The sequence below is a fragment of the Humulus lupulus genome, chromosome 8 (assembly GCF_963169125.1).
Source record: "Humulus lupulus chromosome 8, drHumLupu1.1, whole genome shotgun sequence".
Lineage (NCBI taxonomy): Eukaryota > Viridiplantae > Streptophyta > Magnoliopsida > Rosales > Cannabaceae > Humulus > Humulus lupulus.
Window position 1 is genome coordinate 32,765,782 of NC_084800.1, and position 72,089 is coordinate 32,837,870.

The 72,089-nt window shown below is 37.8% G+C and overlaps 4 protein-coding genes and 1 non-coding gene across 5 annotated transcripts; 2 read left to right on the plus strand and 3 right to left on the minus strand.

The window, feature by feature from the left end:
- Positions 1-2,597: 2,597 nt before the first annotated feature.
- On the plus strand, positions 2,598-7,526 carry LOC133796695 (FT-interacting protein 3-like). Its single transcript, XM_062234323.1, has 2 exons — positions 2,598-2,872; positions 4,115-7,526. Exon 2 carries the CDS (start codon positions 4,161-4,163, stop codon positions 7,179-7,181), a length of 3,021 nt encoding a protein of 1,006 aa, XP_062090307.1. The 5' UTR covers positions 2,598-2,872; positions 4,115-4,160; the 3' UTR covers positions 7,182-7,526.
- A 653-nt stretch (positions 7,527-8,179) lies between these two features.
- LOC133795243 (uncharacterized) lies at positions 8,180-22,243 on the minus strand. Its single transcript, XM_062232697.1, has 2 exons — positions 21,683-22,243; positions 8,180-8,671 (listed from the first exon to the last, which is right to left on the minus strand). Exons 1-2 carry the CDS (start codon positions 22,241-22,243, stop codon positions 8,180-8,182), a joined length of 1,053 nt encoding a protein of 350 aa, XP_062088681.1.
- Positions 9,728-11,038, plus strand: LOC133796697 (putative ripening-related protein 1). Its single transcript, XM_062234325.1, has one exon. The coding sequence runs from the start codon at positions 10,430-10,432 to the stop codon at positions 10,997-10,999; it is 570 nt and encodes a 189-aa protein (XP_062090309.1). The 5' UTR covers positions 9,728-10,429; the 3' UTR covers positions 11,000-11,038.
- On the minus strand, positions 12,181-12,945 carry LOC133796696 (kiwellin-1-like). The gene has a single exon (XM_062234324.1). The coding sequence runs from the start codon at positions 12,893-12,895 to the stop codon at positions 12,323-12,325; it is 573 nt and encodes a 190-aa protein (XP_062090308.1). The 5' UTR covers positions 12,896-12,945; the 3' UTR covers positions 12,181-12,322.
- A 46,550-nt stretch (positions 22,244-68,793) lies between the features above and the next one.
- Positions 68,794-68,899, minus strand: LOC133798917 (small nucleolar RNA R71). The gene has a single exon (XR_009876133.1). It is a non-coding gene; the product is annotated as a small nucleolar RNA R71 (small nucleolar RNA).
- Between the last annotated feature and the right edge of the window lie 3,190 nt (positions 68,900-72,089).

Here is a 72,089-nt window from a genome sequence, read left to right on the forward strand (position 1 = left end):
GGTTTGGCTCATCGCCCCTATGGCGTCTAGGACTGCGAGGCGGCTGCTCGGCCCTATTCTGCCTCTGTTGCGAGGGATTGCTGCGACCAGCTTGGGATAGAGGCTGTGCTTCAGGGTCCCTTAGCGGGACATCGTCCTGAGGCATCGGTGGCTGCTCAGGCCTTTGTGGGCTCGAGGGCTGGATAGGCAGGCTAGGATTAGGACCCCTGTGTGGCGGTCCATTCACAGGTTGATCAAGTTGCGAGGCAGGTGCAGCCTAGTTCCTAGCCAGTTGTAGGGCTGCTTCGAGGGCTGCCATGGCTTCCCTCTGGCGGCGGTCCATCTCCGCCTGTCTTTCACTCAGCTCCAGGCGCTGCCGTTCAATTTCCTGTTGCTGCCGCGCCATAATTTCAGCAGCACTTTCCTGGCTGGCCCTCAGATTGGCCAGTTCCTCCTGCAATACCCCCAGGGTATTCTTCAGCGTCTCGGAGTCCATCTCTTCCTCATCAAATTCCAAATGTGGCTCATCTTCAGTCACATTTGGAGGAGGAGGAGGCGGGTGAGATGGTGCAGCGCTGGCCGCCTGTCCAGTTTTCTTGGTAGTTTTCGCCATTGATCTTTCAACGATAATGTATCAACTCTCAATGAAAGCACCAGAATGTTGACCTTGATTTTGGCCAACTGACACGGAGTCAAATTTGCTTGATGTGGACTAACACGTTGAAATGAATGTAATGACAAAAAACAATAAAGAACACAAAAGTTTATAGTGGTTCAGCCCCAGAATCTGGTAACAACCTACGTTCACTTGAATTATTATTGATATAGGATTCAAATGAGTGATCAAAGAACTAGGGTTCAATGAGTTTCACTAACCTCTGAAGAACAAGAAAATATATCAAATAGAATCACTCTAGTATCAAATAATTTGAAAGCCAAAAGTCTCTTCCTTAAGCTATCTTTCTCTATTTATAGGCTCAAGGGGGATTAAATTAATTTGTTACAAATATTATTTCCTAAATAATCGGATACTCAGGAAATCATGGGAGTCAATCTCGGGATTGACTAAGATCTTTATAAAAATATCATGAGACACGCGGAACCTGCGACCATACTGGTCGTAGGTAAACTTCGACTGCCTTTTGTTTGCAATATCTCTACTGGTCGATACCCTAGCAGAACTCTGTCAGGTGCCAGCCACGTGTCCAGAAATCACTTGCCACGTCATTCGTGCCTGTTTTTTGGATAACACTATGCTATCACAAACCACACCCTAAGTTTTGGTCATTTCCCAAATATTGTGATTTTGTATTTCTTTTAGAAAAATGAATATTAGACTTACAGGTTAGGCAGAATTCATAAAGTCGCACATATCTCACAACCAATCAAGCCGATTACAATAATGGAGTAAATAAATATAAGAACAACATCATTCCCTACAAAGACACAACGATAGAGAGACCAAAATAGGAAAGGATCATGAACCCCAAACAAACACACAAATCGATGGTTCGTCTTTTAAAAATATTACAATATAATAACAATGTTACAAAACGAATCAGCAACACATAAACAATATAGATCGAGCAAAATGACATATCGCAACAAAACTGGCACAAGTCAAAGTGACAAACGACAATATTACAAAAACAACATACACACAAGAGATAAAGAGGATAGATTTAAAAGTATGATAAACAATATACTGTAGCTAATTCAGTTTAGTTAGTTTTGTTTTACTGTTAGTTTTCTTGCCACGTCTTCTCTGTTTTAACAGAGTTAGTTTGTTCAAGCTATCTTTCAACAGTTACTCTTTGTATCTCCTTCATATATAAATAAAGGCTCAACTCAAGACTCTGTAATGCTTTTACAGTTCTTTGAGATTCAGTTCAAGAAATTAATCCAGATAAAATTTGTGTCTTAATTAGAAAGTAGAGCCAAAAGTTTCCTTAATTTTGTGTCTTTACTAAATACATAAAAACGTTTTTATTTTTCATTCCTTAATATTATTAAGCATGATTAATGTGTGCATTAGTAAAGAAAAAACGCTTTCTGCAATATCTAAATACAAACCTTTGGCAATAAATTTGTAAAGCACTAGTATCTAATTAATTCATTATGTTAAAATTCCCAAGTAGTTGTATAATACTCAGACAAATACAAAGACAAAAGCAAAGTCGTCTCTAATTTTGAAGATATTATTAGAGGTTGAAAAAGTTTAGGTGACAATAAAATGATTATAAATAACAAAAATATCAGAATTCAGAAATTGAAAAATAATAAATTAGTGTCTATCTCTAGAAATAAATATTCTGCAAATTAGGTAGAATTATGATTTATCAGAAAAGACATAATTAAATTTCTATAAGGCTTCAGAACTAAGCAAAAGAAGTAAATGCTATGTGCTTTCGAAAAACAAAAAACCAAAAAAACGAGGGAATTAATTAAACAAACACACAAAAAATATAATGACACGTGTCACATAGCTATTATAACGCGTAGTTTGAAGCCCGTTATTTCTTTCCACCGCCCTGTTTTGTTTTGAATAAACGCATACATGACTTCACAAAGAGGAAGCTCTGTTCTATAAAACATTCTTAAACTAAACAACAAAACTAACCCAATTAAAATTTATATATTAATGAGAGAGAGAAAATAGTGGACCAAAGACCTTTTCTCTTCTGCTTACTATTCCTCGGTTTCGAAGACTCTTTTCTTTGTATCTCTCTCTTTCTCTTTCTTGGTATTAACCATCCTGATAAGTTCATATCCTTGTTATTTGCAGAATTTTCTCCAACGTTTATATGTGCAACTCTCTCTCAGTCTCCTTCAAAGGGTTTTTTTCTATAAAGTTTCAGCTTCTCAGCCTTTAACTTATTAAGCTTAAAACCAGGTGCGTTTTATCTTTGTTTGAATATTACCTAGTTATCTGACCTTTCTTTATCGGTGGGATGGGTTTCCTCTATTTGTTTCATTGATGTTTTTTGCTGGGTTTGTTGTTCATTTTTTTTAAGGGAAAAGAATTGCTGAAAGGTCAAGCTTTTTTTTTATTCATTCTTTTACGCCTTCTTCTGTGAGCTAATGATTTTTGTTTTTTTGAAATTTAAAATTTCGAAATATGTTTTCTTTTTCTTTTTGGCCAAAGGGTAACTTGGCATCTTTTTTTTTTTTTTTTAGTTTTTCTTCAATTTTTAATTTTAGATGATAGAATTTTCGGTGTACTCGTCTCTATTTTTTGTTTTTTTTTTTTCTTTTTTGGATGATCGGTTTTGCTCGAGTCGTGAATTTTTATTTATAATTTTATTTTTAGGATTTTCTGGAATTTAACCCTAAAAGCACCTTGAACTACAATAAAAAAAGAAAACAAATATGAATTAGTTTTTTATTATATATAATATTATAAAAAAGATAGAAAAATTTATAGAGGATTCTGAATGTTCTTGCTTCTGCTTTTGGGTCACTAAGAGAAGCGGATTTGGTTGTTTGATACTACTCTTTAGAATCTCAAAAAGTCAAGGTGTTTTTCCTGATTTCCCCCTTCTTTTCTAAGATACTGTATTTTTTGGATTCTAATTACATAGCTTCAAATTCAAGCTAAATCATTCGAACTTTTTCATCAGAATCTGCCTTTTTCCCCCGGATTGAAAGGTTTATAGATTCCTGTCCTTTACTTTATCATTTTTTTTCTTAGGTGAATCTAAATTATTATGAATTGAATTTTGATTGTATTTTATTAGTGGAGTAAAATGTAGACAAAAATTTAGTTTTAATCTCTCTCTTCATTGGGTTTCTGCGTAAAGGTCTCTAATGACCGAATAGAAGGGGGAATAAAGTCGGTTTTGCAAAATCTAACAAGTACCCAGACATTAAATAATAGTAGTAGTGCTAAATTTAACTGTAGATTGTATGAAGCGACAACATAGGCTTTCCTTCTTCAGTGCTCAGTTAATAAAATCTTATGAGTGTCTGTTTTTTTTTTTTGCAAGTAAATTTTTTATTATTGATTCTTGTTAAGTAATGACTAAATGAAGTTATCTCATGAAACTAGCTCATAATCTTCATATGTGAAGCGGCGACTTGTTTTGTTCTCATAATTTTTACTCCGTTGATGACCTTTTTGTTTTCTCTATTTCAGGTTTCTACTATTTTGTAACTTCAAACATAAGTCCAACTAAGTTTCAATGAGCAACCTCAAGTTAGGGGTTGAGGTAGTGGGAGCTCACGATCTCATGCCCAAAGATGGTCAAGGTGCATCGAATGCTTTTGTTGAGCTCCATTTTGATCAACAGAGATTCCGAACGACAGTGAAAGAAAAAGACTTGAACCCAGTTTGGAACGAGAGTTTCTACTTCAACATTTCTGATCCAACCAATTTGCATAATCTCACTCTTGAGGCCTTCGTCTACAACCTTGGCAAGAACAACTCGAAATCCTTCCTTGGAAAAGTCTGCCTCACGTCGACATCATTTGTTCCCTATGCTGACTCGGTTGTTCTGCACTACCCTCTTGACAAACGACACTTCTTGTCTCGTGTGAAGGGAGAGATTGGTCTGAAAGTGTTCGTTACAGATGATCCAAGTATAAGATCATCAAATCCGCTTCCTGCCATGGACCCCCCTGTTAAGATTGAGGCAAGACAGCCAAAAGTTCCAAATTTCGTCTCGAATTTGTTCTCAAATGAAAAATCTGAGTCGAGAAACACATTTCATCATCTTCCCAAAGAAAGTCCAGCTGAACAGAAGAGTGTCGCAACTCCTCCGGTTGTAATTCAGCCTACGCAGAATTATGGGTTCTATGAGATGAAATCAGAACCTCAGGCTCCCAAAGTTGTTAAGATGTTTACAGGCGCCCCACAGCAGCCAGTTGATTACACTATAAGAGAGACAAGTCCTTTTTTGGGTGGGGGACAAGTTGTGGGAGGCCGAGTTATCCCTGGAAACAACAGGCCTACGAGCACCTATGATCTCGTGGAAAAGATGCAGTACTTGTTCGTAAGAGTTGTTAAAGCTCGTGATCTTCCTTCAATGGATTTAACAGGCAGTCTTGATCCTTATGTCGAGGTGAAAATTGGGAACTTCAGGGGAAAGACGAAACATTTCGAGAAGAAGTCGAATCCCGAATGGAATGAGGTTTTTGCATTCGCCAGGGACAATCTTCAGTCCTCTGTTCTTGAAGTAGTTGTGAAAGACAAGGATCTTGTTATGGATGACTTGGTTGGGACCGTCCGGTTTGATCTCCATGAAGTTCCATCTCGAGTTCCGCCAGATAGTCCTTTGGCTCCTGAATGGTATCGGCTTGTGGACAAGGACGGGGACAAGAAGAAGGGGGAGCTTATGCTTGCGGTTTGGTATGGAACTCAAGCTGATGAGGCCTTTCCAGATGCTTGGCATTCAGATGCAATTGGTCCGACAGATAATGCTCCGTCGGCATTGGCACACATCCGATCGAAAGTTTACCATTCTCCTAGGCTGTGGTACGTCCGTGTCAATGTGATTGAGGCGCAGGATTTGGTTGTTGCAGATAAGTCGCGAATTCCGGATACATATGTGAAGATTCAGCTTGGCAATCAGATTCAGAGGACTAAACCAGTTCAGGCTCGGGGTATGAATCCAATGTGGAACGATGATTTGTTGTTTGTTGCTGCTGAGCCATTTGAAGAACAATTGGTCATCACGGTTGAAGACCGAACTGGACCCAGCAAAGATGAGACCCTCGGGAGAGCCGTTATTCAGTTGCACACGGTTGAGAAGCGAGCTGATGATCGGAACATTCGTGACAAGTGGCTACCTCTGGAAAAATCTATGTCTGCTGCCATGGAAGGGGAAAACAAGAGTGAAAGCAAGAAGGAGAAATTCTCCAGTAGAATTCGTGTTCGGGTTTGTCTCGATGGAGGATACCATGTTCTTGATGAGTCCACTCACTACAGCAGTGATCTTCGCCCCACAGCAAAGCAGCTATGGAAATCCTCCATTGGTGTTCTTGAACTCGGAATCCTTGGCGCTGATGGGCTTCATCCGATGAAGACAAGGGACAGTAGAGGCTCGTCGGACACATACTGCGTTGCCAAGTACGGTCACAAATGGATCCGAACTCGGACCATAATCAACAGCCTGAACCCGAAATACAATGAGCAGTACACTTGGGAGGTTTACGACCCTGCAACGGTTCTTACCATTGGAGTTTTTGACAATGCTCAAATCGGTAGCTCTGATGGTAGCAAAGACGTGAAAATCGGCAAGGTTAGGATTCGAATTTCAACTCTTCAGACAGGCCGAGTTTACACTCATTCTTACCCCCTACTTGTTCTTCATCCTTCTGGGGTGAAAAAAATGGGGGAACTTCACTTGGCCATAAGATTCTCCTGCACTTCGTTGACAAACATGATGTTCAAGTACACTCGACCCCTTTTGCCCAAAATGCACTACATTAGGCCTCTAACCGTGATTCAACAAGAGTCGCTGCGTCACCAGGCCGTCAACATAGTGGCCGCAAGGCTGAGCAGGGCTGAGCCTCCTCTGCGTAGGGAGGTGGTTGAGTACATGTCCGACGCTGACTCGCATCTATGGAGCATGAGGCGCAGCAAGGCCAACTTTTTCAGGTTAATGACGGTCTTTTCGGGCTTACTCTCCGTAGGAAAATGGTTCGGAGAAGTCTGCAGATGGAAAAACCCCGTCACAACAGTACTAGTACACGCCTTGTTCGTCATGCTGGTTTGTTTTCCCGAACTCATACTTCCAACCGTTTTCCTTTACATGTTCTTGATCGGGTTATGGAACTTCCGGTATCGGCCAAGTAACCCTCCTCACATGAACACGAGGATCTCGCACGCAGATGCTGTGCACCCAGATGAGCTAGACGAAGAATTCGACACTTTCCCAACATCCCGGCCCACTGATATTGTCCGGATGAGGTACGACCGGTTAAGGAGCGTGGCCGGGAGGATACAAACTGTGGTGGGAGACATTGCCACTCAAGGGGAGCGCTTGCAGGCGCTGCTCAGCTGGAGGGATTCTCGGGCCACAACTATTTTCATAGTGTTCTGTCTTGTTGCTGCCATTGTTTTGTACGTGACTCCTTTTCAAATTCTGGCCCTTATCTCCGGGTTTTATGTCATGAGACACCCAAGGTTCAGGCGAAAGACGCCATCGATGCCCCTTAACTTCTTCCGACGGCTCCCGGCAAGGACGGATAGCATGCTGTAGAAGGTTGGTTGAAAGTGAAACTGCTCTTCTTAATTTGTATATGTCCTAGACTTGCTAGCCAGTGTTTTTGAACCTTGTGTTTTCTGGGTTATTGTTTGGGAATGGAATGCATGTAAAACCTTTGTAGTAATCAAGATTATTGGGGTTTATATAAAGTTAGAACTGTGTATCTAGAAGGTCCGGTCTCCGGTGAACTTATGTTTAGATGATCTTCTTGTTTTGTATTAGTTGTTTATGTTCTTTTTAGCTGTTAAAAAAAGGCAGGTTTTATCGGTTTACTGTGTAAATCTTTATCTTCAATAGCAACGAAGAAGATCAAATTATAAGAACCTTTTCATCTTTCAATCCTTTGGAGCCATCATATTAATTTGTCTGTTGATACTTGATGAAAAAAAAAAAAAAGGTAACAATAAAATCTTAATTTTGCCTCTGTTTTGTATGTCAGTGATTTTCAATGGTGATTAGATAATTTTTCGGTTTAACTGATTTACTAGCAGCTGTAAATTGACCAAACCTGTAAGGCCAAGATGTGTGTCCTCCATGTGGGATTATATTGACCAGCCAACTTTAATAGCAATGACAATAGCCTAAACTATTCAATAATTGGAAGAGCAACAAACTATGGTTAGTTTTGTAGCTTTCAACTCCAGCTTTCTCAGTTGGGTGTCTGTGCTTTTATTCTAGAGAAACTTATAATCATGACGCAGTAACCAAATTCAATAAATTGTGGAAGGTTTGTTCCATTGTGGGATAATTGTATCAAGATTTCGCTCATAATCTGTTTTCCTTCTTATAGATTGTGCTGCTAATGATGTAAAATTTTCTTTTCAATAGACAACAGGAAGGCAATATTACTTTACTGAAAATGAAAAGGAGTATATTACAAGAAAATAAAACAGAAACTAGAATAAAAATGGCAAACTAAAAAAATGCAACAACCTCAAGTCACAATGCAGTACAAATTACAAGATAAAACATAGCTATAGAGAAAGGGGAAATCAAGGTTGAGACCAGTAAATATCCAATCCACCCCAATCGCCTTTGGGGACTCCTAATGCCTTCCAAACAGCTTTAGAAGCATCAACAATGTTATTAGGACATGGGGGCTGATAATCATGATCGGCATCACACCCTGCTGTTGAATCACACTCATCCACAACCATTGCACTCACACTTCTCCCATTACCATATATGGTTATGTTCTGTAAACACCTCTGCATATTGTTGAACCAACCTGTGGACAAGGCCACCACCGGAGTGTTGTCTGAGTGGTAATTGTTGTCGCATTCTGAGGGTCCGCCGCCATCTCCGCCCTTCTCAAAGCTGTTGATTGTCAGAACTGCCTTGGTTTTGCCAGACACCCTTGGTGAGCACTCGTAGGTAGTATACAACTTGCCTTGCTTGCAGCAATCAGAGTCATTTTCAGGGTTGCATTGTCCTGGAGGAGGCTTCCGCCCTTTTATTTTGCCACTAGGATTGCAAGTTTTGGCCTCAATGGTCAACCACTGTGTCACCACAAGCAGGAAAATGAGGAAAAGGGTCTTAGAGCAAAATTGGTTCTTCATCCTTTTGAATTTCTTTTCTTTTCTCAATCTTTCTTTCTTTCTTTTTGGGTTCGATTGGTGAAAGTTGATTTAGAGGTTGGCTCTATATATAGAGACCAAGTAGTAAGTACTACTTGAAAGGATAATTGTCCCTTTTGTTTGTGTCTCAAACTATGACATTTTTGCAGTCTTTATTTCAAATAAGTGAGCAGTTCAAATGGCCATACTTATTGTATTTTTGTGACCATAATTCTCCTAAATGATTCAGAATCTACGTGGCGTCCTGGCAAATTTAGAGCCACTAAATGTCAAAAGAGGGTACCTGAGAATGATGCTTAATTTCAGTAATTTATTTGCCATCACGAATTTTATACAAATGGCCTCACAGAGGCACGCAAAGAGTCCATTATTGTGAAACAAACAATAAATTTATTGATGAGTTCAATTAAGCTATTATTATCACCTTTTTTTAGTTCATATTAAGGGAATCAGATTGTTGATGAGTTCAATTAAAATAAATTACTATATATTAGACTTGAGAAAACTTTGCACGTAAGTGATTTTGGAATCTTGCTTCTTAGAAAAATTAAAAAAATATTATATATATTTTGGCATCTTGCTCTACTTAGGAGCAAAAAAATATCTTGAATTTCCTGATAACGAGATATTGAATGAGCCAAAGAGGTTAACAATGAGAACTTTCCCTTTCCTATGCTACATCTGAATAATATAATTTTAAATTCATTTAACCATAAATCCTTCGGAATCATAAGCTTCCATTGAAATTCACTTAAGAAAATAAATTTGTCACCGTTTTAACTATATTATATAAAAATGTACACATAAATGTTTATCCTTTGGTTATGGGTTATAATTTCTAAGGACGCCAAATTACGCCTTTGACCATGTTATCTTGACATTATATGTCAATTATCTTTGTGACGTTTTATCAGTCACAATCACTCCAAGCCTCGTGTTAGCCGCAGCACTGATGATTTTAGAGCTAACCACAATGATTGAACTCACGAATTTCATTATACTGATACGTACTAAAATAGTCTTTTTCAATATAGATCAGCAAAAAGGGATATTATTCTCTTTAACAAATGATATTTGTTCATTATGGAACACATATATTTGAGATAAATCAATATCTATTGAGAAAATACTGCTATTTTGCCCCAGCATCCAAGTCATCACCTCTAAGTTAGAAATTTGTCTTGGTATTATTATAAGTAAGCAAATGTTTTTGCCCCAAGAACCGTCCAACGATAACACCCTCTCTCGATCTGCCTTCTTTATTATTATTTTTTATATTTGAAAAAAAAGTACATAGGAATCTGATTTTTTTTTGTGAAACACTATATGAGTGGATTTGACCGTTATTATAACATGTACAATATCTTCACTATTCTTATAATCAGAAGAATTTGGGACTAATTTTCAAACCTTTGCATGTTGATCAGTACGTACCGTATTGTTGATAGTGATCTGCTAACAAAACAGCTACGTCGTAGTGGAATATTCTAATACACTATTTATTATCACATATATGTATATATAATAATCTCTGTGATGTATATATTTTAAAAGTAGCGTGGTGCTAGATCGCTATATAATAAGTATTAAATCTCATGCAAAGCAAAACATGTTATTATAACACACAAAGCAGCTCTTAAGAATATTAAAAAGATAGTCAGAAATATGTCGAATAATAATCATATTTTTCTTGTGGGATTAATAATTCTCTTTCTAACAATATTAATATGTTGTGACGAGGCTGCCGCCTCAAAATGTCGCCCGAGTGATAGAATCAAGGGAAAGAAGCTTCCACCGGGCCAATGCGTGGAGGACGACCTGTGCTGCGTGGAGGGCAGGATGTACGAAGTCTACGAGTGCTCCCCCTTCGTTACTGCACACACCAAGGCCTATATGACATTCAACAGCTTCGAGGGTAGAGGGGACGGTGGCGCCCCAGCCAAGTGTGACAACCGCTATCACTCGAATGACACGCCGGTGGTGGCGCTGTCCACGGGGTGGTACAAAGGTGGAAGCAGATGCCTCCACAATGTCACCATCACGGGTCCCAATGGGCGGAGTGTGGAGGCGATGGTGGTGGACGAGTGTGATTCCTCTGTGGGGTGTGGCAAAGATCAGGACTACCAACCTCCATGCGCCAACAACGTCGTTGATGCCTCCAAGGCTGTTTGGAAAGCTCTTGGTGTTCGTCTAGAAGACTGGGGTGACTTGGATATTACGTGGTCCGATGCTTAATTTATAATTATATAGTTTGCTTATCTGCCTCTCTCTCTCTCTCTATAAATATATATATATATAATTTGATTTTGTATGATTCTTGCGTCATCTAATTCTAAATCTATCATACTTCTTAGTGTGTTCTGTTTAGTATGGACAATGAAAATATGATAATTTTCTTTTTCTCCGTTGTGGTAATTATATAAAGAAAAATCACGACACTTGGATCGTGAATTTCATTTGATTTTTTTTTATTCTTATAAAATTTAGGAAAAAGTTTGGTATCCAAGTTGTCCTAAGAACACTACATAGCTAAGTGAATTAATAAAATTAATTTTCTTATATACATATGTAGTAAACATAATGTATAAATTAGACAACTCGTTAACATTTCGAAGGCAAAATATAATATGGAATGACTGACTGCTTGCATGTTAGCACATATCTTTTTAAAACAATTTACCCTAAATACCCAACAATTAAAAAGTGTGAACATAATATTTTAGTATATGAGTTTATACAAAATATCAAATATATCTATCTCAGTTTTCATAAATACTAAAATATTATCCTTTGTTTTGTTGTTCTTACCAAAATAGTACCCTAACTTTTTTTTAGTTAAATTTATTTTTTCAAACCCTTTTACCTTCGCCTATATCTTTTATCTATAATTTAAATTAGTTTAATTCTTTTAATAAATTAATAATAACACTTAAACTTTGTTTTTAAGAACATATAAACTTCAAGAAATAATAAATGAAATAAAAAATAAGAATAAAATAAATACTTAAAATAAATAACATTAAGGATTATTATTTTATATTTAATTTTAACTTAAATAAATTTATAATATTATTTATTTAAAGTATATAAATTTATTTAAGTTTTATTATTATTTACGTTTCATCTAAATTTATTTAATTTATTAAATAAATATAAATAACTTGAATTAGTAATAAAATATATATAAGTGAGGGGTAAAAGTATATTTTAAAAAATATTTTAGACTAAAAATAGGTCTAGGTATCATTTTTGTATGAACAACAAAAGAGATAGTATCATTTTGATATTTATGAAAACTAGTAGGTATATCTGGTATTTTCCATAATCCTAGGGGACCAAAATGTTAAATTCCCTTAAAAAGTTCATAGAGTAAGAAATAAAGGGAAAAGAAGCTTTATTAATTATCATATTAGAAATACACCTGAAGGTACAAAATCAACATTCTACATTGACAAGAGACATGACCCCAAATAATAATAATTAGCCCAATTATTCAACCCTTCAGCATTCCCATTATACATATATGATAACAATTATTAGCATACAGAGAAAAGAAAATCATGCTCGAGACCAGAAGATATCGAGTTCACCCCGATCATGTTTGGGGACTCCTAAGGCCTTCCAAACAGCCTTAGAGGCATCCACAATGTTATTAGGGCATGGGGGCTGATAATCATGATCGGCATCACACCCTACTGTTGAATCACACTCATCCACAACTATTGCATTGACACTTCTCCCATTACCGTATATGGTTATGTTCTGTAAGCACATCTGCATATTGTTGAACCAGCCTGTGGACAAGGCCACCACCGGAGTGTTGTCTGAGTGGTACTTGTTATCACATTCTGAGGGTCCGCCACCATCTCCACCCTTCTGGAAGCTGTTGATTGTCAAAACTGCCTTGGTGTGGCTAGACACTGGAGGTGAGCACTTGTAAGTGGTATAGGCCTTCCCCTTTTTGCAGCACTCTGATTGATTTTCAGGGTTGCATTTTCCTCGAGGTGGCTTTTTGCCTCTTATTTTGCCACTAGGATTGCAGCTTTTAGCTTCATTAATGCTCAATAAATTGGTTGCAATAAGAAGGACTAGGAGAAAACAGAGAGCTAATGAAGAAGTATAGCTCATCATCTTTTCTATGAATTCTTTCTCTTGTACAAATTGATTTAGTGGTTGGCTATATATAGATAGATGAGTTTATATAGACACATTGCATGACTTTACTCTGTCTTTCCTTGCTTGATTTTTCTTAGAAGTAACGTTGGTGATAGCTTGAGGTTTGTTTAGTTATAAATAATAATAATATTATTAATGGCAGGGACACATAATAAGTACAAAGTTTATAAGGTAAATCACAAGAAAGAAATGGTAAAATCAGAATTTTGATTATATCACCATCTAATCTTATTTTTGTATTTTTATGATAATTTCTCTATCGGATGTTTAAATTGGGGCAGAATCCAAAACATATAATAAACATATTGCAGAATATGTTATTATGAGGGCCAATCATTAACAAGCATGAGCTGAATATGTTATTATGAGGGCCAATCATTAACAAGCATGAGCTGGTAAAAGCTTGATATGGTGGCAGATTCAGAATCTCAAATGTATATGTTAACATTTAAAATTAATAGAGTGCCCAGCTACGCAATTTATATGCTCTTCTCCATTTAGTAGTTTTACTAAATTAATAATTTAAAAGCATCTCTTGTGTGATATTTAATCTACAAACTAAACACTAGCTAGGCCGGGTAAGAATATTAATTTCACACGGTAACAGAAGATTCAATTTTGAATTTAACCAATGAGCCAAATTAAACCATAATAATTCCTCTATAAATAATCTGCTTTAACAAAGTACACTAGGCCATGACTATAATTTTCTAAATTATAAAAGGACAAATAACTTTTTTTTTCGTGGAACTATGACCATTGTAAAGTTTTGCTCTCTAAATTATTTTATGTGACAAAAATGCCCCGAACAATAAAAATCATTGAAAAATGTGCCTCTTCAGTTGCATTCTGTTAATTTTTTTGAATGGTTTGCTGATGTGATTGCAGGCCACATGCATAATTATAGTACAATGATCAATTTAACTTACTAAAACTAGCCGAAATTGAGTTTATTGGTGCTAAATATACAAACATTAGTTCTAAAAATGCATATACATACTCCTATAATTTATCATTAGACTACTATTTATACATGTAATTTCTGTCTAGAATCTCGAATCGTGCCACATTAGTGATACAAACCACACCAATTTGTGACAAAACCCGTAACGAAAATTAGCTCCTAGGACTGTACTAACGCAGATTTGGATGGAAACCGCAACCCAACACCTATAAAGAGATCATGAACCTTGATATAAGGAAGACGCCACAATTAAGGAATAAATGTTAGAATATTTTATATGGACTAACATAATTAAGTGTTGCTCACACAGTGTCGGTATTAGCATGTAATGATAACTATATAATCGGTAATGCATGATATTACCATCGGGCCATAATGGGATGGACATAACGTATTAACATGCTCAGGGCCCATGGACACGCTCTAAGACGTCTTTGGTCAGCCTATTGGGCCAAGACAACTAATTCTCTCACATTGGGCATGTAAGCCCAATTGGCCCATAATTCCTTATATAAAGGGTTGTGCTCTTGATTGATGATTAAGGTGGAATGAGTGTGGCTATGGTGTAGAGAGAATGATAAAGTAGTGTTCATTATTCCCAAGCTCTCCTTTTTTTCTCTATATGTGTAGATCAAAGAAGTGTAATCAACATGATTATTAGAGATCAAGGCGATAATTGGAGGTACGTATATTATTATATTAATACCCTAAATAAAATGTTTGATCATGGAAATTCATGAGCATGATTTGATATTGATTATTGTTTATTTAATGATCATTGTGTATTAATTATAACAATTGGTATCAGAGCCTGGACATTTGATTTTAGGGCTTATTAGAATAACTTTTTTTTTTTAAATCTGATTTACATAAAAAAAAAATCGAAATTATATATTATTGGTAGATAAAATCAGATTAGAGGATGAGTATTGAGTTTATCAATATTTTAGATTGTATTTTCCGTTTCGTTTACGTTGAAAACACCCAAAACTCCAAGCTTTTTCAAAGCTTGTTAATGGCCGAAAATGGCTATTAGATCTACGGGTTTCGAATGTTTATAAGTTTGAATGGGTACTGGAAATAGAAAGAGCATGAAAAATGGAGAAAAACCCCTCAAACGACATCAAAATCAGAGCTTTGGTGGCTAAAATCCAACGGGGTCAGAATTTGGGTTCGAAACGGGTCGAACAGACCCGCTGGAGGTTGAAGACAACCTCCGTCGTTTTTCTGATTTAGTGTCGTTTTTTGTTTTTTTTTGTCATTTTCCGAAGTGCTGTCGTTTTTTTATGATTTATGTCGTTTTCTGACAAATTACATGTAGTTTGCTGAAAAACTACATGTCCTTTTTGAGCATTTTTCAGCAAATTTTTTTTAAAACTTTTTTGGGCGCGTGAAGATTCCATTTTGGACCAAATTTTCACCATTTTGCTCATTTTAATTTTTCTCATTTGATTGTGTGATTATATTTTGGGTTTGGTCAATTTAAATTGTTAATTGACGCATAATCACATAATTAATTTGAATTAATTGTTTTCTCTCTCAATTTTATTTTTTTATTTATTTCATTGGATGAAGACATAATTATATTCATGCCATAAAAAATATTTGATAGATGATTAACATTTTTGATAATATAATTATGTTAGTGAATAATTAATTGAGTGCTTATGTACTCACTTATCGTGAGTCTAAGAATGTCAATTTTGTTATTCATAAAATTGTGAGAATTGTGATAAATTTATCGTTAATTAATTTAATCTCATACAAGGCCATTTTTTTATTTGTTTATCATTCCATAATTTTGTTATATATATGCCTTTCGTGATTTTGATAATTTTTTGTGAATTTCATTGTTGTTATTATTATGAATTCTTTCGGGCCATATACTATGGAAAATGTGTAATAAGATATTGGTCATGGTTTGTGCATTTATTATAAAAATTATTGTCAATATTTAATTAATATTTTTGGTAATAAAATTTGCTAGAAATACAAAAATGCGCAATCGGCCTTATTAGATAATTATGAGATTAAATTTTTTCATTGAATGTGTTGTGCTTACCTGACGTAAGTTTTCACATGTCAATTGTCGAAAATTGTGATTCATGTTAAATACTTTTCTCCCGTATCAATCACAATTAAAAACTATGATCCATACATGCAATTTAGTCATCCTGTCGATGATTTTACTGTAAAGTAGGATGCTTAGATGGTGAAGAAAACACATTAGATGTCATGAACCACACAATCTTTTCTACCCTATCGGTAGTGGATTAGCTGAATTTGGTTATGATATTTAAAGTAGTTGTCCTTACCTGCGCAAGAGTCATATGTTTTATTTGAACGACTTTAACATGATATGATCGTTTCCGTTGATAGATCAATGAGAAAGTTAAGAAAACGAGCAGATTGCATAATCCTTGTTTTCACATAGTGGCACTGCTCTAAGATATTTTTTTTTAGTATTAGGCAATCCTAAAACCTCTACCGCTTAGTTATCGGATGGGACTATAATATGTCTATCGATCTCTCATTAGAAAATTGGACTAGGCCTCGAAATTGATAAATCTTGAAATCATTTGAATTCAAAGATGCCAAGTTACTGCCTGCTCAGTGGGAGTATTGCGATGGGTGTCAGTTGGTTTTAGTAAGGTATATATGTGTCGATCGATCCCTATTGACAAATTTTATGAGGGTGGAATCACTTAGGAATTTTTCTTGGGCATCTAAAGTGATATTCCTACGTTTGCTACACAATGATGAGTTCAGGAGACTAGTACGTTGGTTTTGCGCCTTGAAATAGTTTCGGTGGAACTAATGAATCAATTATTACAATACTTTTATGCTTAAGGATCAAGATAAGGCATAGATCATAAGTTGACAAGTTTTGGATCAATATTACAATGGATGTATGATTGTCATTGTCTATTCCAAAGAGATGATTGTGTTAATTGTGAATGTCTGTAAATATAGTGAATTCAAGATAATGGGTTAATGCATATGTACTCGATATCATATTGTTGTTGCTAGTAAAATTGAGGATAGCTAAGCTATATTTAGGCAACAATTTTGGATTGATTTAAGTCTGAACAAAGTTTTCAGTATAGTGACTTTGATAACTTAGTTACAATTTTGGATGAGAAATGGAAAGAATAGAGGATATAAGTTTTTTGACTTATTCAATCTCAGTACACATATTCATCGCTAATGACTATCATAATTATTGATAATAGTTTTACAACCCAATTGTCCACAATGATTAATCTATAATGCATACAAATTTTGAGAGATATCGAGTATTTATCACTCTTTTGTTAAGATCTCTCATGCATTATTATCTTGAGCACAGTCTTCTCAAAGTTTTGACTCATCAAAGTTTGAAAGCTTTATAGTGGAAAACACCTAAGGGATTAAACCATGCATGCATAATGATATGCAGTCACTTTTTTATGTGTATTGTTTCTCGAAGTGACAAGGACACAACAAGACTGGTAAATAGTCTTAATTGTTGTACTCCATGCATCTTGGTTTGATGGTTGTTATTATATTTGAATGTCTCTCAGGCCAAATTATGTGTAGTATACATATCCTATCGATATGATATCATACATAATTTATTTGATTGCCTATTGCATGCTGGATATTAATATGGTGTTTGTTGATTATATTGGTCCAAGTGGGAGAGATATTTGAATCTTGTATGGACAAATATAATCACAAACATAATTTCATATTCACAACCATGTTAGTTGTTTTTCGAAAGAGACAATGTGAGATAAGTCTTTCGCAGCAACACTCAAGATACTAAGACTCAATGGATCATATCGTTTTATTCTGAATAGCCTCATGAATGTTGTGATTGAATAAGAATTTACATCTAAGGCTATTTCAGAAGTTCTAATATTATGAGGCAATATAGAACATTGCATTTGACAATCTTGGATTTTAATCATATGAGAGAAGATGAATATTTAAGTGTTTTATTGAGAATATCAAGTTTAATATGTATGGCTCTTCTAGCTATTATTTTTTATAAGTATATAAAGTTATCTATGTTGGAGTTTTAAGCTGGCATTAGACAAGGGTTAAAATTTTATTTAGGGAATAATTGGATTTATCCCTCATTTTGTTGCTTCCGCTGTTATTATTGATGACCTACAATTGGCCAGATTATTGTAAGAAACTCCATATGCGGACAAATAAAGATAAAGGATCGAGACAGTTTGATAAACCTGTGATTCCATACACGAGATAAGTTTAATTACATATACCTCTAAATTTGGAGAATTGATATGGTTATTTCATGATTTCCAAGCTATGATCAAGCGTGAAAGTTTAGGCTTAATCCCATAATAATTGGGAGATTTTCTTGATGGTGGTTCATTTTAAGAATAAGTTGTTTGATGGTTAAAGTAAGGTGAATTAAAGCCTATAGCTAGTCTCCACTATAACAATGAATTTGTTCATTACTATTATTGAGTTGTAAAGTGGTGACTATTTGGAAATCAATATATAAGGATGCAAGAACTAAATTCTTGTTTAAAGGACACCCGAGTTCAATGCATTAAATCCATTTTGAGGCAGGACATCAAGATAGTGATTACTGTAATTCTCAAAATAGTCAATTCGAAACATTATCGTTAGTCAACACTATATGAGAGATCAGTGGGAGCAATGATATGTTTATATTGTCACTTGATATAGTACATTGCTCATATCTTATGATTTTGATCTATTTTGGAGACAAATTAAGCCGTTATTTGATAATATCTGTCAGATGAAGAATTCTTGATAAACCTTGTATGGTCTAAAAATTTAGATTCTTCGTGATGAGATCAACGGTAGACTGAATTGTCTCATAGTTTGCATTGACTAACTATTGTAGTGATTAATGCTTCGATTTCATTGAGAATCTTTAAATAGTCTAAACTGTGATGTGTTATGAACGGCCTAAAGTCCATGATATTAGTAATGACGAGAGATCAAGTTTGAGATTATCTCACATATATGCTTATTGAAGGTAGCCTAGGGCTTACTCAAGTATACACATTCCTATCGTGATATCTGTTACATGCATGCTGAATTGGTACTTGAGTTGTCATCCTTATGGTACCAAGGATGTGTTAGCAATCGACAAACCAACATTGTGACATATAGTAGTTGGTTTTAGTGATATCGATTGGAAAGGCTGGATGGATGATAAAATCCACTTATAAGCATTCATGATTCTAGGAGGAGCTATTTTGTAATTAAATGTCATATGAATACCTACAACTTCCTCTCTCATACAAAGTGAGTATAATGGTAAGGGAAGATATATGTGATTAGGTGTTGCATGGACATTGACAGCATCCTCGTATGTGAAGGTAGAGTGTGTGGCGTGTTACGAGGACATTGATTGTACATTACAATTGCAATATTCCGTTTCAATGTTAAGAGTAGTTGACTCTATTGTGAACTTACTGAACTTATGTGATTAATATCGCAATGATATCTATCTCTCGGAACTTGGGGAGTAATATTGCTCCATTAATGATGATGACGTTCCATATGTAGTGAGAAAGTTGTGGAGTCCTCTATTAGTATCATAACACGCACTTACAAACAACATGCTAATGACTACACTGACACGAGTTACCTGAACGTATGTACTAAGAAGTCATTTCTTGTTTGGATTGTTGGGAGCCAAAGATGTATTTGATCAATGGGAGTCATTGTTTTTCATGTATGATCGACATGTTAAGGATTGCTATTGGTTGTTGAATATATGCATATTCTGGATAACTCTTTGATGTTGTGTGTACACACTTGTTGATGCAAGCCAGTGGCTTAGTCTCGGTTCTATGTTCGAGTGGATCCAGATGAGTAGTTATCATCATGTTTTATGAATCTCAGATGTCTCATTATGTATTATATTTGTGTCCTGTCGATACAATATGGTGCATAATTAGTTTATAGACATTATTGTTTCTTGAGATTTCTGTGTATTGATACTGTTGCTTAGTGAGCACATATTGGTGTAATTATGTAGTCCAAGTGGGAGAATGTTAGAATATTTTATATGGACTAACATAATGAAGTGTTGCTTACACAGTGTCGGTATTAGCATGTAATGATAACTATATAATCGGTAATGCATGATATTACCATCGGGCCATAATGGGATGGACATAACGTACTAACATGCTCGGAGCCCATGGACACGCTCTAAAACGTCTTTGGTCAGCCCATTGGGCCAAGACAACTAATTCTCTCACATTGGGCATGTAAGCCCAATTGGCCCATAATTCCTTATATAAAGGGTTGTGCTCTTGATTGATGATTAAGGTGGAATGAGTGTGGCTATGGTGTAGAGAGAATGATAGAGTAGTGTTCATTACTCCCAAGCTCTCATTTTTTCTCTATATGTGTAGATCAAAGAAGTGTAATCAACATGATTATTAGAGATCAATGCGATAATTGGAGGTACGTATATTATTATATTAATACCCTAAATAAAATGTTTGATCATGGAAATTCATGAGTATGATTTGATATTGATTATTGTTTATTTAATGCTCATTGTGTATTAATTATAACAATAAAAACTCGATTGATAAGTCAAGTATGAACATCGCAAACAAAATCTGATAAGTTCAAAAGTTCTTCAAACAACCAAAGATAAATCTATTCTCACGTTTTTTTATCAAAAGTATTCTATCATTTTATTGAATGAAATAGCCTATTTATCGACATTACAAGTTTTTAATTTCGTTCATAACATTAAAGGGAAAATTTAAAAAAAAAACTACCCTAAATAGAACAAAAAAATAAGGTTATTGCCCAAAACAGAAAAACGAAACTTCAAGTTTCTTTCTCTCCAAACTACACGCACCCCAACAAAGTACACTAAAACGTAAGCTAAAATAACTGGCACGTGCCATTTTTGTGTAATAAAAATAAAAACTAATCCCAACACAATATTTGAATTTAATCCCACAAAATATTCAAATTTCCTTGGGTGGATTATTCTACAACTAAAGCATGTTGACGCATCTTTGTTGAATATGTGGGCCTTGCTCCATTAGCCTACACGAATTGGCTTGAGCCAAAATCTATTGTATTAGCCCGTTCAATGCATCCTTGAATCTCTTTGCTCTTATTATTGGAGCAAGTGCTACTTCTAGTTGGGCTACATTAGCAATCTTTTCAAGAAATGATCGGAATGCAATAGAAGGGACACATGTTTAATGTTTTTTATAGTTCGAGGATTTTTGCTCCACAAAAAATTTAGGAGACAAAACTCTTAAAAGACGATACTTCAAGAGGAAAAATATTATTTGTCATGTCAAATCAAATAAGGTGACACCTTATAATTGGTTAGTGATATCTCATAATAATTATTAAATTAAATTGCACGAGACTCAATATTGAATTGCATGTAAATATACCAAGTGATGCCATTAGCATTTTATCTTTTCATATGTTACAATATATTAGCTCCGAAAGTCAATTTCATAAGAGTACCACTCTCGAATCTTTCGATGCATCAATCTACTCTTATCACCTTTTCGACTAATAATTAAAAGTATATAAAAAAGTAAGGGTAATAAAGTGAAGAATGGAAGCTAACAATTTCTGTTTTAATAGATAACACAGAAGATGCAATTACATTAATTCAGTTCAAACATAAAAAAGGAACGATAAACAAACAATACACAGCCTCAAATCATACTGAAGTAGAATACATGATAAGCTACCAGTTCATCACAATGATAATATTAGAAAGGAAATCAAGCTTGAGACCAGTAAATGTCAAGTTCACCCCAATCACCTTCTGGAACTCTCAAGGCCTTCCAAACAGCTTTAGAGGCATCCACAATATTATTAGGACACGGGGGCTGAAAATCATGATCAGAATCACATCCTGCTGTTGAGTCACACTCATCCACAACCATTGCATTCACACTCCTCCCATTACCATATATGGTTATGTTCTGTAAACACCTCTGCATGTTATTGAACCATCCTGTGGATAAGGCCACCACTGGAGTGCTGTCTGAGTGGTAATTGTTGTCACATTCCGAGGGTGCGCCGCCATCTCCACCTTTCTCAAAGCTGTTTAGTGTCAAAACTGCCTTAGTGTGGCCAGAGACTCTTGGTGAGCACTTGTAAGTGGTGTAAGACTTGCCTTGTTTGCAGCAATCAGAGTCATTTTCTGGGTTGCATTGTCCTGGAGGAGGCGTTTTTCCTTTTATTTTGCCGCTAGGATTGCAAGTTTTGGCCTCAATGGTCAACCACTGTGTGACCACAAGAAGGAAAATGAGGATTAGGGCCTTAGAGCAAAATTGGTTCTTCATCCTTTTCTATTCCTTTTTCCTCTCTTTCTTTATTTCTTTTGTGTTGGATTGGTGAAAGTTGGTTTAGAGAATGACTATATATAGAGATGAAATACTACTCGAAGTATAATTGTCTTTCCTTTATTTCATTACATGACATGTTTAGAGTCTTTCTACCAAATAAGTACGTTATTACATAGATATGCCGTTGGTGATAAAATGAGTGTACAACTATGGAAAGAAACAAGAACACATCAGCACAAAGTTGAATAATAAAAAAAGAGGAATAAATTAGTGTTGATTATATCACCAAGTTTGAGCCTACTTTCGTATTTTAGTGATGATTTCACTATCTGATTCTGAGTCCCTATTTACAAACTTAGCTTTAGCTTTGATCAAAATAATATGAAGAATTTTCGATTAGATGGTCAACGGAGATAATAAAGATTTGTTCTTGTTAGAGTGCTCTGTCTTAAGAAATTACTTACAATATATGTCAACCATTCTCATTATGGATCAATGGAACAACAATGAGCGAATCTTTACGTTAATGGAAATGTTGAAAAGTCAATATTTTATTACTGCCTGGGTAGTTTAATTACTAGAAAACCATTTAATACAATTACTGATTTAAAATCAGGCCTTTACATGAAAGGATGAAATTACCACCATAGAGTATTCTGTATTATATATATATATATGTTGAGTTAACCCATTAAGATACTAATGAGTCATTAACAGAGATTACCCATTAGGAAAATAGAGAGGAATTGAACTGCTGTTTTATCACAGCATGCATCATTTAGTATTTAATTAAGTTATTAAAAATCACAATAAATATACAAAGTGTGCTGTTGGCCTTTATCATAAGATAAGAATATTAATTTCAAAACGACTGTGCTTAGAACGGTCGAAGTTCTAAATCCTTCTTCGTTTTTTATTGCCAAGCATGAAATAATACGGAGCGGGATCCTCTGTCCTACAAAACAATAGTCTATCAAACGTCACTAGTTCAAGGATTTGACAAAACAATACATACAAGGATTTGACTCTCAGATGGTACATTTTCCTTGCGAGGGAGGGATGATTAATAAGTAAAGAGTACATTCATACATGATAACTCAACTAATTGCCTAACAAAACAATAGTCTATCAAACGTCGTCACTAGTTCAAAATTACATTAAATTTGACTAATCTAATCACGCGAATTGTATTTACGTTCTCATAATTATAACTAGATTTAGACAGTTCTTTATATATATATATATATATATATATGAAAAACTTATCTAGATTTTTATATATGAAAGATTTTACCTATCTTTCTAATTTTACAATATTTATCTAGATTTTATCTTGATATATGCTTGAACATTAAAAACAAAATCACAAGAGTCAACACACGAAATTACAAGCTTCATCTGCACTGAAAACTTATTACAGCCGACTAGTGCTTGGGTTCCCAGGGTAATAACTCTCACTATATCAAGATGTAATTTTACAATAACCAGTTCAAGATTAAACCTGTAAATTATACAATCTTTCTCAAAATACAGTGAAGTTTTTTACCTAAATAACTAAATTCCTTGGTTATAGATGCAAGATCCTCTTGCTTCAATGTTGAACTCCCTTCAACAATATTTCACATCCGAACACCTTCAGATCTATGGCGTCAAGACTCAACTGAAATCCCTTCAGCAATCACAACTTGACTTCAGAGCTTGCACAGAAACCTTGAATCACCATCAATGGAGTTTCTTGCAAGAACCTGCAAAAATCAACAGAACAAAAAGAAGAGTAATACAAAGCACAATCTCCAATAGTCTAATCTGAGAGAGTTGGTTGTAACTAATTAACCAGGCCAATATATATACTTAGCTACAATTAGGTATAAACTAGAAACAACCAACAATTGTTAATCACTAACAACCTTGCTGTACACACAGGCTAACGTGGATACTTACTAAAAAAACGAACAAACTCCAGACACAACATAAGACCATTCCAGACACGACTGGACCTAATTTGTCATACTGAAAATATTGGTCATTACAATCTCCCCCTTGACAAATTATGGTCAATGACAAACAAATCAGTGCAAATCAAAATATTAACCATGCAACCAACAAGAGTTGGACAAACAGTAAGCATAGTCTTGAACAGTCACAATAACGAACAAAATATAAAAGAGTCTGGAGAAACAGTAAACAAATTTTTAAACAACAAAAAAAAAATGATATGAGAAGTAATATAAGATCATCTCCCCCTTCATTGAGCATAATCTTTGACCACAATCAGTTGACAGCTGCATCATAGTGCTCCCCTTGGAGAGGTGCAGTGGAATCAGGAGCCAGAGCAATGGCATCAGGAAGCTCTGGTGGAGATGCTGTGGCCAACTCTGTGACAGCTGGAGGCACTGTAGATGAAACTGGGGGCACCTGAGATGTGACTGGAGCAAGAGAAGTAGACTCCCCCTGGACAGGAGCCGAAGCCTCAGGAGCAACTGAAGACTCACCAAACGAGTCACGATGAAATGCAGGTGGAGAGACATCGAGCGAAGGGGTAAACTGATAGCCATACTTAGTCTGAACAACCGTAGCTTTGACAGTTTGAATAAGCTTGTACATAGATGCCTCAAAAGCCAATTGCCGCTTCTGATATTTCTTGTAATGCTTAGTGAAATCCTTGAACTCTGTATACAACTGTACTTGCCAACTGGAATCAGACAAACCCTTAAACAAAGGAGTTTTGAGCTTAGATGGCTTCGAAGAAGAAGGAGCAGTGGAAGGAACCTTCTTGTTGAGAACCGCCAGAAAACTTTTAGACAAAACAGGATTCGCAACCGGGAAGTCATGCGTGGTCAATGGTGGTTTTGCAAGCTGAATAATCTTCTGAATCAAACTTGGATAAGGCAACTTGTTGCGAGTACCAATGGAGGAAGCCACATCAAAAATTCGATCATAGATGAGACTAGACAAATCAATGGACACCCAAGTGCCCACAGCATACAGAAATTTACCAATCTCAAGTGTAATAGAGGATAGGTGAGAATTGGGAAACCAATTATATAAGACCACTCGATGAAGGACTCTATAGAATGGAGTCAGCTTTGTTACAGGGATATCATGATTTCCCCAAACATAATCAGACTGGCCAGTGAGAACTTGACCCATGGTAGTTTGAACTGGACTGTAGGATTTATTATATGCAGGTTTAAGTACTTTTGGAACTTTGAGTACATGAGCTATAGTGGATGGTGCAAATTTTATACAACTACCCCTCACAAAAGCAGCAAGACAATCTTCATTCTCCCCATCTAAAACAAACTTATCTAGATTAGCATAGAACTCCCTAATTAAAATGGGATGAGGAGACACCAATTTGGACACTGTATGAACCCAATGCCTATACTTTAAAAGTGCAACTAAATCAGGAAAATCCTCCAAAAAAACAGAGTATTCAAGCCACAATTCTCTCACAGCAAACCATCTTTGATAATGCGACGCCTTAGTAGCATCTACAAAGTACTGAATAGAGGTAGGATCAACAGTAGACACAGAATCCTTAGGGCAAGAAACACGCTTGGATTTTTTAGCAGAAGGTTCAAACTCAGGGTCCTTGGACTTACATTTTGGCGCAGAGGATTTTTTGGGAGGTGATGAAACAGACACTTTTCCTTTTCCTTTGGACTGAGCAGGGACATGGGGTTTGGGTTTTGACTTGATTCCAGACCGTGTCTTGGGATGTTTGGGTGATGACGGCTTAGACACACAGGGCGACTTAGGAGGGGAAGGAGCTGGTGGGTTAGTGTTTGGAAATGGAGAGGACTCACCAGGTGGAGACGATGACACTACAGAAGAACAAGTAACACGTTTTGGTGAAGACACAGAAACAGATTGAGAAGACTTACCTACGAAACATGCAGCTGTGAATCGACCACCCCAGCCCTAGGACTGCCACGAGGAGCAGACTCAGTCACCACCTCAGGAAGGGACGTCAACGGAGGAGATGGAGACTGTAAAGCCCTAAACTCCAGGGATCGTTACGGTGTGCCTTGTAAACAGTGCTAAACTCGCTAATCGAGTCATTTGGCTAAAATCGTGTAACTCAGTATGATTAGCGGTTTAGGGATTAAAAATTTTGGTTAAGATATAACGTTTCATTATAACGTTTATTGTATACATTGGGATCCCAAAAATATAATTTAAAGGTTTATTACAACAAAATATTTACAACCAGCCGATCTAAGCGGCAAAATAGGGTTTAACCCTAGTTCCTCTTCAAACCTCGGCCGTGGTGGTCGAGCAGCTGCATATGTACACATCGTCACCTAAGCTCTCCACTCAAGGATGGTTCAGCTTTCTTTTGCCTTTACCTGCACCACATAGCACCCGTGAGCCGAAGTCCAGCAAGAAAACTCAATATGCTCATGAACAGTCATATCATGATGTCAAATCATAAGGCACACGCCTAGCAAATACAACCCTATTCAAGCAGGCAAATGAGTTCACGTAATGATGAATATACAACATCAAACGATGATCATAATAATCAACCAGGGCTTTTAGCCCCAAATAGAAGAGTGACAGTTGTAATAGTCACTAAGGTGGGTTCCGTTCCCATTAGCCATGTGACGATAGGGTCACCGGGGCTTTGCAGATAAGTGATCATTTCACTAGATTAAACAAGATAGGTGTTTGATGAATTAGTCACCAAGATAACCTACCACATGACCATAGAGTCACAACCATGGGATTCTGCTCCCTAGCCATGTGACAAACAGTCACCTAGGCCTTTGGCCTTGCTCTGAGTAACTAGTCCTAGACTAGTCAAACGCTTATAATTTTCATCGACCTTAGGGTCGGTCCAGCATCAATGCTCCCAGAGTCATTCAATGCTGATATCAATTAGATCTAATCTTTTATCAGCCCTGCGTTCACGGCGCTTATGCCATTTCTAACTCTCAGGATAGTAATACGGGACCAGTGCCGACCCTGACTAGTCAGTGCCATACACAAGTAAGCAATGCTACCTGTTGACCACGATTTTGGCCAACGATGAGTAGATGTCAAAACTACAATGAACCTTCAAGAGAAAAGCACGACACAGATAATTTTATAGTGGTTCAGCCTCAATTTATTGGTAATAGCCTAATCCACTTGGAGTTGTGATATATATCCTACACTTAAGATCAGATGAACTTGAACCAACTGGGTTTCTTAAGTGTAAGTTGAAAAATACATAGTTTCTCTCTCTAAAATCTCTTAGAAAATTCCCCAAGAATACCCCCAGTAACAGTCCCAAAGTCTCCAAACTAGAGAGTTTTTCTCAGTCTAAAAAGATCGGATCCCCTAAAATGATGTCATGAGCCATTCATTTATAGGCTCATGGATCGTACATCAGATATTCCCTTTGACCAGGTCATTTCTGTTACTCTCACAATATTTAATTAATAATAACATTTAAAATACAACCATATGCAATTCTTTGGGATAATATGAGAGATTCCCGCGCAGGTATGACCGATTCTAGCTGAAGCCGTTACTGGGATCTCTTGCGTAGCACTGTTCTGTTTAGTCGGTCCACATCACACCCAGAAGGAAAACTGGAGGGCCAAAACACTTCACCGGTCGGCCAAACCCTCACTGGTCGGCCAAACACATGTCTGGTCGGCCAAGCACCTGACTGGTCGGACAAGCACCTGACTGGTCAGACATCAATTCTATCAGAACGGTCCGATCACTTTATCATAACTCCGAAGAGCCAACACATTTATTGACTATTAATGTGCCATTTACTAACCATTCATTGCCACTTGTCACTTCTGATTTCCACGTCATTGAACTAAAATTTTGGGGATAACATTTGCCCCCCAAGTTTATTATACTATTTACTCGTATGATAAACTTTTCTTCTAGCAAAATGTTTTTGAGGTCATCCAATAACTTCCATCCAGTCGGTAACTTTCACTTTTGTAATAAACCCACGATCGAAATTTCCTTTTGATTTCTTCAAATTCCATTATTTGAGCTTGTTTGAATAGCTGATTTGAAATGCCTATTTGGTCCCCAGGACCCAAATAATTTCTTAACTGCTAACCCTTGGGTGTATTGTTTCCTGCTGCTCAGACGCCTGCCTGGCTCTTCGGACACCACTCCACATATATGCTCAACCTCTCGGACATGTAGCCTCGGATGAGCCAAGCTCCTTGAGAATGCTCTATTCGATCGGCATGCCTGGCCAACAGCTCCTCGGACATGCACCCCAATACTCGGACATGCAGCTAACTAATCGGACACCTCCCACTGGCTGCTCGGATGGCATCCCTCGGACGCGGACCCTCGGAAGCACCAGGCTCCTCGGATGGCCAGCTAGTATCTCCTCAGATACGGACGCTCGGAAGCACCAGGTTCCTCAGATGGCCAGCTAGCATCCCCTCAGACACATTTGGCAGCTCCTTAAAGGTGCACCCCAGCTGCTCGGAAAAATGCCACCATCCGCTCGGACGCAGCCTTGGCTGCTCGGACACAGCCCACACCCGATCGATCGCAGCCTCGGCTACTCGAACACCAGCCTTCGGATGCGCGCGCGGGACTGCTCGGACACGCTTGGCATCCGCTCGGCCAGCACCCAACCGACCGGGCATATGGCATAGCCATTTAAGCACATGCCTAAAACTTATCCCTCCAAACACCATCAAAACACCTTGTTCGAATCTCTCAAAAGTATTTTGAGAGATTGATTTCTCTCAATCAATCTTGGGGAAAAATTGACTTCTCTTCTCAAAGACATTTTTTCACTATGTAGTATTTACTTTGCATGCATTTGTTCGTGTTTGTTTGATTCACTCCAGGGACTCAGCGTTGTTAGTCATGCTCAACAACAGAGTTTCCTACTCGACCAGTGATATATGCTCAGCCGACCAGGGAAGTTGTATCTGCTCTTCCAACTAGGAAAACTTTGCACCTGATCAGCTAAACTTTGCACCTGGCCAGTAGTTTACTCTTTATTCTTGTGAAGACAATTGTTGCTTAGCAGCTTTGATATTTTTCTCGTACAGCCGAGGTGTTGGCATTTATACTTTAATTTTCTTTGTTAACTTAAAACATTCTAAGTCTTTTTTAGACTTAAAAAGTTATAAGTTTTTTGTGAATAGTAAAGTCACTCTGATGTATGCCTTATATTTTCGCATGAGTACTTAGTTTTCTAACTTTGAAAATCTAGACACTTCATAAGTCCATACTAAGTATACTTTCTCACACTCTTATTGCTCTAACATTTTATCAGCGTAATATTTATTGTTACACGAATATTTGCTTCTAACTTGAAATTGTGAAAAATTCCAAGTTACTTAAGCTTTGTCAAACAAGTTAGCTTAATGGCCTTTTTGGACTTCGAAAATTTACAAGTCAGCCTAAAAACAGATATCTTAACTCGTGCTCTTATTGCTGTGTTAAATTATATACCAGTATACCCCATGTGCCCCCCCAAGTGATTGACCTGCCTCAACAATAACCATGCATGTCACATTTAAACGTCCAACATGCATCAAGAATAACCATGCATGTCACATTTAAGCATCCAACATGCATAAAGAATAACCATGCATGTCATATTCATAGGGTGCAGTTTTCTTACCTTTGGTCCAAGCATAGGTTACCAATAAACGAGCCACAAACACATTCCTTACTCACAGCCTCTAGTGATAACCTAGTCACAACCATGAACGGTGATCCAATAAGTTCAAATTCTAAAACCAATCCTGGAACCAAGACCTAGACTCCAAGACATCAAACCCCACTAATCCGGGTAGTAGGAATGATCCCGACGCCTAAGGTTTGAGTTCCCAAGCTTAAAACATCATTTCGGCCATAAATACCCTCAAGCGCTGTGACCCCAACTCACTAAGCCGCGCCCCCCAGCCAAAACAGAGGCATCAGGGGCAAGTGCCGCAGCGCCCTATACCTAGTGTCGCGGCCCCCAGAGCTCCCAAAGCCTTCCACCTGCTTCATCGAGCTTGGGCCGCAGCACCCAAGAACAGGGCCGTGGCCCAACCTCGAACCAGCCATTTTTCCCTGTTTTTAACCTTTTAAAACCTCCCAAAAACATGTCCAAACATCTCCAAACTCAAAAATCAAAGTTCCCAAACATCCCCATCATCCAAAACCAACAAAACCCAAGTCTCAAATCACCCAAAAACTCATCAAAACACAAAATCCAATTCAAGCTTAGAAACTTAAAAAAACTTAGAATTTAAAACTTGGATTACCTCCGATTGAGTTGTTTCCAACTAAATCCCTCAGCTAATAAGCTTCTAATCTTTCCTAGGATCACTATGCCTCGATCCTCACTTGAATCCGAGTCCTAGAACTCAAGTTACCTTTGAAAATGCGACCGGGAGACGAAAATGGATCTTTGAGGGAGAGAGAACTTACTGAACATTCTTTTTATTTCTTAAAAGGTTACTTCAAGCTTAAGTAGCCTCAAACAAATCCTAACGCCCGGGGTCCCAAAAATGTCCCCGGGGGCAAAATATTCAAAACTTCCATAATTTCCCATTGATCTTACTAACTCCCAATTTATCACCAAATATTAATTCCCATTACCCAATAACCCGGTAATGCTCTAAATACCCCTTGACTCATTCCGAGTCAAGAATAAATCTCATTGTGACTTTCCCACTAGCTTACCTCATAGGATCGTCTCGTGCTAGGTAACCCTGGCATAACCAAATAATAATAAAGCACCACACACATATCACATATATGCCAAATATGCCCGAAATGGCCAAAATATGAAAATCACCCAATTACTCATAAATGGGTTCACATGCATATTTAATACACCTAAACATGCATATTATCATTTAACAACATAATAAATCAATTACGGCCCTCTCAGTCTCCTAATCAAGGTCCTAAACCTTATTAGGAAATTTGAGGCATTACAGAGACATCTCAGTGACAGTAGGCGGAACCGGAACTATGGCCAGAGCCAAACTAGGGTCAGGATCAGGGGACACAACCTGATTAATCGATGTGGCGATTGTAGAGGCCCCAGATGCATCCACAGAAGGAGGGACAGCCACCTCCGGAGAAGGAGAGACAGTCGTATCAGCAAAGGGAGAAGGTGGGACAACCGAACGACGATGATTGGCTCTTTGTTTCATAATGACGAACACGTTTAGGGTTTCTGAGATTGGAGCACTATAAAAAGAACTCACACAAGCTCAAGAGATGTTATACTTATAGAAAGACCATTTGAATTACCCTGTTTTTCTTGTCACCAGACTGATGGGTTTGCTTATTGTTTCCACCAAAGTTTCTTCTGGGAACATTCTCTTTTCCTCCTGGAAAGTTTTTCTTGTAATTCTTTTTCAAGAATTTTGCATAATTCTTGGTCAGCAAAGCAAGAGTCTCATCAGTGAATCCATCAGATGCATCTGAGATCGACTTCTTTTCATCCTTATGCACAAATGTAAGACTGTTATCAGTTTTTTCTTTTTCGAAATTTTTCTGCTTCTTGCCTTTCTTCCACCATGTGAAAGTCATTTCATAGTTCTGCAATGACCCAATTAACTCATCAAGATCAAGTTCCTCTACATTTCTCATTTCTTCTATAGAGGTAACTTTTGACATGAACTTTCGAGGCAGAACTCTAAGCACCTTGCGAACCAGTTTTGCGTTTAAGTAAGTCTTTCCCAGTGCATAAGATTCATTCGAGATATCGCACAATTTGGCATGGAACTCCACCACAGTTTCTATCTCTTCCATAGACAGATTTTCAAAGGCTTTTGCCAAAGCTCTCAATCTGGACTTCTTTACAACATCAGTTCCTTCATTTTTTATTCTTAGTTTCTCCCAAGCTTCTTTGGTAATTTCACAGTTGGCTATAACTTTCAGCTGATTTGCAGAAATTGCATTAAATAGAGCGTGCATAGCCTTTGAGTTCAAGTTGGCCCTTTCCATCTCCTCTGGAGTCCATAGACTCATTTGTTCAGGCTTAACAACCTCATCTTCAACAAAGGTTGGACACTTCCATCCATCCTCGACTGCCAACCACACCCGTTCGTCAACGACTCACAAGAATGCACGCATTTTTGTCTTCCAGTAAGGATAATTTGCCCCTTCAAGCATTGGGGATCGGGATGTGGAACCTCCTTCTCTGAACATCTCCATTCTGTACGAACAACAAACACAAAAAAAATATACTCCCAGAGTCGGAACTCAGAGAGGGTTAGTGTCAACTAGAGAACCCAGAAAATCAAGAACCGTGAATTACACGAAGACAAATCAATTATCAATTCCAATATACAAAGATAGGAGGATCGAAAGAAAAATTCTCAACAAACAACCTGGCTCTGATACCAATTGAAAAACCTAAGTTTTTACCTATCTTTCCAATTTTACAATATTCATCTAGATTTTATCTTGATTTATGCTTGAACATTAAAAAAAAATTCATAAGAGTCAACACACGAAATTACAAGCTTCGTCTGCACTGAAAACTTATTCCAGCCGACTAGTGCTTGGGTTCCCTGAACTAGGGTAATTACTCTCACTATATTAAGATGTAATTTTACAATAACCAGTTCAAGATTAAACCTGTAAACTATACAATCTTTCTCAAAATACAGTGAAGCTTTTTACCCTAAATAACCAAATCCCTTTGTTATAGATGCAAGATCCCCTTGCTTCAATGTTGAACTCCCTTCAACAATATTTCAGATCCGAACACCTTCAGATCTATGGCATCAAAACTCAGCTGAAATCCCTTCAGCAATCACAGCTTGACTTCAACCTTGAATCACCATCAATGGAGTTTCTTGCAAGAACCTGCAAAAATCAACAGAACAAAGAGAAGAGTAATACAAAGCACAATCTCCAATAGTCCGATCTGAGAGAGTTGGTTGTAACTAATTAACCAGGCCAATATATATACTTAGCTATAATTAGGTATAAACCAAAAACAACCAACAGCTGTTAATCACTAACAACATTGTTGTACACACAGGCTGACGTGGATACTTAGTAAAAAAATGAACAAACTCCAAACACAACATAAGACCATTCCAGACACGACTGGACCTAATTTGCCATACTGAAAATATTGGTCCTTGCAATATATATGTATATATATAAAGTGAAAGATGACCTCAATTCAGGCTAGTATCAAGGCCACATTATATAAATGCCACCTTCAAAGTTTAAATTTGTTGATGCATCAATCTAGCTACTCTATTAACCTCTTCTTCGGCTACAAACTAAAGTATAGATAAAAGAATAGGTGGTAGAGTGAAGAATGAAGAAGATGATTGATATATTTTTCTCTTTCTTTCTAACATTCTCTTCTCAATTTGAAGCCTCGAAATTCCGACTGAGTAGGAGAGTAAGCTAGAAAAAATACGAGTACATACGCGCGTCATATTAGATATTCATACAACATCTTATCAATAATTTTGCATAAAATTTAGAACACAATAAAAAATTAAAGAATATAGTAAATATACTTTATTCAGCCATAGAGAAAACGTGAATTGTTAGTGCAATACTAACCAACTAAGCCTTCCTCCCTAGGACCTCTATTTCTGAAGCAGATCATTCATATATATAGAGTTAGGGATGAGACTTAACTTATATTAACATAGTTGGACTGGGCCTCTTCATCAAAGGCTTCAGTTAACTAGAAAGCCCACACTTTTGCATCAACTACACTACTATAGATACTAAGCCCATATACAAGAGATCACTTAAATTAAATGGGCTAGATCAGTAAAGAACTATTTATCAACCCATATTTTATAAAACATTAAAATAAATAATGTAAGCCCAAATAAAAGTCTAACATTCTCCCACTTGGGCTACATTAATTTTGTAATACATATATATATATTAAAATAATTTTATTTAAAAACGACTCATGGGTTGAGTAACAAGAAAAATATTATAGCCACTTTTTAAAAAACAATAGTTCTTTGATAGTATCTGATAACTCAACAAACTAGAGTTATTTTATCACTTTTTATATGCTAATTGTTGCTTAATTCTTGAGTTTTTAATTAATTTATTAAGTTTTAAAGTAATTTTGAATTTATTGGGTTTATTTTAATTTTATATATTTTTGTGTGTTTTTATAGTTATTTTGTTGTAAAATATTGTAGTTAATTAGTTGAATTATTGTTGTTTAATTTGAGGTAAAAAAATATTGTATTATTGAACTTAAATGTTAAATATAATTTAAGTTATAATTAATATTTTCAAAGAATTAACTTGATCTATTTTATAGTTGAAAATATTTTATTATGATTTATTTTATATTTATTTTGTAGGGAATTTATTGCATTTTTGTGCTTGAAAATAAAGAAGAGAAAAGAAAAGAAAAGTGTTAGTTTTGAAAGAAAAGAAAGAAAAATTGATGATTTTGAAGCTAGGCCCAAGCCAACTTCATCCAGCCCGTGCCCCTCCAGTAGCTGCCACCAGCCAGCCCCGTCTGGGCTTCCTGAAGCCTCTCCAGGCCCACGGACTGTTTGCTGCAGCCACTTCCAGCCAAACCCAGCTGAAGCTTTCAGCTTCTCCATCTGGGTCGCGCCTCCTGCTCCAAAGGCCCGCCAAAGCCCAACACGCCCCCAGGCCCATCCACACCATCTGCCTACCTCCTCAACCGAGCCTAGCCTCTCCCAGCCGTACACCGCACTCAGCCCAAGTCTGCCCGAGCCCAACCACTGCCGCTTGTAGCAGCCCCTGCCATTTGCTCTCCTTGAGCCCAACATAACTCATTTGTCCCTTTGTCCCCTATGTCCCTAAATGCCACCTTTTTACCCAATTTTCTCACATATTTCACCACAACATCATCATTACACCCTATCATTTACCCCTATTTGTTATATTATTATTAATTTAATCAATTTAATTAATTTATATTGATTATTTTAATACTCTCATTTTGGCTATAAATAAAGAATTTTCAAGACTATTTTGGGGTGCTTAATTTTTGGTTACCATCTTCTTTCTACCATTATCTCTTCCATTTTGGGTTTTTCAAGGGCATTTTCAAGTATGTATTTTGTTTATTTTGTAGTTTCTATTCTAGTTATGTGCTTCTAATCTTTTTCATAAGATTATTAAGATCATGATGAAGCAACTTGTAACTAAATAATATTTATGTTGTATGTTGATTTCCCTTGTAATGCAACAAAGTTTATGGATTTTTCTTCTTCATATTTGTCTTTCATCTTTAATATCTCATATTTTGGATTGTTAGATAATATGCACTTTGTTCTTCATTTTGCAAAACATAATATTCTTTGTGTAAGCATTAAATTGTACACATCTAATGCTTAGTACAAAAATATTATGTTTTGCCTTATAAATAATGTTATTTGATTTTTTGTTGTTTCACATTAAATACTTTGAAATTATACTTTTTGAAAGTGAAGAAAAATCCTATCTTTTTAGAAGTAATTTGTGCTTAAAATTATAAATCTATTTGAAAAATGATAGTTTGATTTATTTTAACTATCACTAAAACTTGAGAATCAATATACTAATAAATATTATCAAACTTACATTTTGTGGATTCTAGTATCTCAATAATTTTTTTTTTACAACTTATTTTCAAATCATAATTGGTTTACTTTTATTCTCTTAAATAGCTTTATTTTAAATCTTTTATTTTATGTTCATGACATTAAATCTCATCAATCTTTGGAGCTAGGTTAGAATTTATTAATTTTAGTTTAAAATAGTTTTCTTTTTTTATTTTAGACAACTCATTTGGGCTCGATCTTATGCTTACACGAACACTATATTCCATATATGATCTGTGTGCTTGCGAGTTATAAAATTTTAAAACATACCCGTTTTGGGTCCATCAGTTTCTAAAACAACCGGTCCAATTTAATTCTTGATATTGAACTATGATTATAAATTTGCTTTCCAATCAACAAAAAACATTCATAATCACAAAGACCAAAGTATTATATCGACATGGTCAATAAGTCTAGTAGTGTGGTAAGATATTATGTCCAACATGTGATCTCAGTTATATAACATAATCTTTTTATCAGTCCTCATTTCACTGATACCGTGATGCCTAATAAATAAGCCAGGGAAATAACCAAAACACTGCTTAATAAACAAGTCAGTGTTATATCATTAACTGTGCATAAAAAAGTATGATATTCACGCCATTGAGCAAATAAATGATGATAACAACAATATTATGAACTACATGCTTTCAACTCAACATTTTCGAGAATATAACAAAACATAAATGAAAACATAACTATTCATTGATCAAAAATTAAACCAAAAAACAAACTTTGTAGTTCATAAGTTCAATAAAGAAATTTCAAATAATCATAATTCCTGGTGGATAAAAAAAATAAAAAATAAAACTCCCACTAACCAAAACAATCAAAGGATTCTAAAATGCCCATATCAACAATATGTTTATTAAACAATGACACACTTAATCCTTTGGTTAGAGAATCCGCCAACATCAATTCTGTCTTGCAATTCTCTATTATAACATCTCCTTTCTTGACTAGATCTCTAACAGTAAGATACTTGATTTCCATATGCTTCGAAGCACCACTGATCTTATTATTCTTGGCAAAGAAAACGACAGCACTATTATCACAATAGATCACATAGGTAAGGAATAGAATCAACTACTCGTATCTCTGTAATCAGATTCTTTAGCCACACAACTTGCAAAGATGCCCCATAACAAGCTACAAACTCAGCATACATATTAGATGAAGTAAGCAAAGTCTGTTTTATACTTTTCCAAGAAATAGATGTGCCAGCCAAAGTGAAAATATATCCAGAAGTTCAAATCATCCACAAAACCACCAAAATCAGAATCTGAATAACAAACAACTCAAAGACTCTCAACTTGCTTATAAACAAGCATAAAATTCTTGGTTCTCTGTAAATATCTAAAAGCTATCTTTGCAGCAACCCAAGGATCACTCCCAGGATCAGACAAATATCGTTTAAGAACATTTACCACAAAAGCAATATCAGGTCTAGTGCAAACCTGAGCATACATCAAACTCCCTACCACACTTGCATAAGGGACGTTTGCCATTTCTTCTCTCTCTAAGTTGTTCTTAGGACATTGTTGCTTACTAAATTTGTCCCCTTTCAAAATAGGGACAGAACCAGGTTTACATAGATCCATGTTAAACCTTTTCAGCACACGATATATATAAGCTTTTTGAGATAAACCAAGAACTTTTCGTTTCCTGTCAAGATGAATCTCAATCCCCAAAACAAAAGATGCTTCTCCAAGATCCTTCATATCAAAATTCGTAGACATGAAAAGTTTGGTCTCATTTAGTAGTCCTAAATAAAATGCCGTCCACATAAAGAACAAGGAAAATATAACGACTCCCACTAAACTTCATATAAATGCATTGATCAAACTTGTTCTCTATGAAACCAAACGATGTCACAACTTTATCAAACTTCAAGTACCATTGACGAGATGCTTGTTTGAGACCATAAATAGACCTTTTCAATTTGTAAACCAAGTTCTCCCTTCCACTTTCCTTGAAACCTTCAAGCTAAAACATATAGACCTGCTCATCCAATTCCCCATTCAGAAAAGCAGTCTTTACATCCATTTGATGCAACTCTAAATCAAAATGTGCAACTAAGACCATAATAATCCTAAATGAATCTTTTGTGGAAACATGTGAGAAGGTTTCAGTGTAATCAATACCTTCTGTTTGAGTAAAGCCTTTTGCCACTAGACGTGCTTTGTATGTTTCAATTTTACCCTTATTAACCTTTTTGGTTTTGAAAATCTATTTACATCCTATTAATTTAAAACCAACAGGTAACTCAACCAATTCCCACACATCATTATTCTTCATGGATTCAATTTCATATTTCATGGCTTCCATCCATTTAGAAGATTGTTCACTTTTAAGAGCTTCACTATAAGTCACAGGATCAACAACTTGACCAATATCATATTCTCCTTCTCCAAGATAACAAAAAATCATTAGAAATTGCTGAACTTTTTGCCCTCTCAGATCTTCTTAGAGGAATTATTTATGGAATTACTGCTTGTTGTTGAATGCCATCTTGAATGACGTCTTCACCAGCTGGAACTTCTTCAAAGACAGGAGCCTCATCCATAATGGGAGCATCAACAACAGGAGTAGGAATAGGATCATTATGAGTATCATCTATCTGTATTATACTATTATATCATCTCTTGAAAGAGATAAAGGAATGAAAATTCCACCAGATGACTCCCCTGTTTCAAGAGATGGAGTAGAAAGTTTCTCAGCAATATCAAATTCCAGAAATTTGATGGTCTGAGATTCAATAATTCTAGTACCACGAGTAGGACAGTAAAATCTATAACCTTTTAAATGACCGGGATAACCAATGAAAAAATAGCGAACTGTTCTAGGGTCTAACTTTTTCAAGTTAGGATCATAAATCATCACTTCAGTTGGACAACCCCATACACGAAAATGGTTCAAACTAGGCTTTCTACTAGTCCATAACTCAAAAGGAATTTTGGGTACAGATTTACTTGGAACTTGATTCAGGATGTAAGTAGCAGTCAAAATAGCTTCACCCCATAAGAACTCTGGCATATTAGATCTACTCATCATACTTCTGGTCATGTCCATAAGAGTACGATTTCATCTTTCAGCAACTCCATTTTGTTAAGGAGTGCCAAGCATAGTGTATTTTGCAATTATACCACTATCCTGTAAGTACTTACCAAAAGGCCCCATATATTGTCCAGTCTCAGTGTACTTGCCATAATATTCACCTCCACGATCCGATCGCACAATCAAGAGCATCCGATTTCTTTAATCAAATAAGTAAAGTCATATCTTATGAAGTCGTCAATAAAAATGATAAAATATTTCTCCCTACAAAGAGTAGTAGAATAAGGCCCACTGATATCAGTGTGTATAATATTTAATAGATTCTGACAGCGAATGGCACTTTTCTTACAAGTTTTGATTAACTTCCCTCGAGCACAATCAACAAAATTGTCCAAATCAGAAGCATCACGAGGAGGAAGAATATCAGCTTTAATCAATCTATCAACTCGTTCTTTGAAAATATGACCTCACCGTTTGTGCCACAAAAGTAAAGAATGTTCCTTTATACGAGATCTCTTAGCCACAGTATTCTCAACATTAAAAGAGGAAACCAAAGGGGCCAAAGATAATTTGTAGAGACCATCAGAATAAAAACAATTTCCAATAACTTTGGAGTCAAACATAATGTCAACTTTAGAATTTGCAAAAAGAAACGAATATCCTTGTTTATCCAAAAGCGGAAGCGAAACTAAATTTCTCCTAAAAGTAGGAACATAAAAAATATTTTTCAAAACAAGCTTAAAATAGGTCTGTAATTCAAGAATAAAGGTGCCAACATAGCAAACTTCAACGCCAACATCTTTTCCTACTTTAAGTTTTGACTCCCTCTGATTTGGTTTCCTAAGATCCCTTAGCCCTTGCAAGGTAGTAGTAACATGAACTGTGGCACCACTATTCAACCACCAAGAATCAATAGGAACATCAACTAAATTAGATTCAAAACAAACACAAGTTAAAGGAGTGCCTGGTTGTTTTTTCTTCTTTTCTAGCCAAATCTTAAATTTGTGACAATGAGTTCTTTTATGGCTCATTTTATCATAGAAGAAACACTTAACATTAGCATACTACGATTGAGCATTCTCCTTCATCTGTCCATTATTATGCTCATTTTTATTATCAGTGCTATTAGGAGTGTTGTTCCTCTGATTTTTGAATCTCCTTTTTCCTTTATTTGGCTTAAGTTGAGAAACATAATGAGCTGACTCATTCTTCTCCTTTTTAGTTTGTTTTCCTCATCAACACACTTAGAAATTAAGTCATTTATGCTCCATGTTTGATTATAAGTGTTGTAGGTTGTCTTTAATGAGACTGAAAGATGCAGGAAGAGCATTGAGAGCATGATGAATAATGTTGTACCCTGATCTTAGCATGAGTTCTTTCGCTCAGCTCGGGTACAGCTGGCAGATAATTACACGAAAAAATAACCAAGTACAATAGTATTTGCTTATTATCCATGTAGACAACTCGAGATTCATAGTGTTCATACGTGGTGTTAGCCATCATAAGTTTATCCCGAACTAAGGATACGATGGCTGTGAAGCGCGAGGTCGAAATCAAATAGCTATCGAAGCACGAGCTTGTGGGAGATATCCAGCTCGTGATAATTAAAAAATATTGCATACTCAAGGATCCCCAGAGACTTGGGATCTGTTTATATGTTTATTTATGACCAGGTTGTCATATTTATTATCCGAGATAGCAAGAACTTGTTTATTATATTATCAAATCATATCCCAATATAAATGGGAATTCTTTGTATTAAATATAGACATTATGTAAATGCGTGATTGACTCACGTGGTTACCCAAACCTGTCCATGGAATTCCCCTATAAATACTGGGAATATTGGATAGGAAAAGGGACCATTATTCTGTAATACCAAAACTCTGCCAAAATAGAAAGAGAAACAACAATAATATTGACTTGTGAACTAGGTGGATTTTAGTCAATGAACCACGTAAAAGTTCTGTGTTCTTGAGTGAATTCTGTTTATTTTTCATTACGGGTTACCACTAATCACTAATCTGCCTTATTATTTCTTAGTACACTATTGGCGAAAAACTGCATCAACAAATAATATAAGAATCAGGTAGAGGAATCTTACAATCTTATAGCTTTGATTGAACATTGACAATTTTCATAATAAAGTCCCTTACTCCTTTGGTTTCATCATACTTGATGGTTTGAATCTCATCCATAAGAGATCCAATTTCAGCATTCTCACTAGTGTCATACAATTTTCCCACATTAGTTAAAAACTCTTTGGCATTAGTTGTCTCAGGAATCGATCTTTTCATAGCTATTAGTCTGAGACGATTTGACTTTTCCCATTGTGCATGGAGAATTCTTTGGGCATTAGTGCTCGCATCAGTAAGAGTAGCAGGATATCTTCACGCATGCATAGGTCGAAGTCCATGATTCCCAAAATAAAATCCACATCTTGTTTCCATTTCTTGTAGTTGGACCCAGTCAGGATTTGAATGAAAGCATTATTTTTTTTCACAGAAAAAGAAATTACCAGATAAAAGAAAATTGACAGAATTTGATTAAACTATGAGCATATCAAGAAAATATATAAATAGAGTCAAGATGGTCATCATAAACTCTCATTTGGGATGAGAATATAACACGCATATGATCTATTTCCATGAAGTTAAATAGAAATATATAAATGAAAATTTTATTACGTTTGGATAAATAAATTCTCAAATCATATATATTAATTCAAACCAAACAAAATACACATAAAAAAATTATTACCTTTGGGCAAATAATTTTAAATATGCATTATAATTAATACACTTCATGAGACATTAATTAATATATATATATATATAATTTCCTCCTTTGGGCAAGTAATTATACATATCAATTATCTAGGAAAAATATTTTCTATAAACTGATGAAATTTGGCGATAAAACAATCATTGAAAAATAATATAACTAAATCACTTTGATGATAATAATTATAATATTTTCAACCAAATTCCCAAAAAAAAAAAATATTGCGCATTAAATTTATGAATGATCAAAACAATGTGTCTCACCATAACACATTATTTAGTCATCAAATAATCAAATTTGACACTTTAGAACAACAAAGAATATAGGATTTATTAATGAAAATTAAAATCTATTGTTTTAGTGGAGAGTATAGGAAAAATAAAGGTTGTTCCAGAGAGTGAGTATGTTCAAAGGAACGAACAAATACCCAAATAATTTTCGGTGATTCAAAATTATGGAAAAACATTTTAAATTATTTATTAATATTTTATGACAGCAAAAATGAGAATAATTCCATAATAATTATTTTAACATTTCAAAAAATTAAATAAAATTCATAAATTAAATTCGATTAATGTTGGAAAAAAGAAACTTCGAAAAATGACATCGGGAGACGCCGCACTTGCCGCCTGCCACGAGTGAGCGTCGTTGGAAACGATTGTCTTCAACCTCCAGCAATCTGAAAACGAGTCGTGCGACCCAGTTGGCGACCCGGTCGAGTCCGACAGGTTTTTGGCCAGAGAAAGTGTGGTTTTGAGCGTTGATTTGAGGGGTTTTCATCCACAGATCATGGGCAAATGATTTATGGGGTTTATTTCAAGAAAAAACAAGAAATTAAGTGTAGATCTAAGAGATTATATGTGAAAAAAATGTTCAAAGATTCAGGTAAATTGCCGAATCTATACAAAATTAAAGCATGACATATCTTCCACAAACAATAATAAATACATACAATAATTGAATTTGGAAAAATAACCATTAAATTGAGATATAGCAATTTCGAAATTTCGAAATTTATGAAAAAACCCTAAAATTTCAAATACAAAATTTTTCATCAATATGTAACAAAATTAATCATATAATATATGAACAGAAAAGTAATTTCAAGAAAAATAAAAGTCCTAATATTTTAGGATCTAACGATAAAAATTTTGACATAAAATAATAACAAAAATTATTTAGGGTTTATCATTAATTAATCTCAATTTAGGTTAAACAAAAAAAAATTATAGGTCCTAACACACTAAAGACGGGAAAATCTCACCTCACCGCGTTGTAAGTATTTGTTTTATGTGCTATTACTTGTTTCTGTTTTATTTAATTTTATAGTTTTGTAACTGCAGAATAGTAAGATGCCTCCCGTTTTGAAAATTTCTAAGAAACAATTACTCAAGGAAATTCGCGCAATACCGAAGGTCCAGCTTGAGGAGGACCCCTACGATTGGAGGATTGCTGTGTTAAAAACAACAACGGTGGTTTGTGATTGTATTCAAGGGATCATGAACAAATGAGGAGCATTGTTATGGCCTAGAGAGCAATATTGGGTGTTGAGGGAAGCACTGTCAATGTACTCTTAGGCCCTTCTCCAGTTGGACAGAGCATGGCACGACATCGTTCAAGACGACCTGGACTTTAGTACCAAGGAATACGTAATCTACGATCTTATAGACAACTATGATTTTAGTCGTGAGGAACTGGTGTTGGTAAAGACGGATAACGGAGAGATAGAAGAGCGTTTGGAGACAGTACACGATTTGGAAGGAGCCTTGGAAAGTCAGGAGGCAACTCATGCCATACCACAAGTGACCACTAGGATGAGGGTGATGGCGAGCGCGCCTGCCTACGTTCACATCCCAGGGGACGTCTTTGATTACAGCTCAAGAGACGAGTCCACAGTTGAGGACTAAAGTCTGTCGCGTTAAACGTTAATCATTCCATTTCTAGTAAGGTATCTAGAGTCCGTCGCGTTAAACGTTAAACCTAAAGCTCCTCAATCACTTGGGGGGCATATAAGGTATCTAGTAAGCAAAGTGTTATCCAAAAAAACAAGCACGGATGACATGGCACTCGATTTTTGAACATGTGGCTGACACCTGGCAGAGTTCTGTTAGAGTATCGACCAGTAAGACATTACAAGCGCGGCAGTTGAGTTTTTATCACGACCAGCATGGTCGTACATTCCGGATATTTCAAGATAATCTTGTAGAGATCATAACTAATTCCGAGATTATCTCCAATGATTCCTGATTATCCGATTAATTAGGAGATAATATCTATAACAAATTCATGTAATCCTCCTTGAGCCTATAAATAGAGAAAGATAGCTCAAGGGAGGGACTTTTTGGCTTTTGCTTAATTAAAATTACATATTTACAAGAGAATTAGAGCTATAGTATTACGATTGTACTATTTATCTCTATCAGGTTTGTGAAACTCGGAGAACCCTAGTTCTTTGATCACCCCTTTGAGATCTCACATCAATAATAGCTTAAATGGGCGTAGGTCATTACCAGTTCTTGGGGCCGAACCACTATAATTTCTTGTGTCCTTTACTATTTTTGTCATTATATTCATTCCAACACATCTATCCACATCAAGATTTTTTACTCCGTGTCAGTTGACCAAAACAAGGGTCAACATTCTGGTGCTTTCATTGAGAGTTGAACTCAAGATCGTTGATATAGTAATGGCGAAAACAACAAAGAAGACTGGACAGACGGCTAGCACGGCACAATCTCAACCGCCTCCTCCTCCTCTAAACATGGCTAAAAATGAGCCACATTTGGAATTTGATGAGGAAGAATTGGATTCTGAGACGCTGAGAAATACCCTGGGGGTATTGCAGGATGAACTGGCCAATCTGAGGGCCTGCCAAGAAAGTGTTGCTGAGATTATGGCGCGGCAGCAACAAGAGATAGAACGATAGCGCCAGGAACTGAGTGAAAGACAGGCGGAGATGGACCGTCGTCAGAGGGAGGCCATGGCAGCCCTCGAGGCAGCCCTGCAGTTGGCTAGGAATCAGGCTGCACCTACCTCACAGCTTGATCAACCTACAAATGGGCCACCCCAAAGAGGTCCCAATCCTAGCCCGCCGATCCAACCCTCGAGCCCGCAAAGGCCCGAGCAGCCACCAATGCCTCAGGATGATGTCCCACCAAGGGATCCTGATGCGCAGCCTCCATCCCAGGTTGGTCGAGTCAATCCCCCGTAGCCAAGGCAGAATAGGGCCGGGCAGCAGCCCCGTAGTCCTAGACGCCAAAGAGGCGAAGAGTCGAAACCACCGAGTAGGGGGCAGCATCCTTCTAGCAACAAAAGGAACTCAGAGATAAGTTCTGCGGTCTGGGGCCCCCCACGGCATGATAATGCACGGGGACCTACCGACCAACGCATGCCACCCTCTAACGCTCAGGAAGTTCCGGCTCGAGGAGGCAACTGAGGGGACAGTCGATCCCACCATAGCCAGTCAAGGTTTAGAGATGGCCATGGTTACAATGAGGCCGACTCAGGAAGAGGAAATGCCAGTCGGAGAAATGGAGAGAGAGGAGGGGCAGAAACCCACCACCTAGGGAAGACCAACCTGAGAGACGTGACGCTGGGGGGCAGCCCAGGCAAAATAACGCCTTTAATCGGCTCGGAGCAAGCGAGCAGCGGCGAAGAGATGAAGATTTAAGAGATGTACTCAACGATCACCGGGAACGACATGACGAGTACATTCCCCCAGCAGTAGAGGCCCTGGCGATTCTTGACGCCGTGCAAGCCCAAATAGATGCCCTGAACTAGGCAGTACAACAACTGGTCGGGGGAAGAACGTCTCATATCGAGTACGACAGGAGAAGGGGCACGCCTTTCGTTCAGAGGATAGCTGTGGCAGAAACTCCCAGCAAGTTTAAGATGCCCACGCTTCCAAACTTTGACGGGTATGGTGACGCGGTATCTCACGTCAACAAGTTTGAGATACAGATGGACATTCAGAAAGTGTCTGAAGACGCTCGGAGTGGTTTTTCAAATTCCCTCCTGCAAGTATTGTTTCTTGGGAGATGTTCATAAAAGAATTTTACGGGCAATTCTATGCGGGTCGTGTGCACCCAACTGAGGCGAATCAGCTGGTGAAGATACGCCAGCAAGAGGGAGAGCCACTGAAGGATTACGTCCAGCGCTTCATGCGAGCAGCGGCTGGAGCCAAAACAGTGGGTGATGAGGGCAAGATGATGGCCCTAACTGCGGGAGTTAGGCGCCACACGCCTTTGTGGAGTAGCCTCAGAAAGCATGCAGTTAAGACTACTCAAGAATTTTTGGATAGAGCTGATCGATACATCAAGCTCGAGGATGCCATCGCCAGCGAAGGGAAATCCCCAGGCAAGGATAAGGAGACTGCCGAGCCTGCCAAAGGGTCAAAACCCAACGGCAACAGCAAAGGCAACGGGAACGGCAATGGCAATGGCAAGAATGGGGGGAAACGGCTACATAATGAGCCTTCCACCTCTAAAAATAAATGCGCCAAGGGCAATCGTTATGAACCGCGGTTCACTAACTACACTGCCCTTGTCGAGTCTTGGGGAGAGGTGTATCAGGCCAGGAGTTCTAGTGTGCCTTACAAAAGACCTACTCCCATTCTAAAAGATATTTCGAAGAGAGATACTATCAAGTTCTGTCGTTATCATAACGACTACAGACATGATACAAACGAGTGCAACTAGTTGAAGGATGAAATAGAGTTCCTTATCAGACAAGGATACTTGAGGAGATACATACGGGCCTCGGGAACTTCCCAATGAGAGGCTCCAGGTGGCAACAAGCAGGCGCCCGCACGCCAACAAGACCAAGTGGTTCTTTGGCCCTATCACCCTTTGCAGAGAATGGACGCTTGGTCAGTTTGCCTTCTAGACAAGATTCACAGACAGGTAATTCACCTAAGGTGAGTTCCCTCAAAGGTCCGTCCTTTGTAAGTCTTTGAATCCTATCATAGCCAATGTGACCTAGTCTCAAGTGCCATAAATACGTCATATTATTGTTATCGTTCTTTTGACGTTTATTGGTCCTAGGTTTAGCTACTTTGAATAAATCATTGTTAAGAGCGAGGGATTCATTAGGTCGCAGAATATAAAGCCCGTTTTCCAAACATGCAATACACAATTGTGATCCATTGAAAGAAATAGATATATTAAAACTTGTGAAAGTCATAACAAATCGTTCTAATTGCAACATGGAAACTGAAATTAAATTTCTACTAAAATGCGGAATAAAAAATACATCTTTTAAAATTAAAAATTTATTTCCGAACTTCAGACGAGCTCTTCCTCTAGCTTGGACCACAACGAACGCTCCATTCCCAACTCTAAGCTTTAAGCCGCCTTCGTTCTCTTTGCAGTGAAAACATTTATCTTTACCTTTTTTTTTCTTAGGCATCTGTGCACGTGGTTGTGCACTCGTCTTTGCAGCCTTTGCAGGCTTGGGGTTGTTGTTTTGTCCACCTTTCCTCTTGTTTCCAGCTTTCGAAGACAAAGCTTGGTTAACTTCAGCATTAGCTAAATCAGCAGTAGTTTTATTTTCTCCTCCCATACTAGGTCCACCCATGATAGGTTCAATAATCTGAAGCTAGTTCATAAGTTGCGTCAAACCATAGTAGAGTTGAGCACGAACGTGCAGACACAGTGCCATCCGAGAATTTACGGTGCCATCACGAACGTGCAAAGACAGTGTTATCCAAGCATTTACGGTACCATCACGAGCATTGACGGTGCCATCACTAATGTGCAGACACGGTGCTCGTTTTGGGGATTCCTCAATCATGACGAATTCAGAGTTGTCACTAATCAACTCTATGTTGATATTCTGCTTCCAATTAAGGAAGTTTTTTCCAGTGAGTTTCTCCATCGAAAGTTGAGAAAGGATGGGAGTAGACACAGACACTACTTAACTTAAAACTACAAATTATCAATAAAATAGAAATCAATCACATTTGCTCAATAAAACTTATATTCACAAAAATTTCAAGAAATAGCACAACATATACAAAAATATGTAAGATATGAGAAAAAATACCAAAACAATCATATCTCTATTTCTTTAGGTTTTTAACTAATCTATGATATCCTTGTCCCGGTTGGCGAGAGTAAAAAATACCACTAGTCAAATAGAGTTGTAAACTCATTTAATAATGGACACCATTATTAACAACCTACTATTCGATCAAAATAAGAAAGCAAAATCTCTTATTTTATGAGCTAGACCCACGGTTTCAATAATCATAGATTTAGTCCTAGTAGTCACCGTAGGGATGAGTCTAGTAGAATTTGACCTATAATTATCTATCTTTCGAAATCTAACATTGTCAAAATAACTAATGAACACCTTCCGTAGGGGGACGAATCAAAGCGCCTCGAGGCCCCATTAAGCTATTGACTATGTTAAACCAACGGTGGAGATCGAATAAAATTCTTAAAATAAGCTCATTATAAAATTAAAATTAGTATTTTTATTATTTATTTTTAGAAAATTAATGACTATGATTTTCCAAAAAAAATTAAACAGATTAAATTTTTTAAAACCAAAGTCCTATAATTTCTTATTAATTCTAAAGTGTCACATTGAAACAAATTCAATTAATTTAGAATTAATTTATTGCTAATAAATATTTAGGTTTAACTAATATAATGAACCTATACAATTAAGTCCAACTCAGGTAAATGGGCCTTAACAATTGAGCTTGTATGGAGGAGGGTTGGGTCCAGTATGGCGTTCCCACTACAAAGGCCCACTATCTTCCATACAAGGTCCAAAAGACAGGAATTTAAACCTTCGTTTTATTAATTGTTATTAATTGATTAGGTCCACTATAGTCATGCAAAGCAAATGGGCCTTCACAAGTGGAATCACCCACAAGAGAGGAATTTAAACTTTACATTTTCTAATGGGCCCAAATAAAACCTATCATTTTATGAATATTTTATTTGGCAAAATACCATATATATAACAAACATATGGGCCACTATATGCATCAAAGCCCAATTGCAAAAATATCATATATAGTGCAAACAGACATGTTATAATTGGATGGGCCTAATCATGTTACTATATGAGCAATTCTATGAATTTATGCAAAAATACCACAATTTATTTCATTTGCAAAAATATCACAATTAATTATCTAGAATTTATCAAAAAAAAATTCAAATTAATTAATTTTTTACAAAAAATAAGTCAATTTAAGTGATATTTATCAAAAATTAACAATAGTTAATTTAAATTTCATTTATCAACAATTAACTTGGTTTAGGTTAATTTGAAAAAAAATATATATTAATTTAATTTAAATAGGATTTATCAACAATTAACCAAAATTAATTTAAATCTCATTTATTAAAAAAATATTTTATTAATTGGCTGAAAAAAAAATTTGATATTTTTCAAAATTTAACCAATTTCAAATTTTAAAAACAATATCTAAACTATTTTAAAAACAATATCTTGTGTTTTTACAACTATTATCTAATATTTTAACCATTTAAAAATAATAAAATACAAATAGTTATAACAAGCCTAAAAAATCTCAAATAGTTAAACAAATTCAAATATCCATAAAAATATCTAACTAACAATGTTCAAATTTCAAATAATTTAAATATTAAAAAACTATAGAATAAAAAAATATTTATATTTTCAAATAAAGATTTAATAAAACAAAATCAAGAATTTCAATGAAAATATCTTAAATATCTGATATCATAATTCTAATATTTAATATATTAAAAGATTTAATTTAAGTTGTTAGTCTATTTTTAAATTTGAATTTGAATGTTTGTAGAAAATATCTAATTATTTAAATCCCAACTAACAAAAATATCTTTATTTATAAAAAAATTAAATGATGAAACAAAAAAGATATTTTTGGTTTTGATTATAAATAAATTATTTCTACAAATTTTAATTTAAAAAAAATATTTTTGAAAAAAAAAAGGATGAATAGTACCCGTGGTACTGTTTATCGCTGGTGGCTGGTGTGCGTGGTCGCGCGCATGGCAGCCAGGCCAAATTTTTTCCAAAAATTTTTTTGAGCAATTTTTCAAACCAAAACCATTTTATAATTAATTTTTAACATGTTTTACACAAAATAAAACATATATAAAAATTAATAGCATAGAAAACACAACAAAATACCCTAAAAATTGCTAAAATTCACATAAAATCAATATGTTCATAAAAACATGAAAACCATCCAATTATTCAAACATATCAAATAATTCAATTATAAACATGTTCATGCATGAAAATAAATATTACCAAAGGCTCTGAGGCCAGTTGTTGGAAAAAATTATACAGGATCTTTATTTATTTTCATGTATATCTAATATTAAACAAATTAATACGAGATAGCCTAAAACATGTTTCTAAAATTGAATACAAAGAGAAACAAATAATATAATACTTACAGTATACGCAGCGGAATTAAGAGTCATTCCTTCCGTTTCTCTAACTCTTGTATCCTTTCTGTCTCAGAGTATTATCAAGAAACTGAACTGATCTTCTATTTTCTTCACGATCTTCCAATGTATCCTTAGAACCACCTAGACTAGTGTGGGCAATTCTCAACACATGAGATAGATATAGAGAGAAGAAAAGAAAATAACAAAGAGGCTTAGAAAAGGACTTGTGTTTAGAGAGAATCTAAAACTATCAGAAATCTGACTTGTGACTTATATGTCGTCTCTTAAATCTTTTCTCTAAGCACTCCTTTTATAGACTCAATTAGGCCATTTAATTTAATTAAAAAATCAATAAAATAACAGTCATTTTGAAGCCCTAGGTCGAAATTATCATGGGCTATAGGCCCGTGAAATTTCCCATTTGATTATAAGTCCATTGGACTTAAAATCAAGGCCTGTATTATTTTCTATTGATTTAATTATTTAAATATTTTATCAAATTAATTATTTATAATTTGAACCTTGATTTAAATTTATTTATTAATTTAGATACCAATTTATCTTAATTAATAAATCTGCCATAATTTCTCTTTTCTTCTCAAAATTACACAACTCTGTGAAACTATCCAAAATTGACCTTGTCAACTTTGATAATTCTAATTGATAATTAAATCAATTAATTGAGACTATCTAGATGATTTTATCCAAGGTACAATGGGGACCATGGGCCTATGAAATCAAGCTCCAATAAGTTATCATAAATCTAACAAATAAATTTACTAACTTATTAATTCCTCGTAACTCCACTATAGACTTGGAATTGCACTCTTGAATTCATAGAACGCTCTATAACAAATATAGATACGCTATTAATTATCCATTGTTACAACCATATTTTTCACTCAATCCTCTATAGACAGTCTACAATGAGATAGGACTAAAATACCGTTTTACCCCTCATTGTATTTTATCCTTAAAACATTTAGTTCCTTGTAAATGATATTTCAGTAAACTAATTTAATTACTGAAATGAGATCTCTATCATTTAACACCTTGAACCAAACTAAAAGGAAACCATCGTTTCACTTCTTCATCAGAAGCTATAGATGTTCATATCTATGATTAACACTCCCACTCAATTATACTACCGAGTTCCCAAGATGTAAGTATGGGCTAGTCCGTAGGGTAAGCTGGTAACGAACAAGTCAAAGAACTCAAATAATACAATCAGTTAGAATACTAACCACTCAGAATTGAGATTGAATTGACCTATGGTCAACTATATGATATGACTAGAATAGATAATAACAGTATGTTTACTTATCTTATCAACTGTCAATATTGGTCCTGTAACGCCCTGGCTACCCCAGAACAGTTACGGTGAACGGTGGACCGGAAAATTGACTCATTGCCTGAGTCCTTTGGTCAAAAACGTGCTCTAAGTGTAGTTAACAGGTTAAGGTATTAAACCAATAAAAAAGAAATGGAGATTTTATTACAAACTGCTCTGCAGAGCTAAACAAAACATTTACAAGTGGTTCTCAGTGCAAAATGGTCACTACTGTTTTAAATTACAATCCCGCCGACCTAAGCGGCAAAAATAGGGTAAACCCCCTAGTTCCTCTGAGAACGCCTTGGCCGTGGTGGTCAAGCGGCCGCATATGTACACATCACCACATCAGCTCTCCACTCAAGGCTAGGTGAGATTTTCTTTCCCTTTACCTGCACCACATAGCACCCATGAGCCAAAGCCCAGCAAGAAAACACAATACTTTTCATAAACATTACCAAATGATTATCATTATAATCACACTAAGCATAAAGCTTTCAAAAAAATGAATAACACGTGATTTTAGCGGGAGAGTGGCTGTTAAGTAAGCCACTAGCCTCCAAGCTCTCTTTTCTAGCGGGAGAGTGGCTGCTAGGTAAGCCACTAGCCTCCAAGGCTCTGTTTTGTAGCGGAAGAGTGGCTGATAGGTAAGCCACTAGCCTTCAAGCTCTGTTTGTTCATCGACCCTCAGGGTCGGTCAGGCATTAATGCTCCTTGAGTCATTGAATGCTAGTGGTCGATTAGATCTAATCTCTGTTGGCTTGCGTGATTCACGCTAAGGCCGTTCTGACAAGTAAGTCAGCGCTTCCTGACCTGTGTCCAGTAACACTGCCGAGCTTGACAAATAAGTCACAGCCTCACAGCTGATACTAACACTTTTGTCGATTCTGTATTCAATCCATGTCCATATTTATACAGTCAACATGTCTCACAAATATCCATGCATGTCACACTTTGGGTGCAGTTTTCTTACCTTTGTTTCGAGCTAGAAATAATATAAGAACAACCCTGAGAACGATCGACTTTTTGGTCCTTTAGCGGTTACCTGGTCATAAGCAAATTATGGGATTCCATCAATAAAATGAATAATAAAAGGTTCCCAAACCAAAACCTAACCTCCGGGACCTCAAACACTACTCAATCGGGTAGTAGGTTCAATCCCGAGGCCTTAGGCTCGAATCCCCATGCTAAAAAGCTAATTCTGGCCAAAAATGCCTTAAGGGTCGCAGCCCTCCTTGGCCATGCCAACGCCCGCCCCTCAGACAGAGGCGCCTAAACCCAGCAGCCCCCAAGGGCCGCGGCTCACCCCTGCCATGCCGCAGCGCAAGCTCCACTTCAGCCAAAACCCTTGTTTTTCTTCCCTTGCGTTTTCTCTTGGAACCAACCCTTCAAACCCAATTTAAACACCACCCAAACCTTTCTCAAACACCCATTTAAACCACCAAACATCACCCATAACTATCCCTCATCATAACCCAAGTAAAACATCCCAAGAACTTCCCTTGATTCCAACAATCCACCATAAAAGCACAAGCTGAAATCTAACACTAAAATAGAGATCAACCAGCAAGTTAATGGACAAAGCTTACCTCAAACCTGGAATTGAACCCTCTCCAATGGCTGAACCAAGTCTATAACTTAAGCCCCTTGATTTCCTAGCTTAGTTCCACCCCTTGAGCTCAAAATCTCCAAAGAAGAAGCAAGGAAAATGAAGGTACGGGAAGGAGGAGAAGTAAACTCTGTTTTTGGTTCTGTTTTTACAGCCATCCAAGCTCATATATATCCAAATCCCAAATGACCATTATACCCCTAGGTCTTTTAAAGCTTCTAAAACCAACTCAAGGGCACTTTTGGCACTTTCCACTAATCCCATTAATCATAACTAACGCTTCCCAATTCCTGTCAATCTCAATATCCTCAAACACCAATATTTCACCTCCCGTTACCCTTTAATGCCCGGTAACACTCTAATCATTAAAAGCACCCCGAGACTCACCCTGAGCCCCAAGCTTAAGCCCGTTATGACCAAACCGATATATAACATTCCTTGATCGTCTCATGCAAAATAGCTCGAACAAACCCACATCATAATGTGGTCTCAAATTATATCACCAACATGCGAACAAATAATCAATTTACCCTCAACGGGCCAAATTACCATCACACCCCTGTAATAAGAAATACGGACACACATGCATGCATTTCACATCATATCATAATATAATCAACATATACATGCATTTAATCAATTAATAACATAATTAAGCAAGTATGGCCCTCCCGGCCTACTTTTCACGCCGTTAAACTCAACGGAGAATTCGGGGCATTACAGGTCCTGTCCGATGTAACAAATACATCCGATCTTATCTACTTTGCTAATGTTCTGGAAAGAACATAACATTGTAATGTGTAAGTAGATCATATCATAGATTGGCAAGTCAGTGTAAATCCGGTGCACTGACTAATCTTAGGACTAACTTATTTTTGAACATATAATCATATTTATATTCCACTATGATTACGTCACTATAAATAAGATTAGCTATATGCTTGGGATTTAATAGAAGTTTATATTAAACAAATAATCATGAAAATAAAACATGTGAGCAAAGTGATTAACCAAGTCAAAAAATGATTTCTATTCTTTTATTGATAATAAAATGAGATTACAAAGAATTTGGGTTTTAATTAGGGCATAAAACCCCAACAGTACGTGGACGACATGCTGGTAAAGTCAAAAAAGGTAGAAGGGCATGTGAAGGATTTACAAGAGTGTTTCAATGTTTTGAACAAATATCAGATGAAGTTAAATCCTCTCAAATGTTCCTTCGGAGTAGGATCAGGGAAATTTTTGGAGTTCATTGTGAATTCAAGAGGAATCGAGGCCAATCCCGAAAAGATCAAAGCCCTGATCGACATCAAATCGCCGGTGAAAATCAAGGATGTGCAAAGTCTAACTGGAAGGATTTCCGCACTCAGTGGATTCATTTCCAAGTCGACGGATAAATGCGTCCCTTTCTTTAATCTACTTAGAGGCAACAAGAAGTTCGAATGGACTGGAGACTGCGAACAGGCCTTCCAAGCCTTAAAAGCCCACATGGCACAGCCTCCTGTTTTATCAAAACCTATAGATGGAGAAACTTTGTTCATTTACCTGGCGATCACCGAATTTGCTACTAGTGCGGTGCTAGTACGAGAAGAAGAAGGCGTACAAAATGCAGTTTATTATGTTAGCAAGAGGTTAATCGGTGCCGAATTGAGGTATCCTCCCATAGAGAGATTAGCTTATTGCTTAATCTTGGCCTCAAGGAAGTTACGTCCTTACTTCCAAGTCCATCCCATCACAGTCATAACTGACCAGCCCCTTCGGCAAGTTCTGCAAAAACCAGAAGCGGCTGGACGCTTGTTAAAATGGGCAGTCAAACTCGGGCAGTTCGATATCACATATTCACCGTGAGCAGCAATAAAAGGGCAAGTCTTGGCTGATCTTATCGCTGAATTCACTGAGCTCCCTGATAACGAGCAGTGCAAAAAACCTAATGCGCCTGAGCCCTAAGTCGAAGCTCCTTCGTGGAAGTTATTCACAGACGGATCGTCCAACGAATCTCACGCAGGAGCAGGAGTGATATTGATAACGCTAAAAGGGCATCGATTTTACTGCGCTATTAGGTTCGATTTCACCGCATCAAACAATGAGGCTGAATATGAAGCACTACTCGGTAGACTAAGGTTGGCCAAAGACATGAGTATAAAAGTGCTTGATATTTACAGTGATTCACAGCTGGTAGTGAATCAAGTCTTAGGGGAGTATCAAGCACGGGGCCTGGAAATGGTGGCCTACCTGAACAAAACCAAAGATCTGTTGACACAATTCGAGAAGTATACCCTCCAGCAAATACCTCGGGATCAGAATTCAAACGCAGATGCCTTAGCCAAACTCGCAAGTGCAAAAGACGTTGACACTTTAAGCATAGTGCCAGTGGAGAGATTATGCGAGCCGAGCATACGAGCAGATGAAACCAATATGGAAATTCGGATAGAAGATACATGGATGGCACCGTACTTGGAGTATCTCACGAATGGTGTACTACCAGCAGATAGAAACAAAGCCAGGACTCTTCAGAGATAGGCTGCTAGGTATATACTGGTCGACGGTGTTCTTTACCGATGAATACTCCATGCCACTGCTCAGATGTATTACACCAGAAAAAGGCTAAAGAGTTGATGAGGGAAGTACATGAAGGCTTCTGTGGGGATCACGCTGGGGGGCAGAGCTTGTAGAAAAATATTCTGAGGCAAGGTTATTTCTGGCCGACTATGAACGAAGACTCAATGGAGTTTGTGCAAAAGTGCGATAAGTGTCAGAGATTTTCCAAGATCCCACGCGCAGCTCCCAATGAGTTAAAGCAAATGCAAAGTTCATGGCCCTTCGCAGTATGGGGTATCGATTTAATTGGATCCTTGCCAACGGGAAAGGGTGGAGTAAAATACGCAGTTGTAGCAATCGACTACTTCACCAAATGGGCCGAAGCTAAGCCACTTGCTACCATAACAACAAAGAAATTTCTTGACTTTGTCATCAAGAACATTGTTTGTCGATATGGTTTGCCTCGAAAAATTGTCTCAGACAACGGCACCCAGTTTGACAGTGGCCTATTCACAGACTTCTACGAAAGGCATGGAATCGTCAAAAGCTTTTCTTCGATCACGCATCCACAAGAAAATGGGCAAGTCGAAGCAGTGAATAAAACACTTAAGGATACCCTGAAAAAAAGGCTCGAAGAAGCTAAAGGAGCATGGCCGGAACAGTTGCCCGAAGTACTCTAGTCGTATAGAACTTCTCATCGAACAGCAACAGGTCATACCCCGTTTTCCTTAGCATACGGGTATGAAGCCATGTTGCCAGTCGAGTTAGATCCGCCCTCACATCGAAGAATCACATACGACCAAGACCAGAGTAGCCAACTGTTGACGGAGACCCTAGACTCTCTTGAAGAGAAATGAGAAAAAGCCCAACTCCGAGTAGCTGCGTACCAGGAAAAACTCGCTCTGTATTTTAAGTCAAAAGTAAAAGAAAGAAAGTTCAGCGTCGGATACCTAGTACTTCAACAAGTGTTCTTAAACACCCGCGACCCAGCTGCTGGAGTACTTTGACCAAACTGGGAAGGACCTTACCAGATTGAAGAAGTCCTTCACCCAGGCACATACAAACTTGCATGCTTAAATGGAGATCTCGTTCCGCGCTATTGGAATGGAGAACACCTGCGCAAGTATTATCAATAAACAGTCCTTCTTAAAGGATTGGCTTGTATTAATTTTTACTTTTTACAAGTTTTGAAAAAGGGTCAGTCACGTTGTATGATTGATCGCTTATAAGTGTAAGATCTTTTTTTTAAAAAAAAGATCACTCGTAAAGACATGTGTAGTCCATTTTAATACGAGAATTATAAGGGACTATGTGCAACCAGTCATTCTTGCCAACCTTTGTAAATTTTATTTACAAGTATTTGTTCATTACGTGTGTTGTTTTGCTGTATTATAAGTGTTACATTTTATACCGAGCAATAATGTTCGCACAGGTCATGGTCAAGGCAAGTGACCAAGGACCTAAAGCTCCTCAGTCACTTGGGGGGCATATAAGGTACATCGATAGCAAAGCATACCAAGAGGTATGTAAACACATATACAAAATAAGTGAAAGCATGCTACGGTACTTAGAGTATTTTTCAAAATTTATATTTTGTTAAATCAAGCCAAAGTACTATGCTGAGTTCGGTCATGGGAACAGATGTTATAATAAGCAGAAATATTATAATATCAAAAGGAATTCTTTTACACCGCAAGCAGTACTGCTTGGATGTAATTGTTCAAAGTAAAAGGAAAATATGATGCCCATGCAGCAAAATTAAAAAGAAAAATTAGTCTTTACATCACGACCCGTAGGTCGTGTAATTAAAGAAAAGTAAAAGAACAAAAAACTCTAAGGAGCTTAAGGAGCAGGAGGATCTGTTGGATCATTTTGCTCGACTACGTCCCCTCCAGCTTCTCCTCCCTCCACTTCGGCGGCTGGCTGAATGCTTGGGGAAGCAGGGACCCTAGCTCTCTCTTTGGCAGCTAACTGAGCAGAACAGCGGGCTAGCTCAGCCTTCCTGGCGTCTTCTAGGAGGTAACTGAAATCGGCACTCTGGTTGTGTTTCCAAAAATCGTAAAAACACCGAAGTGTCGCGTTCTTATACCTCTCCAAGTCCTTGGCATTGGTGAGCTTAAGCTGTTCCACCTGGCTTTTGAGAACAGCAATGGTCGTGTGCTTAGCGAGATGCTCCTCCCTAAGTTTCTTGACTTCACGCCATTGGATTCAGCTGGACTCCAAGTAGTCATCCCTCTGCTTCCTCAGAGTTTCCTGAGAAGCTTGCTTCTCTGCTAGTTTTGCCACCAAAGCATCCTTCTGCTGGGTGACCACCTCCAACTCCCCAGCATGCCTAGCCTCTGCGGCCTGAAGCTCCTCGATGACCTACGCCCGAGACTGCTCGATGCTAGCGCTAGCACGAGTACGAGTCGCGGTCATTGTCAGCATGGCCTGCACTCAAAGAATAAAAGTTAGGCTATATTACAAGAAGGAAAGATAAAAGCCAAGAGAAAGAGAACGTACACTGGCTACTTCGTTAAGAGCCCTGTTGAGGATCTGATCGACCCCCATGTTCTCAGCCTCAGCCATTGCCTCCCTACAACGGTCATGCTTCAGGATGTGAGCAAGGCGATTGTAACGCCCCAAACTCCAGGGACCGTTACGATGTGCCTTGTAAACAGTGCTAAACTCGCTAATCGAGTCATTTGGCCAAAACCGTGAACTAAGTATGATTAGCGGTTTGAGGATTAAAAACTTTGGTTAAGATGTAACGTTTCACTAGAACGTTTACTATATACAATGGGATCCCGAAAATAAAGTTTCAGAGTTTATTACAGAAAATATTTACAACAGGCCGTTCTAAGCGGCAAAACAGGGTTCAAGCTTAGTTCCACTTTAAACCTCGGCCGTGGCGGACGAGCAGCTGCATATGTACACATCATCACCTAAGCTCTCCAACTCAATGATGGTCCAGCTTCCTCTTGCCTTTACCTGCACCACGTAGCACCCGTGAGCCGAAGCCCAGCAAGAAAACACAATAAAGCGTGACATAGTCTCAACAACGATCATAATAACCATTCAGGACTATCAGTCCAAGCAAATAGGTGACAATAGCCAAAAGTCACAATAATGAGCATCGCTCCTTCCAGCCATGTGACGATAGGGTCACCAGGGCTTAACTGGTAAGTGATCCTTTCATAAGTTTGGTTAGGACAGGTGCATGGTGAATGGTCACCAACATAACCTTCCTCCCGACTCTAGAGTCGTGCAATGGACAGCGTCCCTTGGCCATGTGACAACAGTCACCGGGGTCATATACCTTGGCCACAAACATCTGGTCATAGACCAGGCAAGCGCTTATAGTTCTCATGGACCTTCAGGTCGGTCCAGCATTAATACCCCATATGAGTCATTCAATGCCAACCTCGATTAGATCTAATCTTTATTTGGCCCGGCGTTCACAATGCACTGCCACCTCTGACCCTTGGGTCGGTAAAGCACGACCAGTGCCCAGCCCGTGGTGAACTTAACTAATAAGTCACAGCTTCACAGATGGATCTGACACTATTGTCGATTCTGACTAATAAGCCAGCGCCATACACAAGTAAGCCATGCCACCAAACACATATCACATGTCCAATATCCATAAACAAGGTATTTAGCATGCTTACTAACAGATACCAGTACAAATAGGACCATGCGCAACCACAGAGGCTCAAGCTCTGAACAATATCATACCCAGTATATAAAGCATGTCCTAATCACATGTTTCTTATGCATCATGTGCAACATATTCAACAATCCAACATGCACCAACAACGGCCATGCATGTCGCGTTTAATAGCCAACCAACATGCATCAAGAATAGCCATGCATGTCACACATAACAATCAACCGTCATGCATCTATAATAACCACGCATGTCATGCCCAGTAGACAATCAACATGCATCGTAATAGCCATGCATGTCACATATACACAAAGTGCAGTTTTCTTACCTCCGGTTCGAGTGAGAGTTAGAGTAAGAACGACCCCTGAGAACGATCGATCCTCAATCCTTTGACGGTCACCTAGTCATAACCAAAACAACCTCCAATTAATGAAAATCACCAAAGATAGGGTCTTAACCTAAACCCCACTCTCAGGACCTCGAAACATGCCCACATAGTGAGTAGATTCGATCCCGGGCCTTAAAGATTGAAACCCCAAGTCAAAAACCCTTAAAAACACCCAAAACAGGGTTCTGAAGGAACAGGGTAGCGCTACAGCGCTGCCCTTCTAGCGCCCCAGCGCTCAAGACAGAAACACAACCGCCCTACTGAAACCCTGTGTAGCCCTATAGCGCCCTCTGATGGGCGCTGTAGCGCTACCCCCAGACAGCACCACCCCAGAAACTTCCTTATTCGACTTCCTCAATTCTAACTCGATTCCAATGCTTCCAAATCCCATTTTTGGTGCCAAATGAACCCAAAAACCATCCCCACATGTCCTAAGGACCACAACCCCAAGAACCCTAGCCAAAACTCCAACTAATTCCCAAGTTTCCAACTCAAAAACCAGCAGAAACTTAACATAGAAAACAGAGCAAAACCAAGAGTTCTAGTGGCTAGAAACTCACCTCAATCTTGGCAACACACCCTCTTCAATGGTGGAGCACAACCCTAGCTTGGCTAAGCTTGGTTCCTTGGCTTAATTCCTCAATCTGAGCTTGAAAATCCAAAGAGAAAAGAGGAAGAGAATCCATCGGGAGAGAAGGAAGAGAAGCTCTGTTTTTTTCCCCTGAATTTCCACAGCTTTCTAACACTTAAAAGCTTATATATATCTCTTAGGGTAAAAAGACCTAAATACCCTTAGGTCTAAAATAAAACCTTAGCAACCACCAAGGGCAAAACCGTCCTTTCGCACCTATTTCATTAATCACAAATAACACCCTCCAATTAACGCTATTCTCAGTATTCCCAAATACCAATAACTCACATCCCATTACCCTTTAATTCCCGGTAATGCTCTAATCATTAAATTCACCCCGAGACTCACCCTGAGCCCCGAACTTATACTTGTTATGACCAGACCGAACTCTCGCATCTCATGATCGTCTCATGTCGACTAGCTCGAACCAATCCACCTTATAATGTGGCTATATTAATTAATCACAATCATGCACCCAAGATATACAGTTACGCCCACAGCGGCCAAATTACCAGAGTACCCTCACAATAATAAGTTATCCCATATGCATGCATTCACCATCATATAATAATATAAGTCACATAAACATACATATAATCATTAAATACTATAATAAATCAATTACGGCCCTCCCGGCCTCCTAATCAAGGTCCTAAACCTTATTAGGAAATTTGGGACATTACTGCGATCTTTAGCTGATTGCAGGGAACAGCTCGAGAGTCTGGTCCCAGGAAGTTCGGCATGTTGAGCCGCAGGCGGAGGGTTAGTGGCGGAAGGTGGGCCCTCCTTCTCAGCAGAGGTAGGTGTTTGAGCAGAAGGTTGGCTAGAGGGCCCATCCTTGGGAGGATCAACTGCTCGACCCTTCTTGGCCGAGGGTGCTTGGCTAGATTCGTCGTCGTGTCTCCTGGCCGATTTCTTCCGTCGGACCAGGGGGAACTCCTCCTCCTCCTAAGTCTAGTATAAGTCGAAAACATTGGGGGAGGCCATTTCTGCAGAAGAAGATAAGCATGGAGATAGTAAGACAAAATTAGATGACAAATGACGGTACATCAGAAAAGAAGTAAGGAAAATCACAAAGTCCAATACCCGAGCAACTACTACTTGTCGCTACACTACTGACTCTACTAGTCATACACACACTCTCTAGCACGAAGAATTCTGGCCCTAGATTTGGAGTATACATAAAATTGTCATCCCCATCAAATTAGTGATAGGGAATTGGCAAGCTATTTAAAAGCGAAATAACAATACCGTTTTCGTCTGAAGACTCATCCAAGTCTACGACAACTTCTGCTGCCTTTTGTTTCCCCTTCCCTTGGGGGGCAGAAGGCCTTTCTGCTTGGGGGCAACAGTTGGTTCCCTGATCGTAACCCTAGTCGGTCTCCTTCAAGGAGGAGACACTGGGGGTTGCTGCTCGGGATGCCCCCTCGGCAGTGGCGTCTGCCACCACGGGTTCCCTCATTTCCTGACGAGGAGCGAGGAGCCAGGAGGCCAGACAACCTCAGGTTTTCATCAGTGACCAGAGACTTAACGCTTTTTTCAGCGTCAGCCATCCTGGCCAATGTGTTGGACCTCAACACCATGTCAGGTGTTGGGTTCGGGCGTAACCATGGTCCTGAAAGGCACAAGATACTTCAGAAAAGTGCAAAGGAATTTGTTAAGAAAAGTAGCGACCAGTGGAAAAGGACATTTAACTCCTCGAGCGAAGGCCAAGTTGTTTGTAGTCATGTCTACCGTGAGGAAATACTCCTGATTGTATTTCCCCACATTGAAGATATGAGTAGTGTCACTCAGGAATGTGTGGTTTGTTTCCTGGTGACAAAAGTGAAAAAAGCCCGTCCCGTACTGTTGAGGGTTGGACTTAAGGTCAAAAAGGAAGTTGACCTCATGGGGAGTGGGCTCTAGCCATTTTTTTAGTTTGTAAAGGATATAGAGTGCAGCGAGCATTCTATATCCATTTGGGATCATTTTAAAGGGGGCAACACCAAAGTAGTTTGCCACCCCCTGGTAAAATGGATGTAGAGGAAGGGTAGCGCCCGCCACTATGTGGCATCTTGACCAATCACTGTAGACGCCCCCAGGCAGATTAGCTCTCTGGTCAGCAGCAGGGATCTTGAGATTGACCCCGGTAAGAGGATACTTCCTAAGGTAATTGGCAAGCATCCGGGGAGTCACCTGGCTGGTGGGAGAAAGATACCACTCGATATCAGGAAGGTTTGAATGTCGAGGGCGAGCCCTGACCTGAATGCGAGGGTCAGGGGCAATGTTTTCTTGACCACTGGTCGAGGGAACCCTAGCCTGCGAATCAGGTTGGGCAGGAGGATTTTGATTGTTTTCAGGGTTTGGTTTCTTTTTGCCTGAAGATTTAGAGCGGGCCATTTGAGGTGGTGATGGTTAAGGTCTGGAAGAAGAAACTCTTGAAAATGGAATCTCGTGAACGCGATGGGTCGACTGTTCTTCGCCTTCAAGCAGTTGTGCAAGAAGATCGTCGTCGATTGGCCGCTCACCTCCCCACAAATCTGGCATTAAAATCTACGAACAGAAGAATGGGGAGGTGAGGATGAAGAATCTAGAAAGTTTTTTAGAATAACGCTGGTCGTGTACAAAAGTCAAGCTTTTATACAACATTTTAGCAAAAAACTAATTTTTTCACACGAACAGTTTGAAAAGCAGATCAAAAAGTGAAAGTAAAAAGTTTTTGAAAAAGCTTTTCAACTCCTTTAAGGGCGGGAAAAACTCAGTTTTTCAACTAGCATAAAAATAGGGTTTTTACTTCGGTTTTACGTCCTAAATTCATGATCTCGGCTATCAAACTAACTCATAACCTCTAAATGGCAAAGAAACATCATCCTATCTACTATCACCCAATAAATTCCCTACCTCCATGCATTTCAACCCAGAAACACAGACAACACCAGAACTTAACAGTTAACCCACAGAGGCATGCACGACAAAGATAAAAGAGCATAAAGGTTCTGAAAATTACCAAAGCAAAGGTCATGGAGATTTGGAAGATCTTCAAGCGAAGAAGAACGGACAGCTGGTTCTTGAAACGCTGAAAGATGGTCTTCGGAGAGATTGAGGTTCTGGTTTTAGGGTTTTTTGAAGGAGAAATAACTTGCGTAAAAAGGAAAAGAAGACTATGAGAAGGCTATATATATTTTTTGTCTGTGGCATGAAAAAGGAAGTAATCATCAATTTCCTCTTTTCAAAGCATGGGGAAGGGTGATAGCCGTCAATAGGTTACTTGGGAACCGAAAAGCCGTGATTGGACAGGGGTAGGTTACTTTTCCCAAGGATGTACAAACTCCTCTGACAGATCTGGTGAGGTAATCGAAGGGTCGTTTCCTTAAATTTTATTTATTGTTGGTCGTAATAAATAAACTTGGGGGGCAAATGTTATCCAAAAAAACAGGCATAGATGACGTGGCACACAATTTTTGAACACGTGGCTGACACCTAGCAGAGTTCTGTTAGAGTATCGACCGGTAAGACATTACAGGCGCGGCAGTTGAGTTTTTATCACGACCAGCATGGTCGTACATTCCGGATATTTCAAGATAATCTTGTAGAGATCATAACTAATTCCGAGATTATCTCCAATGATTCCTGATTATCTGATTAATTAGGAGATAATATCTATAACAAATTCATGTAATCCTCCTTGAGCCTATAAATAGAGAAAGATAGCTCAAGGGAGGGACTTTTTGGCTTTTGCTTAATTAAAATTACATATTTACGAGAGAATTAGAGCTATTGTATTACGATTGTACTGTTTATCTCTCTCAGGTTTGTGAAACTCGAAGAACCCTAGTTCTTTGATCACCCCTTTGAGATCTCACATCAATAATAGCTTAAGTGGATGTAGGTCATTACCAGTTCTTGGGGCCAAACCACTATAATTTCTTGTGTCCTTTATTGTTTTTGTCATTATATTCATTCCAACACATCTATCCACATCAAGCTTTTTGACTCCGTGTCAGTTGACCAAAACAAGGGTCAACACAAAGCATATCAAAAGGTATGTAAACACATGAGCAAAATAAGTGAAAGCATGCTAGGTTACTTAGAGTATTTTTCAAAATTTCGTTATTTTGTTAAATCAATCCAAAGTACTATGTTAAGTTCGGTCATATGAACAGATGTTATAATAAATGCAAGTATTATAACATCAAAAAAGAATTCATTTACACCGCGAGCTGTACTGCTCGGATGTAGTTGTTTGATTAAAAGGAAAAAAGCTGCCCATGTAGCAATAAAAATTATAAAAAAAAAAAAGTGTCTTTACATCATGACACGTAGGTCGTGTATTTAAAAGATAATAAAATAAAGAGAAAAATAAAAGACTACGAGGCTGGAGGATCTTGAGGAGTGTCCTGGTCAACAGTAGTGCCAGCTTCATTGTCCACGCCATCAATCCCCGTTGCTAAGGAAATTTCTGGGGAAGCAGGAATTTTGGCTCTTTCTTCTTCCTCCAGGAGAATAGTGCACCAGGTTATTTGAGTTCGTCTCAAGCGCTCGAACAGATAGCTGAAGTCGGCCTCATGGTTATGCTTCCAAAACTCGTAGAAGCAAAGGTGGATGGCTTCCCTATACTTCTCCAAGTTTCTGGCATTTATCTCCTCAAGCTCCTTAACACGCCCCTCCAGCTCCTCAGTCTCCTTTCTGCTCGCAATCAAATCAACCTCAAGTTGTTTGGCTTATTGGTAGTTGAGTTTGGCACACTCCCTGAACCTTTCTTTGTCTTCATTAGATTTGGTCAAGGCAGCCCGGCACTCCAACAGCTCTTTGGTCAGCTGGGCTTTTTACTTGCGCAGTTCATTGTTCTTGTCGATCAGTTCTATGTTTTTCTCGAGCAGTTCAGCATTCCTCCCCTCGAGCACCTTCACCGCCTCGGTATGTTTGGTGTTAGAGTCTTTGGTCTGGGTGACCAAAGTCCCCATGCGACACCAGCCAACAATGATAGTCAGCAATCCCTACGATCAGATAAAAGTGGTAAGATGATGGCAGAAATTGACAAAGTAAAATGACTCAGTAGTAGAAAACAACTTACACCGGCTATCCTCGTTCAGTCCACGGTTTATTATCTGGTCAGCCTCCATGGAGCTTGTGCCGACGATGGCCTCTTGGCTGCATTTGTGTTTGGAGAGTTTATATATTCTCTCTCTGGCTGAGCTGACCACGGTACTGGTCAGGGTTTCTCCAGGCTGAGCATGTGGTGTCTGGTCGGCAGGCGCTATTGGGGTAGGGTGTTGGTCAACTGGTGCAGGTGGAGACTGCTGCTCGAGTGGAGAAGGAGGTGGCGTTGTTTATTTTGTGGGAGGTGGCGGCGTCTCTTTTGAAGGAGCGGCTGTTGGAGGATGATCCTCAGTTCGGGCCTTCTTCGAAGAAGCTTTGCTGCTTTCCCCGCGGTATCGCTTATTTTCTTTCTTCCTGCTCAAGGGAGCAGCAGCAGCGGTGTATTGATCGAACATATCTTCAAACGACATACCTGCAAGTAAGGAAGAATTACGAGCAGTTAGACAATAAGCATAGATGGAACTGAAAGTAAAGACAAGGAAATTATAAGTAAAGTACCGGTGCTATAACTACTAGTTGTTACATTACTTACTGAACTACTGCTACACTCATTCACTGCCGGGAAGAAATCTGAATTTAAATTTGGAGTATACTTAAAGTTTTCGTCCCTGTCAAATAAATGACAGGGAATGGGCAATCTGTCTAAGAATGTGAAGACAGTACCGTTCTCATCTGAAGACTCTTCGATGGGTGCAGGGGGTTCGGAAGCTTTCTTTTTTCCCTTTCCCGAAAGGGCAGGGGGAGCGGCTGCTCGCGGGGTACTGGAGGGTTCCCTGATTGTCACTTCAGTTGGTCTCCTCCTTTGAGGTTGCGACACGTCTGGGTGCTGCTCTGGAATTTCTCCGCTAGTCGCACTCCCCGCCGCTGACTCGCTCACGTCCTGGTGAGGTGCCAGAAGCCCGAACAGCCTTAGGTTGGCTTGAGTGACTAGTTGTTTGACGCTTTTCTCTGCGTCACTCATGCTGGCCAGTAGTGCTGCTCGAACCTCCATTTCTGGAGTAGGAGCCGGTCACAGCCATGGGCCTAAAATGTGCTAATTTTCTAAGGAGAATGCAGATAAAATACAAGAAAAATAAACAACCAGAGAAACGAAGAAGTTACCTCCTTGGGTGAAGGCAAGGTTGTTGGCGACCAGGTCAGTGGTTAAAAAGTACTCATGGCAGTACTTTCCTACATTAGACTTGTAGGTAGTCCTACTCAGGAAGGTGTAGGTCGAACCTGGTGGCAAAAATGAAAAAACCACGTGTTGTCCTGATTGGGGTTAGATTTGAGATCGAACAGGTAGTTGATCTCATGAGGAGAGGAGACAGGCCATTTTTTATGGATGTAAAGGATATAGAGTGCCGAAAGCATTCTGTTATGACTAGTTTTGGTATGTGTTTTATGGCGTGTTTTAAGATGCAATTTTAATCTTTTATTTGGTTTTGTGCGATATTATGCCGGTGTTTATTGTGTTTTCAGGATTAAGTGTGGTTATGGAAGAAATAGCTTGAAGTTGGAGGAAAAGTGCTTAATTTTTGAAGAAACGGTGTTAAACGGGCTAAGGAATGGAAACTAGGCAAAACCGGGGGTTAAATTGATGATTTGGTGAAAAGTTGGAATTAGAGCCGCGGCTCTATGGTGTAGAGTCGCGGCCCTATGAGTTACAGAGAAGGAAAAACAAATCTGTCAGCATTAGAGCTGAGGCTCTATCAGATAGAGCTAAGGCTCTATTAAAATCTGAATTAGAGCTGCGGCTTTATCAAGTAGAGCTGCGGCGCTACATGAAGTCAGAGAGGAAATCCGGGTTGCGAAATGCACTAGAGCTGCGGCTCTATCAAGTGGAGCCGCGGCGCCAGTCCGTACGGAAGCCGAAGTTAGGGCATTTTTCAAGGGCAATTTTGTCCTTTCGCACGTAATTAATTAGGGATTATAAAAGCTTTCTTAATGACGTTTTTAGAGGGGATTAACCTAAGGAGACGGCTGAAGGCACATTGTAGAGGATTGCAAGCGGATTTGAAGAATTCATCACAGTTTTCTTCTTTTCTACTTTGAATTTCTGTATTTTGGATGCTTTTAATTTCTTCTATGGTTATTATGGATTTAATCATGAACTAAACTATTAGTCTAGGGTGTTAATGGATTCTCCTGAACCTTTATTTTAAATTAATGCAAGTTTTATGATTTCAATTTTATCTTGTGATTTATTCAATTTGATTCTAATGTTTGTGAATGATTGATCACCATTAACATGAAATATATGATTTTGATTCGAAATCTGAAAAGTGAGAATTGAATATGCTGCAATTGAATAAACATAGATTTCATATTAGGACGAGAGTACCTGTGTGATCTGTGTAGTTTTAGGGTTGTTAATCTTAATGCCTATCTTATGTTTATTTATCACAGAGATGTAGAAAATTTGCATAAGATTGAGACTTATATATCCTAGTACGAATATAAGTTATTATTGTTGACCTGCTATCACAAGAAAAGAATTGAATAGTAAGATTTGTGTTAAGGAAAATTAAAGAGGATGGTTGATGAAATTAATTGCCCTAGTTTTTAATCCATTGAATTTCCGTCACGTTATTTATTTTCAGTTATTGAAGTTAATTTTAGATTTTTGTTTTACAGTTTTAGTTAATTATTGTGACTCAATTATTGTTAGCCAAATAGAAATAGGAATTAAGTTTGGGTATTTAGTATACAGTCCTCGTGGGAACGATCTCACTTACTCTTTATTACTTGTTACGATTACATGCACTTGCGTATCGATTTTACACAACAAGTTTTTGGCGCCGTTGCCGGGGACTGTTTTTACTAATATCAAAAAAGTAATTCTTTTTCTAATTTGGTTACCTTTCTTTCTTACCATTCTCATTCTGGCTTTCTGTGCACTTTGTGATTTCAGGTACTCATATAGTTTATGCGACGACAGGGGTCTGAGTCAAGGGTGCCTGTTGATCCGGAAATTGAGAAAACCTGTAGAAGAATTCGGAAACAGAAAATGGTAGAAAAAATGGCTCAGAACAGAGGTAACGGAGGGGTCGACAACATTGCCCATGGTAACGATGAGAATAGAAATGCTGGGATAGCAGCGGATAATGTTGGAGGAATAGGAGTTGCACCAGTTCAGCAACCAATGCAAAGAAGTTTGCGGGACTATGTGTTACCTACTGTAACAGGGGCACAGTCGTGCATTAGACCTCCAACGGTTGAGGCTAATAATTTTGAAATTAAGCCTGCTATTTTGCAAATGGTACAATCATCAGTTCAGTTTGGGGGATTGCCAACGGAAGACCCAAACTTACATCTGGCTAATTTCCTAGAGCTCTGCGCCACATTCAAGATGAATGGAGTGACAAATGATGCAATGAGATTGAGACTTTTCCCGTTTTCACTGAGGGACCGAGCAAAGAGTTGGCTTATTTCTCTGGAAGCCAATTCTATAACAACATGGGAAGAGCTAACTCAAAAAATTTTAGCAAAATTTTTCCCACCATCGCTGTCTGCACGTTATAGAGGTGAAATCAATAATTTTCACCAAAAAGATGGTGAATCGTTGTATGATGCGTGGGAGAGGTTCAAGGAGCTGTTGCGAAAATGTCCCCATCATGGAATCGAAAAATGGATGCTAGTCCATATTTTTTACAATGGGTTGTGTGGTACTACTCGCACAATCATAGATGCAGCGTCTGGAGGAGCGTTCATGAGTAAAAGCGCTAACCAAGCTTATGATTTGTTGGAGGAAATGGCCATGAATAACTATCAATGGCCATCAGAAAGAGAAACCAATAAGAAGGTGGCTGGAGTGCATGAATTGGATGCCATTTCAATGTTGTCCGCTCAAGTGGCAACATTAACTAAACAGTTACAGCAGAATAACATTCATGCTCAAGCTCTAGTGATGCAAATGCAGATCATTTGTGAGTTATGTGGGGGGCCTCATTTATTTGAACAATGCACGAATAGGGATTTTAACAATATGCCTATGGAGCAAGTGCAAGCAATAGGGAACTTCCCAAGACCTTCCAACAACCCATATTCCATGAATTACAATCCAGGGTGGCGGAATCACCCAAACTTTTCGTGGACAACTGGGCAGGGCAGTCAGCAACAGTTTCAACAAAATCAACTACAGTATCCTCGACCTCCTCCTGGGTTTTATCAGCAGCAACCAGTAAGACCTGCACAGCAACAGATGCAAGCAAAGCAAGACGGTCAGGCTGATGTGTTAACTCAATTTATGACAGAAACGAGGGCATCTATTCGAAGCTTGGAAACTCAGATTGGACAGTTGGCCACGCTTATGGCAAACCGAGCTCAAGGGAACTTGCCAAGCACTACTGAAGTGAATCCGAAGGGAAATCTTAATGAACAGTGTCAAGCTATTACCTTGAGGAGCGGAACAGTGTATGAGGGACCAAGTATAGAGAAGAAAGTTGAGCAGAAGCAGGATCAACAGGCACCTATCACAGAGAACAAGCAGAAAAGGGGTAAAGTTGAAGAAGTTAATGAGAACCTTGAGACAAATCAGCCAGAAATAAGCATAGATCACCATATAAATATCCCATATCCTCAGAGGCTTCAAAAGAATAAGCTTGACAAGCAGTTTTCTAAAATTTTGGATATCTTTCGAAAGCTACACATCAACATTCCTTTTGCCGAAGCACTTGAACAGATGCCGAGTTACGTGAAGTTTATGAAAGAAATTTTGACTAAGAAAAGGAAACTAGAGGATTATGAGACAGTGGCACTTACTGAGGAGTGCAGTGCGATACTTCAAAAGAAGCTACCTCCCAAGCTTAAAGATCCGGGTAGTTTCAACATTCCATGCTCTATAGGGGGTTCAATGGTGACGAAGGCTTTATGTGATTTAGGGGCTAGTATAAATCTAATGCCTCTATCTATTTTTCAAAAGTTAAAATTGGGAGAAGCTCGGCCAACTACTGTGTCTTTGCAAATGGCGGATCGATCACTGGCTCATCCGAGAGGGATCATAGAAGATGTGTTAGTAAAGGTCGATAGATTCATCTTTCCTACAGATTTTATTATTCTTGATATGGACGAAGATGAAAATATTCCAATTATTCTTGGAAGGCCATTTTTAGCAACTGGTAGGGCCTTAATAGATGTGCAAAAAGGTGAGTTGAAATTGCGAGTGCAAAAAGAAGAGGTAACATTTAATGTTTTTGCAGCAACGGAGGTTCCAACTTGTTGTAGAGTTGATGTGGTGGAAAGTAAGGGTGATAAGCTGAAATTTACTAAGAAGAAATCTATGGTTGAAGGTGGCAAGCGAACAATTCGTCATAAAATGAAAAAGATCTTTAGTGAGAAAGCTCGATTGTTTCATGAGCGATGGAAAGTTCCAAAAATATGCAATATCAAGAAACGAGCGTCTTCTCATGATATTATGGCTCTTAAGGACATGAGGGGTGGTTTGGATCCGAGTTGAATTTAAGAAAGTGGTCAGCGTCCGGCTAAATGACGTTAACGACAGCGCCCTTGAGAGGCATCTCAAGTTTATGTTTTCGTTTTTATTTTTATTTTTATTCTTTTTTTAGTTGAACAATTCTATTTTATTTTATTTTTGTTTAGTTTTTTTTTAATGTTTTATGTAATTAGAACCGTGAAAAACGTGAAAAAAAAACAGCAAAATAGCACAAAAGTTGAATTAGAGCTGCAACTCTAATGTGATCAGAAGGGGAAGTGCCAGAAAATTTGAATTGGAGCTGCAGCTCTACACACTAGCGCTGCGACGCCAATTGGGCCTAGAAACGCAATTTAAGGGTTTCCATCAGAATTTTTTAGCACAACTCCCATTCCAGGTAAGTCTTTTCTTTTTATTTGAGTTTAGCATTGGGGACAATGTTAGTCTTAAGTTTGGACGAAGGGATTTTTTTTTTAGCTTTGTTGCTATTTGTTGTTTTTCAAGTTTAGTATTAGTTGTTATTGTGTTTGAGTCTAGTTTTCACGGGGTTGTTAGAGTGTAAACCAATTTGATAATTGTTTGCCAATGAGATTGAATGATTGCTGTGTTGTATAATCCGAAGGAAGAGTTGTGCATATAAAAAATCTGTGTGCTTGATTGAAATACTTTGTCACTTCACTGTAGTTAATTGGATACTTGTTTGAACTATTGCTCATAGTTGTAAATGTGGGAGTTGAACTTTGTATATGCATGTTGAATTTGGATTGTGGATTGTACAAGTTGAAATTTTTCTAGAACTTGCTTGCTTGCTATTTGAGACGAAATCCTAAACAATACACACTTAAGAAGAGGATATAGGCCATATTTGGAACGTTTGAGCCTTTCAAGCTAACCCTTATATATTTTTATCCCTAGTTACCCTATTTGAGCCTTACAATTGACCTTTTTCATTGCTTAACACATGTTTTGAGCCCATACTTGTATTCGTATATTCATTATTCCCTCTGTCCTATACCATGAGCATAAAACATATCTTTTGATTGGAAGGGGGAGTGAATGTTTAAGGGACATATGTAGAAATATGTGGTTACTCAGTGCAATTAAAAAAAAAAGATTGAAGAAGAAAGAAACAAAAGAAGAAAAGAAATTATAAATTCAGAATAAACTACATTCCTTAAGTTATTTACGGAAAAATCTAAGTTTGGGGGAATGTAGTTTGAAAAAAATGTGTGTGATGAATAAATAGTCAACTCTTCTCAATCTTGAAAAAAAAAAGAGTAACAATGGGATGTGAAGTTGAGTTAAAGGGATAGGTTGCTTGGTTTGAATGCTTATGGTATACTTGAGCCTAAAATGTCTTCTCATCCACCTTTACCTAAG

What these genes read in the sequence shown, in the direction of transcription:
- LOC133796695 (XM_062234323.1), top strand. Translation starts at nt 4,161, where the DNA reads ATGAGCAACCTCAAGTTAGGGGTTGAGGTAGTGGGAGCTCACGATCTC.
- LOC133796697 (XM_062234325.1), top strand. Translation starts at nt 10,430, where the DNA reads ATGTCGAATAATAATCATATTTTTCTTGTGGGATTAATAATTCTCTTT.
- LOC133796696 (XM_062234324.1), bottom strand. Translation starts at nt 12,895, where the DNA reads ATGATGAGCTATACTTCTTCATTAGCTCTCTGTTTTCTCCTAGTCCTT.
- LOC133795243 (XM_062232697.1), bottom strand. Translation starts at nt 22,243, where the DNA reads ATGAAGAACCAATTTTGCTCTAAGGCCCTAATCCTCATTTTCCTTCTT. An exon ending in TTGACATTTACTGGTCTCAA is followed by an intron (nt 8,672 to 21,682) that starts GCTTGATTTCCT and finishes TTGACCATTGAG; the next exon opens with GCCAAAACTTGCAATCCTAG.